A 72,089-nucleotide genomic window follows, 5' to 3' on the forward strand; every position below is an offset into this window, starting at 1 on the left:
TTATTTATCTTTGTGCCTCATGTTTCTTCACAGCCACTTGACCAGCCCATAAGCACCTCCATCCAAGTGTAAACCCCTCGAGGGGCGTGTTTGTTGCCTACTGTACAGTCCTAGCAGTTGTGAAGGCGCCTGGCAGAGCAGAAAGCACAAACCCTCACCTGACGACTGGCTGAGCCCTCAGTCCCCACCATGATTACTGATGCATCCTGAGTCCCCACTGTGATTACTGACACGTCTGGAGGTCTGGAGTTAAGCTAAGTCAACCATAAAATAGAGATTTGTTACCAAAAAAAAAAAAGAAAAGAAAAAAAGAAAAGCTCACGGTTTCTTGAAGATGATTTTAAACTTTCTAGAGAATGAGCTTTCTTTTATTTTATTCCAATTCCAGGATCCTTGATGGTGGCATACATAAATAAATTCTCCCTTGAAGCATTAGCTTATAAGATTAGATCTAGAACATATGATGCTAAGTAAAATATAAAGTTGCTTTTTAACAAAAAGATACACACACACACACACACACACACACACACACACACACATTAGTCTACTAAATGTGAATGGAGAGCCTCTTATTTCCCATAACTCACTCTTATAGGATCTGTAATTTAAACTGACCTGCATCTACTGTGGGAGAGAGCTCTGGTGATTGCCATAACACCGTCTTGTGGCAGGAATGGGGTCAGCATAGATGGGGAACCTGTTCCCTCTTCCTGGAGAGTGAAGAGAAGCCACAGAGGTCAGTGAGGACAATGCAGGTGTCCTACATTTGCTAAGTTTGCTAAGTGGACCACCTGGGGAGAAAGGGCACTCTAGTCAATGAAAAAGGAATGTGCCAAAGCCCACAGACAGGTAGCAGTTTTTCTGGCACATAAACCGTTTATGGAAGATTGGGCTTCCCTGGTGGCTCAGACAGTAAAGAATCTGTCTGCAGTGCAGGAGACACGGGTTTGATCCCTAGGTCAGGAAGATCCCTTGGAGAAGGAAATGGCAACCTACTCCAATATTCTTGCCTAGAGAATTACATGCACAGAGGAGTCTGGTGGGCTACACTCCATGAGGTCTCAAAGAGTCAGACATGACTGAGTGAATAACACTTCATATTTTGATAAGCCCAATGTGCTTTTGAACTGTGGTGTTGGAGAAGACTCTTGAGAGTCCCTTGGACTGCAAGGAGATCCAACCAGTCCATCCTAAGGGAAATCAGTCCTGGATATTAATTGGAAAGACTGATGTTGAAGCTGAAACTCCAATACTTTGGCCGCCTGATGTGAAGAGCTGACTCATTTGGAAAGACCCTGATGGTGGGAAAGGTTGAAGGCAGGAGGAGAAGGGGATGGCAGAGGATGAGATGGTTGGATGGCATCACCGATTCAATGGACATGAGTTTGATTAAATTCCAGGAGTTGGTGATGGACAGGGGGGCCTGGCATGCTACAGTCCAGGGGGTTGCAGAGTTGGACACGACTGAGCGACTGAACTTACCTGAACTGAAAGCCCAAGATCAACTGCCCTTGTAGAAGTGCAGGAGACCAAGTTCAGAGCCCTGACTCCTTTAAGAGCTTTTCACGTTGATTCTTTGATTTCATGGCCCTGGGAAGAACTCCAGTCATAAAAATTTAAGATGCAAATATCTTATTTCACAATTTCAAAGAATATGATATAAAATCTCTGAGATACAATTTGCTTCAGCCCATCTATCTTCATATATGAAAGATTTGGCCATGTGCTGGGCACCACACTGGGTGGACAGTAGGAACCAGGACAGACAGGGTCTCCAGCTTCACAGACATAGCAGTCTAGTGCCAAGGAGAGACTCAGACACGGTGCCACCTGGGAAGAGGAACTGCTTCATTGTACTTCTTTTCCATTAGTGCCATAACAATTGGCTATAAATTCAGCAGTATAATACATTACAAACATATTGTCTTATAACTCCATAGGTTAGAAGCCTGCTGACTTAACTGGGCCAAAATTAAGCTGTCCACATGGCCCAGTTGCTTTGCTCTGGCTCCAGAGGAGAGTCTGTCTTCTTGACATGTCCAATTGCAAAGTCCACCCATGTTCCTAGATCCCTTCCTCCATCTTTCAAGGTCTTCCCACATCTCGTGACTTTGACCTTCTCTTTTGACTTCCTCTTCCACCTTTTAGAACCCTTGTGATTGCACTGAACCCACCAGCATCATCTAGGTTAGTCTTGCTCCTTTAAATTCAGCTGATTAGGAAGTTCATTCCACCTGCAACCCTAGTTCCCATTGGCTGTGTAACAAAATATATATGTGTGTATATATATATATTCCACAGATTCTGGAGGTTGGCACATGGATTTCATCAAAAGATTTTATTCCAAGGGCGGTACCAAGATAAAGCAGAAAAAAGAAGTCAGTATTCCAGTGATATACTGGAGATGTAAAAGGTGATGATGTCCAAGGAATGATAAGCACAATGGTGAAGGAGGAGGGAGGCATTGCCAGAGAGTGGAGGCTTGGTCCACTGAGGTCCTGAAGAAAGTGCGGGGCATGAAGTCCACAGACGGAAGAAGGAGCCGCGGGATGAGACGAGAGGAAGTGATCATGTGATGACGTGGCCCGGCACAGTGTTAGTCAGAACAGACCCTGGTGCCGATTTCAGGATTTGAAACCTAGTCCTTAGGGTAATGAAAAGATATTGGTGAGATCAGAGTAGACAGACATACAGTGTGAATTGTGTTTTTAAAAATTTTGATTCTGCGTTGGAGTTAAGTTGATTTACAACCTTGTGTAAGTTTCAGGTAGGCAGCCATGTGACCCAGGTTTAGGTACATATTTTGTCTTGTCTGATTCTTTTGTTATCTCGTGGACTGTAGCCCACCAGCTCCTCTATCCATGCGATTCTCCAGGCAAGAATACTGGAGTGGGTTGCCATTTCCTCCTCCACGGGACCTTCCCGACCCAGGGACGGAACCTGCACTTCCTGCCCTGGCAGGTGGATTCTTTATCGCTGAGTCACCAAGGAAGCCGAAATATATACTCTTTTTCAAATTCTTTTCCCTCTAGATTATTACAAAATACTGAGAGTAGCTCCTTGCACTGCGTAGTAGATCCTTGCTGGCTGTCTATTTTATGTATAGTAGTATGTGTAAGGGGCTTTCCCGATGGCTCAGTTGGTAAAGAATCCATCTGCAATGCAGGAGTCACAGGAGACGCAGGTTCATTAACCTCAATCCCCTAATTTATCCCTCCCTAACCTTTCCATTTTGGTAACCATACGTTTGTTTTCTAAGTCTGTGGGAGTTGTATTTTTCAGATAATTATTTAGAATTAGCAGAAAAATAGAAGCGGTGGGTTGAGGTCTGAAGAATGACCGAGAGAGCTGGTAGGAGAGAACTTCGGTGATACAGGCAAGAGATAATGACCATTGCTAAAAAGCTTCATTTTAGATGCTTTGTTTGTGTTCATTCATCCAAAACCATTCACTGGGTTACTCTGATGATGAATAAAACAAAATTTCTACTGGGGGGAACGTGGCATTTTAGTATTGAGTGTTGGGTGCTGGAAATTGTAAAGAAAATGCCACCATGAGTTAGGGGATAGGCAGTCAGCGAGGCAAAGTCTCTTAAAGAAGCAAACGATAAACTGCTTGTTTAGGTCTTCATATAAACTTGAGCTATTACTTGAGGAAACGACTTGCAAGAAAATATAATCTATGATTACAAAAGTACTATACTAAATATATCTTCCTCTAATTTATTTTGATCACTATTTTTTTTTCTTCCAAGCACAGCTGTAGTAAATGTTGATATTGCTTATATAAAACAGGCATTCACTAGAGGAAAATGAAGCCACTGGCAATTAAACTTCCTTGAACACATGCACATTTTGAATCTTTCAAATGATATTTGCCTGTTACAGTATACTGCAATATGCTGAATAGTATATCTTAAGGTGTATTTTATACATACATCTTTGGGAATGCATGTAAGAATTAAAGATTTTAAAATTTAAAAAATTAAAAAAAAAAATAAAAACATGTAATGAGAAAAAAAAAAAAGAAGTTCATTGATTAAAAAGAAACTTTTCCAAAAGTTTTAAAGTATTTTCAGTTGTCTGTACATCATAGTATAGTAAATATAGAAATAGATTCAAATGAGTATGTTTCACATATCACAATATAAGCAGACTATATAATGAATTGGGCTTCTCTGTTGACTCAGTGGTAAAAAATCTGCCTGCCAAAGCAGGAGACGCAGGAGACTCAGGTTCAATCCCTGGGTCAGGAAGATCCTGTGGAGAAGGAAATGGCAACCCACTCTAGTATTCTTGTCTAGGAAATACCACACACAGAGAAGCCTGCCAGGCTACAATCCATGCAGTCACAAGGAGTCGGATATGACTCTTTGACTAAGCACACACACACACACATGTATCTAATGAGTGATATAAACCAACTTGTGTGTCTTTTATAATATTTCATCAAAGACATTATTCACATTAAAGTCAGAGCTGTGAAATGAGTAAATGTTTTGTGTTTTGACCAGATGGTTCCATATTTCATTTCCTGTGCAGATAGCATCTCAGGGACAAGGGATTTCTTTTCCTCCCTGCCTCTCCACATCAGTGCATAAGCTGTCGTCTCCCTCTATATCTGCTTTCATGATCTGTATTCCATGAACATGATCACCTTCAACCTAATGTGGCCTCTGAGCATGGCTGGCTTGTTGGTCAGTTGGTATTTTGTTTCATCAGATCCTTGACCATGGCAGGCTTAGTGTGTTTTCAGTTCAGTTCAGGTCAGTCTCTCAGTCATGTCTGACTCTTTGTGACCCTATGGACTGCAGCACACCAGGCTTCTCTGTCCATCACCAACTCCTGGAGCTTGCTCAAACTCATGTCCGTCGAGTCAGTGATGCCATCCAACCATCTCATCCTCTGTCGTCCCCTTCTCCTCCCATCTTCAAACTCCCAGCATCAGGGTGTTTTCCAATGTCAGCCCTTCGCATCAGGTCACCACAGTATTGGAGTTTCAGCTTCAGCATCAGTCCTTCCAATGAATATTCAGGACTGATTTCCTTTAGAATTGAATGATTTGATCTCCTTACAGTCCAAGGAAATCTCAAAAGTCTTCTCCAATACCACAGTTCAGAATTGATGCTTTTGAACTGTAGTGTGTTTTACTTAAGAGCAAAAGCACATTCTCTGGTTCTAAGGAATGTGATGTTCTATTTATATTATGAGAGTAGACTCTGGTTTGTATCAGTGGAAGGAAGAGAGACCATAATTGAGAGGTAGTCTTTACAATGAAAAGATTAAAAAAAAATGCATTCAAAGTTTTTACCATCATGAATGGAAAGAAAAATGGAAATACAAATATATACTAAAAATTCTGAAATGCAGCAAATGCAGGGACTCATTGGGGCCTTCAAAGAGATGAAGATCGACAGTGAAATGTTCCTTTGTATAATGCTTAATAAATTTATAGAATTTAGCATACTTACAAAATTTCACATGGGTCATTAAAACTACATTATGCAAGTAGATTTAAGTAGACTATTTTTAAAAGTGTCACAGATGGAGAACCATAATAACTATTAGGAAACATTGCAGATATCTTAGGTTATAGCTAAGTCAAGGCTTCTGTGGTTTAAGATAAAGTGATTATATTTAGTGTCCATGGGAGGTGAAATTCTATGTGTTGTATCTTTCAAGTTGGACCTCAAATCCCATCCATCTTATATTTTTACAAAAAAGTATGCAAATTAATTACTGAATCACCCTTTTAAAATATGTAAAACATTATTTGAAGTATACAAAACACATGTGAATTGCTTCCACTAATTATGATTTTTAGAAATGGATCCCACAATCCCAGTGTATGTCATGACTGAAAAATTATAAAGTAGTTGTTTGAGTCAATGAAACAACTTTGTCAAATATTCAGTGAATTAGTTAAAAATAAAGATAAGGATTCAATATTTCTGAATAATTCATCATTTCCTTCTAAGATACTATATTACTATTCCTGAGAAATAACACAGAATTCTGATTTACACTTACCTTTTTTAGGGTAAGATCCTGAATACAATGTATCTTTTAATGGTCTTTTATCAATTTCAGTGCATAGATCTTTAAATCTACAAATCAAATTTTAATTATTAATATTAATATTCTCCTTCTATCCTAGGAGAATCTCAATTATTGGAGAGGGTGAAATCTCAATTGAAATCTCGGTTGTTGGAGGGTGAAAATCCCTCCAGATTTGAGGACCTGGACAAGGGGTCCATGCCCGGGGCTTGCTCTGACTGTGGCAGATGGTTAGTCCCAGTTAAATGAAAGGTACTCTAGCCTGGACAGTGTAACCAAAATATCCCACCAAAGCCCGAATCTGCTGGTACCTGGATGCTGCACTTCCCAGCTTCCAGAGCCTCAGGAGAACTTTGCAGACACGCACATATAATTGAAACTTAAAAAAAGCCTGCTCTTATCATGGGTCAAAGATGACTTCAGGGTTGGTACCACCAGTTCTCCAAACACGATCTCAGACTGCACATCAGTGAAAAAGCATCCACAGAGACCAGCTGAGTTCTTCCTCAGCCGAGTTGCTAGGAAAACAGCAAACATAGCACAACAGTATATTTCTGATTATTTCTACGTCTTCGTCACATCTTTGGGAATTTTCTGTGGCACAGAAGGACTCCCTAGTCCTATTCCCCGAACCATACCTCACTTCCCTTCTCTCTCTCCCCACCTCAGTCTCCTGCAGGTGATAGTGTGATGGGCCTGTCAGGCTTGGCCAGAAAGAGCCCAGGGCAAGGTGCAGTTTGTAGATAAATGATTTATCAGCAGGTAATAAGGCAATGCCAAAGAATGCTCAAACTACCGCACAATTGCACTCATCTCACACGCTAATAAAGTAAAGCTCAAAATTCTTGAAGCCAGGCTTTAGCATTGCATGAACCATGATCTTCCAGATGTTCAAGCTGGTTTCATTTTCATTTATTTATTTATTTTTAACTTTACAATATTATATTGGTTTTGCCATACATCAGCATGAATCTGCCACAGGTATACACAGGTTCCCCATCCTGAACCCACCTCCTCCAACCTCCCTCCCCATACCATCCCTCTGGGTCATCCCAGTGCACCATCCCCAAGCATCCTGTATCATGCATCGAACCTGGACTGGTGATTCATTTCATATATGATATTATAAATGTCTCAATGCCATTCTCCCAAATTGTCCCACCATCTCTCTCTCCCACAGAGTCCAAAAGACTATTCTATAGACATCTGTGTCTCTTTTGCTGTTTTGCATACAGGGTTATCGTTACCATCTTTCTAAATTCCATATATATGTGTTAGTACACTGTATTGATGCTTTTCTTTCTGGCTTACTTCACTCTGTATAATAGGCTCCAGTTTCATCCACCTCATTAGAACTGATTCGAATGTATTCTTTCTAATGGCTGAGTAATATTCCGTTGTGTACATGTACCACAGCTTTCTTATCCATTCATCTGCTGATGGACATCTAGGTTGCTTCCATGTCCTGGCTATTATAAAAAGTGCTGTGATGAACACTGGGGTACATGTGCCTTTCAATTCTGGTTTCCTCGGTGTGTATGCCCAGCAGTGGGATTGCTGGGTCATAAGGCAGTTCTATTTCCAGTTTTTTAAGGAATCTCCACACTGTTCTCCATAGTGGCTGTACTAGTTTGCATTCCCACCAACAGTGTAAGAAGGTTCCTTTTTCTCCACATCCTCTCCAGCATTTATTGCTTGTAGACATTTGGATAGCAGCCATTCTGACTAGCATGAAATGGTACCTCATTGTGGTTTTGATTTGCATTTCTCTGATAATGAGTGATGCTGAACATCTTTCCCTGTGTTTGTTAGCCATCAGTATGTCTTCTTGGAAGAAATGTCTGTTTAGTTCTTTCACCCATTTTTTGATTGGGTCATTTATTTTTCTGGAATTGAGCTGCAAGAGTTGCTTGTATATTTTTGAGATTAGTTGTTCGTCAGTTGCTTCATTTGCTATTATTTTCTCCCATAAAACACTGGTGACAGAAATCAAAGAAGATACTAATAGATGGAGAAATATACCATGTTCATGGATTGGAAGAATCAATATAGTGAAAATGAGTATACTACCCAAAACAATCTATAGATTCAATGCAATCCCTATCAAGCTACCAATGGTATTTTTTTCACAGAGCTAGAACAAATAATTTCCCAATTTGTATGGAAATACATAAAACCTTGAATAGCCAAAGCAATCTTGAGAAAGTAAAATGGAACTGGAGGAATCAACCTGCCTGACTTCAGGCTCTACTACAAAGCCACAGTCATCAAGACAGTATGGTACTGGCACAAAGACAGACATATAGATCAATGGAACAAAATAGAAAGCCCAGAGATAAATCCACACACATATGGCCGCCTTATCTTTGACAAAGGAGGTAGAATATACAATGGATTAAAGACAATCTCTTTAACAAGTGGTGCTGGGAAAACTGGTCAACCACTTGTAAAAGAATGAAACTAGAACACTTTCTAACACCATACACAAAAATAAACTCAAAATGGATTAAAGATGTAAATGTAAGACCAGAAATTATAAAACCCCTAGAGGAGAACATAAGCAAAACACTCTCCATCATAAATCACAGCAGGATCCTCTATGACCCACCTCCCAGAATATTGGAAATAAAAGCAAAAATAAACAAATGGGACCTAATTTAAATTAGAAGCGTCTGCACAACAAGCTGGTTTTAGAAAAGGCAGAGGAACCAGATATCAAATTGCCAACATCTGCTGGATCATGGAAAAAGCAAGAGAGTTCCAGAAAAACATCTATTTCTGCTTTATTGACTATGCCAAAGCCTTTGACTGTGTAGATCACAATAAACTGTGGAAAATTCCTCAAGAGATAGGAATACCAGACCACCTGACCTGCCTCTTGAGAAACCTATATGCAGGTCAGGAAGCAACAGTTAGAACTGGACATGGAACAACAGACTGGTTCCAAATAGGAAAAGGAGTACATCAAGGCTGTATATTGTCACTCTGCTTATTTAACTTATATGCAGAGTACATCATGAGAAACACTGGACTGGAAGAAGCACAAGCTGGAATCAAGATTGCCGGGAGAAATATCAATAACCTCAGATATGCAGATGAACCACCCTTATGGCAGAAAGTGAAGAGGAACTAAAGAGCCTCTTGATGACAGTGAAAGAGGAGAGTGAAAAAGTTGGCTTAGAGCTCAACATTCAGAAAACTAAGCTCATGGCATCTGGTCCCATCACTTCAGGGGAAATAGACGGGGAACAGTGGAAACAGTGTCAGAATTTATTTTTTGGGGCTCCAAAATCACTGCAGATGGTGATTGCCGCCATGAAATTAAAAGATGCTTCCTCCTTGGAAGGAAAGTTATGACCAACTTAGATAGCATATTAAAAAGCAGAGATATTACTTTGCCAACAAAGGTCTGTTTAGTCAAGGCGATGGTTTTTTCCAGTGGTCATGTATGGATGTGAGAGTTGAACCATGAGGAAAGCTGAGCGCCGAATAATTGATGCTTTTGATTTATGGTGTTGGAGAAGACTCTTGAGAGTCCCTTGGACTGCCAGGAGATCCAACCAGTCCGTTCTAAAGGAGATCAGTCTTGGGTGTTCATTGGAAGGACTCATGCTGAAGCTGAAACTCCAGTACTTTGGCCACCTCATGCAAAGAGTTGACTCCCTGGAAAAGACTCTGATGCTGGGAGGGATTGGGGGCAGGAGGAAAAGGGGACGAGATGGATGAGATGGCTGGATGGCAACACCAACTCAATGGATGAGTTTGGGTGAACTCCGGGAATTGGTGATGGACAGGGAGGCTTGGTGTGCTGTGGTTCATGGGGTCCCAAAGAGTCGGACACGACTGAGTTACTGAACTGAACTGAATCGAAAATGCTGAGATATCGTAAACTGTACTTGGGGATCAAGTACTTGCCTTTCTTACTTTCAGGAATATGTTAACTGATGTTAGTTGTTCACCTTCTTAAATTAAGCTAAAATTCTAAATTATTGTGTTTTTTTTTTTTTTTTTCTGTCCAGTTTCTTAAGGGAAAGACAAAATAAAAATTACCCTAAGTTGAAATGTAATGATAGACCTGACTGAAGAAACCTGGGTGATGCTCAGAAGAAATGAAAAGACATTGTTCTGAAAGATCCTCCAATAATTAATATTTATGAAATGGAAAAGGACAATATTAGATATTTTAGATGCTTAGAAGTCTGATTTATTAAGAATTATTAGTTTTTCATGGGACAAAGTATTGATGTAGGTATTGTTGAGGATTTTTATGTGAATTTTTGTTTGTTCTTTGTAGAAGGATGCTCAGTTGTTTCAGCATCATTTGTTGAGACAATTATCCTTCCTCCATCGAGTTGCCTTTGTGCTTTTCTCAAAACTGAGTGCCAGACCTGTGTGAACTTATTGTTGGACTCTTACTTGGTTCCACTGAACTATCTCTCCATTTTTTAGGTCAGTACCATACTGCCTTAATGACAGCAGCTTTATAATATATATTCATAACAAGTGTTACTAGGCCTTCTGGTTTGTTCTATCTCAAAACTCTTCTGAGTTTTTTATTTTTTTAATTGTTTGTTTGAGGTAAAAAAATTAGTCTAATAGAGGCTATAGTAAGCATATTTCTCTCGTGCCTTATATTGGTAAATTTGTCTATGTCAATTATATGTATCTTAAGACCAACATGTAATTTTAATGATTTTCTCCATTATTTTTCTGGTTGTTTGTTTCATTTTCATCTGTTCTGTTCTCTATTATTAATATTTGCTGTTTTGTTGCAAAATTGAAGACAACTTGCTCTTCTTTTCCTTAAAGCTGAAGTCATTGATGTGATATTTTCCTTTGTTTCAACATAGATGTTTATTGCTATAAATTCAAGTTATTGCTGTAAGTTCAACATCTCTCCTTACAGTGTTCTACTTTAGCTGTTTCCCACAAAATGGAATATATTTTCCTTTAATTTTTTGTTTTGACTATTTTTTCCTAATGTCCCATTTTTTATTTATTCTTTACTATATGGTTTCTTTGGAACCAGGTTATTAGTTTCCAAATATTTAAGATTTTTCTAGAAATTTTTCTTTTATTGATTTCTAATTAAATCCATTGTGGTAAGAGAAAATACTTTGCATGAATTGAACTATTTTATATTTATTGAAACTGGTTTTATGAGACAAAACATGTTCTGTTTTGCTAAATATTTCCTGTGCATTGCAAAATAATTTGTATTGACCTTTTGTCAGATATGGTATTCTAGGTATGTCACTCAGGTACAATTAGTTGATAATTTTTTTAATAGTGTGTATCCTTATTGATTTTCTCTCTCCTTTTGAAAGTAAGGTATTAAAATCTTTTAATATAATTACTGATTTACCTATTCTCCTTATAGTTATTTTGTTTTTTGCTTCCTATATTTTGAAGCTAAGTTATTAGGTTCGTAAAATTTAAAGATTATTAGTTCTATTTGAGAAATAGAGTCCTTTATATTTGTGGAATGACTTTCTTTATATGACTTTCTCTGATATATACTTTGTTTTGTTTTAATGACTGTTAGAATAGTCTTTTTCTATCTTTATATTTTTATTTACATATAAATTTATTTTATTTATTTTTTATTTCCTTCTTTTAATTTCATGGCTGCAGTCACCATCTGCAGTGATTTTGGAGCCCCCAAAATAAAGTCAGCCACTGTTTCCACTGTTTCCCCATCTATTTCCCATGAAGTGATGGGACCAGATGCCATTCAGGTATGACCTAAATCAAATCCCTTATGCTATACAGTGGAAGTGAGAAATAGATTCAGGGGATTAGATCTGATAAACAGAGTACCTGAAGAACTATGGATGGAGGTTCATGACACTATATGGGACAGTGATCATTCCCAAGAAAAAGAAATGCAAAAAGGCAAAATGACTGCCTGTGGAGGCCTTAAAATAGCTGTGAAAAAAAGAGAAGCAAAAGGCAAAGGAGAAAAGGAAAGGTACACCCATTTGAATGCAGAGTTCCAAAGAATAGCAAGGAGTGATAAGAAAGCCTTCCTCAGTGATCACAGAAAAGTAATAGAGGAAAACAATAGAATGGGAAAGACGAGAGATATCGTCAAGAAAATTAGAGATACCAAGGGAATATTCCAGGCAGAGATGAGCACAGTAAAGGACAGAAATAGTATGGACCTAACAGAAACAGAAGATATTAAGAAGACATGGCAAGAATACACAGAAAAACTGTACAAAAAAGATCTTCATGACCCAGACAATCACGATAGTATGATCACTCACCTAGAGCCAGACATCCTGGAGTGCAAAGTTGTAGGAAGCATCACTACAAACAAAGCTCGTGGAGATGATGGAATCCCAGTTGAGCTATTTCAAATCCTGAAAAATGATGCTATGAAAGTGCTGCACTCAATATGCCAGCAAATTTGGAAAACTCATCAGTGGCCATAGGACTGGAAGAGGTCATTTTTCATTCCAAACCCAAAGATAGGCAATGCAAAGTAATGCTCAGAATTCTCAGGCTTCAGCACTGTGTGAACCATGAACTTCTAGATGTTCAAGCTGAGTTTAGAAAAGGCAGAGGAACCAGAGATCAAATTGTGAACATCTGTTGGGTCATTGAAAAACAAGAGAGTTCCAGAAAAACCTCTACTTCTGCTTACTGACTATGCCAAAGCCTTTAACTGTGTGGATTACAACAAACCGTAGAAAATTCTATAAGAGATGGGAATAGCAGGACATCTGACCCGCCTCTTGAGAAATCTGTATCCAGGTCAGGAAGCAACAGTTAGAACTGGACATGGAACAACAGACTGGTTCCAAATAGGAAAAGAGTATGTCAATGCTGTATACTGTCACCCTGATTATTCAACTTTTATGCAGAGTACATCATGAGAAACGCTGGGAATGATGAAGCACCAGCTGGAATCAAGACTGCCAGGGAAAATATCAATAACCTCAAACATGCAGATGACACCACCCTTAAGGCAGAAAGCAAAGAACTAAAGAGCCTCCTGATAAAAGTGAAAGAGGAGAGTGAAAAAGTTGGCTTAAAACTCAACATTGAGAAAACAAAGATCATGGCATCCGGTCCCATCACTTCATGGCAAATAGATGGGGAGACAATGGAAACAGTGACAGACTTTATTTTTTTTTGGGGGGGAGGCGGTCCAAAATCACTGCAGATGGTGACTGTAGCCATGAAATTAAAAGACACTTGCTCCTTGGAAGAAAAGGTATGAACAACCTAGATAGCATATTAAAAAGTAGAGACATTACTTTGCCAGCAAAGGCCTATCTAGTCAAAGCTATGGTTTTTCCAGTAATCATGTATGGATGTGAGAGTTGGACCATCAGGAAAGCTGAGTGCTGAAGAATTGATGCTTTTGAACTGTAGTGTTGGAGAAGTCTCTTGAGAGTCCCTTGGATTGCAAGGAGATCCAACAAGTCCATCCTAAAGGAAATCAGTCCTGAATATTCATTGGAAGGACTGATGCTGAAGCTGGAACTCTAATCCTTTGGCCACCTGATGCAAAGAACTGTCTCATTGAAAAGACCCTGATGCTAAGAAAGTTTGAAAGTGGGAGAAGGGTATGACAGAGGATGAGACGGTTGCATGGCATCACCGACTCAATGGACATGAGTTTGGGTGAACTCCATAAGTTGATGATAGATAGGAAGGCCTGGTGTGCTGCAGTCCATGGGGTCACAAAGAGTTGGACATGACTGAGCAACTGAACTGAACTGAACTGAACTAAACTGAATTTTTCATCAGATACATGGATTTTTAATCTCTCAAAATGCAGTTTGGATCTTCTTTATATCTTCTATGTGACTATTTAACTTTTTGTATATATGGATTACAATTTAAAAACTTGTCAAATGTCCTTGTCTAATTTTTGTTATACCCTTTGGTGATTGGATATTTCTGAATCTATAATTATTCTTAGCATATTCCCCTATCCCCCAACCCCACCCCAGGTCCACCCCAGGGTGCAGTTGTTTAACTTGAAATCATCTTTATCCTCTTAGGTCCTGCTTTTATGGTCTTGCAGTAGAATGGGCACAGTGTGCAGCCTATGGCTAGTTCCCCCCCTACTCAGATGAGACTATCCTGAGAGTACTGCTCAGTGGTCTTGAATCATTGGTTTTCCTGGTGGTGAATCCTTTCTGGCAGTTCTTTCCAAGCCTCAGGGAGCTTACTATGCTTGATGTTCTGTTTATGTGCTAAGTGAAAGTCCCTCAAATGTGTGACTCTTTGCAACCCCATGGACTATACTGTCCATGAAATTCTCCAGGCCAGAATACTGGAGTGGGTAGCCTTTCCCATTTTCAGGGGCTCTTCCCCACCCAGGAATCAAACCCAGGTCTCCCACATTGCAGATGAATTCTTTACCAGCTGAGCCACAAAGGAAGGCCAAGAGTACTGGAGTGGGTGGCCTATCCCTTCTCCAGCAGATCTTCCTGACCCAAGAATCAAACTAGGGTCTCCTGCATTACAGGCAGATTCTTTACCAACTGAGCTATTAGGGAAACCCAATGTTCTGTTTAGTGCTCAGCTAAACACTTTTAAGGACCTTCCAGAAGTCCCCAGAAGACTATCTCGATGCAGCCCTCTTCTCTCCGGTACCTAGGTCTGGGGCATTCCCATCACCCTGACCTCCTGGGATGCTCAGTTGTGTCTTTTTAACAAGACGAGTCCACTGGGCTCCACCAAGGACCATCTTCCATACTCTGGCCTGGTAACTTTCCAGGTGGAAAGCTATGTCACAGGGCTGGTCCAGTTTATCTCCCATCTTCCAGGTATCTTCATTGCCTGGTGTCCAGTGTCTTAAAATCCATTATATTGTATAGCTTGCCTGGTTTTGATTGTTTCAGCAGGAAGGGTAAATCTGGTTCCTGTATGTCATCTAGGATTGAAGTGGAACAGTCTAGAATATATTACTTTTATGACCAGAATCCTGGCATTACATTTGGCCAAGGACTTCCCTGGCAGTCCAGTGGTTAAGATGCCACGTTTCCAATGTAGGAGGTTCAATCCCTGGTCAGGGAACTAAGATCCTACATGTTGTGTTGTGTGGTCATATAAACAAACAAACAAACAAAAACCCACATGTGGCTATTTGAGCTCAATTAGGAAACACTAAAAATAACAGATAAATGGGGCATTTCCTGTTAAATAATTGAATCTAAGGATGAGGCGTGCAAAATTCCTAAAAGTAACTGAAATTTTCAAACAGCTGTTTTACTCCTTCAATGAGCAGAGTTGAAGAGTTGTACGTATTGCATGTCTATTATATCAAAACCATTACTACACTTGTTCTAGTATAGTGAATCCACAACCTTGTTTTTCATTCTTATTTTCTCATCTATTATGTTCATTTATAAGATTTCATTTGGTACCAACTGATCGATATTTCCTCCTGAGAGTTTTCTTAGCTAGAGCTTGAAACAAATCTCTTGCCAAGCCCTATATTTTCTTCTGTTCCAAGCATAGACGTGCATTGTAGATATATGTGAAATATGTATTTTCATAGCTACTGGTTTTTATATTGACCTATACGTTGATTTAAAACAAGGAACTACTCTAGAGAATCAAATGGTATGCAAGCCAAGCACTTCCTGCCCATAATATTTAGTGTTTAAATTGTTTGGTTTGTGAGCCATTTAATTAACATCTTTAATTTAAAAAAAAAAAAAAAAAAGGTAAAAAGAGGCCCAGAGTTGCTAAATTCCCAGTGAGGGTTTCCTTTCACCGTCCAAGTCATTGGGATTCTGCTCTGCTCTGTTGCACTGCCGGCTGTGGTGGAAATTTTAATGATGCTGTCTTATGCAAAGGGTGTGCTCTACAAGGAAAACAAATAAAAATGGGGAAATGTACACTTTGTACCTTTGAAAGGTTACATGCAGTGGCACAGAGGCTAGGGTTACAATAACATCTGAAGGGAGCTGGGCGGTGGGAACGCCGCAGGACCCGTTTTGGAGTAGAGACAGTTGACTGAACATGGGGGTGATTTAGTGCCCATCCATTAGCTCCTGCCTGTCACTTAAACAGGCCATCTGTATGCATGGTGAGACCAGGGTGCAGAGGGGAGGTGGACACCGTGATTTATGGCGGAGGGCAAACACCTGTGGGTGAAGCAGCTCAGAAATTAGCCACAAGTAGCATATTAGTGCAGCTAATCAGGCACGGTTCAGGATTTCAGTTTCTTGATTTGGCCATAAATAAGCTGCTATGTGGCTGCCCCAGGGCCTTCTGGTGATTAAGTGCCTTGACCTACAGTAAAATACACAGATGTTGGAGCGCAATGGGGTTTGCAGGTGGACGTGGTAATCGTAGGACTCTCAACCTGCACGCTGCGGGCAGGTCTGCAGGTTTTGAGAACTGTGTTAGGGAGGCTCATCAGAGTCCTTAACAGCCCACTTCCTTTCCATACTGCACTCCTGTCACGAGGCGGGCAATGTGTAGACCCAGCTGCCCGGTGACCGCCGTAAAACACTCTCCCTTTGTGTCCATCGTCGGACTGAAGGGATTCTTAGCCCGGGAAGTGTATGTCCTGAGGTTGCCATTTTTAGTAAGATTTAACTCCTTCAGATTATATTTTTTGTATTCCTCTTTTTGAGTGAGGGAACCTTCTTCACTAGTTGGGGTGTGCTGGCCGTATCTAGAAAGATGTCCTCAGATGCCTTTCCATTGTTAGTTACTAGGCTGGGCTGCTTTGTACTTGACCTGAGACGGTGTGAGCCGACAGCAGTAGAACTTGGAGGTAAGTCGTGACAGCCAGTCAGTGAGATGTACATTATGCAGTATTGACAAGATGTTGCCTCTTTCTTTGATCTTAGAAAACAGAGAAGGATCAACAAGAGCCAGTCAGTCAGGACCCTGGGGCGAATAACCTCTGCACTTTAATGAAGGGGGTAAAGTTGGTTATAAGGAATAAACCATCGATCTTGATGGTTGAGGTAAGTAAAATTTCATAGGTAAGTGGTAGACACTGCTAGGTAACCAGCAATTCATCAGGGAAGTAAACTTTGTCCCGATGTTATTTAGAAGATTTCCTGGATCTTCTAGGCTAATTTCTGCCAGTTGTATCACTTCTGAAATTCTTTTTAATGTATATATTCAATACATATATATATCTGCTCCCATCTTTATTGCAGCACTATTCACAGTAATTGTCAGTCCATGTGCAAAATCTGGTTATGTTGGGAAGGTCAATACTATGACTTGTTCCAAAGTCTTCTCCAAACCCCAGATCACTGTAAACTTTAGAAAGAAGAATAATAAAACAGTCAAGCAGGTTGTATGACCTTGAGTTAGCAGTGGAGGGAGCAATTGGAGTGTAGTTTTAGAGTAGTCAGGAGCTCTGGCTTCCATGCGGAAACACAGAGAAAGGATTCAGAGAATGTTAGGGAAGGACCTAGAGACAGAATGGGGTGGACAGAGGGTGTTCTGGGGGCCCAGGGGAAGAGAGGTGGGAGATTTTCCAGGATTACAACGCTGAAGAGCAGTGATGCTTCTGGAGAAGGAGAAGCGGTTACTGGAAGATAGTGAAATATTTTCAGCAGGTTTCCATTCCATTAATAAATTAATAATGCTCCAAGTTAATAAATTCAAGAGAACCCCAGCTGAGATCTGAACGCTCGACCTCCTCGGCTGTGATAGTTACATTTTAAACCAAACAGGGCTGTTTCGGTGATACTCCTCAAGGCAAGAACGCTGTCACATGAATTGCAAATGTTAAACTGCTAATAGCTTTCCCAGGAGTTTGCTTCCTGTTAGGGACCCTTCAATGATTTTATCCATTTATGTGTGGAAAAACATTGCAATTGCCAAGCGAAGCCCCATACTCAGAATGTTTCCACATTATTACCAGAGGGCAAAGGCCAGAGTTTGGCTCCACTGCCTTCCAGCTTCCTAGCATATTCTTCACTGTAGGAAACAGTAACCTCTTGCTTTCAACCACCATTTTCTGAGCTGAGGGAAAGACCCTCTCACTCTCCTATTGTTCCAGAGAGGTCCTGCCAGTGCAGGAGCCAGAGAAGACTCTAGGGCCCCATCCTCTGGCCTCTCTCAGGCCCACGTTGCTTTTTCTTCTGCAAGGGCTGCCTGACGCATGGGAGAAGCAGCTAGTACAGGTGACCGACAGTCCCCTCCCTGAAGTCATCACTCCAGGGCTTCCCAGGTGACGCAGTGGTAAAGAATCTGCCTGCCAACGCAGAAGACTCGGGTTCAATCCTTAGGTCAGGGAGATCCTCTGGAGGAGGAAATGGCCACCCATTTCAGTATTCTTGCCTGGAAAATCCCTTGCACAGAGGAGCCTGGCAAGCTGTAGTCCATGGAGTGCAAAGAGTCGGACATGGCCTAGCAACTAAACAAGACCAAAGTTATCACTGACATCCCTATTATTAGCATAATTTCCCAGATTCCATACTTGTGGTGAGGGCTAAAATCTCCTCATCTGTCAGAGTGGCTTATTCTGTTTTGGAGCCTCTAGGCACTGAACTGGGGAATATTGGGAATTCTTACCCATGGACTTTGAGTGGAAGTGATGAATGACTTCCAGATCAATGCAGTTAAGAGCACATGTGACTTGTCCATAGCTGGGAACACACTTTCCCATCCGCAGTACTCTACACTAGAAGCAAATGACTCCAGCTGGAAAAGTTTCCATTGGGCGATAGCCTGCGAGGTTGGGGATGTTTGTTACTGAAATTCAACCTTGTGTATCCTGACTGAGATTAACATAATCACTTTCACTGCCTAACACTAGCCAACATCTCCATCTGAAAAGTGGGCCAGCAGGACCATTGGAATTTACAGAAATGAACATCTGGAAATTGTAACAAAAATGTATGGTGGGTGCGGAAGACATATTAGCTGCCTACAGAGTTCAGTTTCTCAGTGGATTTGGCAAAAACAATGCAGATAATCATAACTCATTTCTCTAGTGAACAAAATAGGTATTCTCTCCAAGATGAATTTTTCAACATAACTTTTTAAAAGTTGGAAATATCACAGATAACTGCCCCCATCTTACATGTTTCTGTTCCTGTCTCATGATTATTATTCTGGGACAATCAACTAACATAAACTTGTTTCAGTTGGGTGATATTTTATATTCTCTGATTTAAGAGAGCATTCTTTTCTCATCAAAGCCATTTTAAAAATTCACTCTGCCAAGAATACTAACTCTGAAACTTTTATGAGCGCAATGGAACAGAAAGCTTCAGGTCTGTTGTAAACTTCCTGTATCCTGGGAGATCAACTTTAGCTTACAGTAGTTTCAATTAATTCCTAATTACTTTTGTGTTGTCTTTGCATAAGAGGAGCCACATGAGGAGTAGGGAGTAATAGTTTGTAGCCCTGTTTCTTTCACAGAGTTGAAAGCAGGTTGTGTTTATTATGAACACTACATTAATGAGAGTGATCATTAGTAATTCTTTGCAACTGTGTTTATCCACCTCTGAGGAGCTTTGAGCTAATGAATTCCCCACATAGATAAAGAGAAGAAAGATTCAGAAGATCTCACTTTTTTCCCCATGGGCATTACATATTTAAAACATTTAGCAAGATATTATGATTTCATATTGTGAGAAAATCCTTTCTGTACGGGAAGTATTCATCGTTTTCTGACTTTGAAAAGAGACTATTGGATCTACTAACATATAATTAGTAAGGAATTGGTCATCTTTTCAGATCACTGATCCCTGGTGGCCCAGTGGTAAAAGAATCTTTGCAATGCAGGAGATGCGGGTTCGATCCCTGGCTAAGGAAGAACCTCTGAAGGAGAAAATGGAAACCTACTCCGGTATTCTTGCCTGGAAAATCCCATGGACAGAGGAGCCTGGTAGGCTACACTCAATGAGATCATAAGAACCAGACAAAACTTAGCAACTGAACCACCACCATCAGATTATAAGGCAGCTACTAGTTCTAAAGAATGGAGTATTTTCAAACTTTCAGCTATAAATGAACAGGGTCTGAGCATCTAATGTGATCATGTTGACTGTAGTTGATAGCATGTCATTGTATAATTAAAATTTTCCATGAGACTGGAACTTATGCGGTTACATCACACACTCACAAGGTAAGTATGTATGGTGATGAATGTGTTAATTAGCTTGATGGAGGAAATCCTTTCACAGTACTGATGTATATCAAATCATCACTTTGTGCACTTTAAATATCTTAAATTTATTTATCAGTTATATGTCAGGAAAGCTTTTTAAAAAAGAAGAAATGGGAGGGGGGAGTTTTTGCCAAAACCACTGCCTGACTTCCCTGCAGCCTAAATTACTCCTGAGAACCAGCTACTTAGAAGGTAGAGGGGCCTCAGATAAAGTCGCTCTTCATTTGTGGAGCCAAGTTTCATTTCTCCAAGTCTATGTTACAGAGGGAGCTCCAATCAAATTCTGCTTTTGTTTTAAGGTAGAAAGAGGAGTTCATTCTCACCATTCCTGTTAAAAACCACTCGAAGCGAAGTGACAGAGCCATAAGAACTGGCAGACGTTTGACGGGCGCGCAGCATGAGGAATGCTCTGTCTCAGTCCCCAGAGCGAAGGTTAATCCCATGGCCCTTAGTGGCTCCTCTGCCATGACCTGCACTGGGTGAGTGATGGAGACTTGGGTGTGTACTCCCTCAGGGGTGTCCCAGTGCACCAGCTTTGGGTGCCCTGTTTCATGAATCAAACTTGCACTGGTCATCTGTTTCACATATGGTGACACACATGTTTCAATGCCATTCTCCCAAATCATCCCACCCTGGCCTTCTCCCACAGAGTTCAAAAGTCTGTTCTTTAAAACTATATCTCTTTTGCTGTCTCGCATATAGGGTCATCGTTTCCATCTTTCTAAATTCCATATGTATGTGTTAATATACTCTATTAGTGTTTTTCTTTCTGACTTATTTCACTCTGTATAATAGTCTCCAGTTTCATCCACCTCATTAGAACTGATTCAAAAGCATTCTTTTTAATAGCTGAGAAATACTCCATTGTGTATATGTACCACAGCTTTCTTATCCATTCATCTGCTGATGGGCATCTAGGTTGTTTCCATGTCCTGACTATTGTAAACAGTGCTGCGATGAACATTGGGGTACATGTGTCTCTTTCAGTTCTGGTTTCCTCAGTGTGTGTGCCCAGCAGTGGGATTGCTGGGTCATAAGGCAATTCTATTTCCAGTTTTTTAAGGAATCTCCACACTCTTCCTTGTAGTGGCTGTACTAGTTTGCATTCCCACCAACAGAGTAAGAGGGTTTTCTTTTCTCCACACTCTCTCCAGCATTTAGTGTTTGCAGGCTTTTTGATGGCAGCCATTCTGACCGGCGTGAGAACGTACCTCATTGTGGTTTTGATTTGCATTTCTCTGATAATGAGTGATGAGCATCTTTTCATGTGTTTGTTAGCCAAGTGTATGTCTTCTTTGGAGAAATGTCTGTTTAGTTCTTCCACCCATTTTTTGATTGGGTTGTTTAATTTTCTGGTATTGCGCTTCATGAGCTGTTTGTATGTTTTTGAGATTAGTTGTTTGTCAGTTGCTTCACTTGCTATTATTTTCTCCCACTCTGACAGCTGTCTTTTCACCTTGCTTATAGTTTCCTTCGTTGCACAAAAGCTTTTGACTTTAATTAGGTCCATGCACCTATGGACACTCTTACTTTTGACGGTAATATAGTCATGATGCCATAAAGTAGCCCCTTGGCTTTATTCAAAGTTGTGGACATCATGAAACTGAGAATTCTGGACTAGAATCCCATGACTCTGCAGTTTAGGAAACCGAGTCTTAGGAAGGCCCCTTGCCTTGCTTAACGTCACAGGGTGTCAACGAAAAAGAGGGGCCTACGAGCCAACTCTTCAATCTCTAGTTCCAAGGTCAAAAATGTGCTGTTTATAAATGAGAAGCGTTGGTTTTCCAGCAAGACATGTGTCTTCAAGTGCCAGCTCTGTGACACAAGTGTGTTTGTTTTCTAAGTCCAGTGCTGTGAGAATTAAGTAAGGTAGGGCCTGGGAGGTATCTAGCCCAGCACTGGGAGACATGACTGCTCAAAACCAGATTTCCTCTCTCTTACCCTGACTCCTTTCCTTCTCCCTAAAATACACGTGGTGTTATATACTGAATCCATCTGCTAGTCACAGAGGGTAATTGGGTTGAGAGGAAACCCTTGGTTTTGGGAATCTTCCTAATTTTTACTCTATAATTTGACATGAACTATTACAATGATTGAACGGTTTGCCTTGGAAATGAACAGAGATCTTTCTGTTGTTTTTGAAGTTGTATCCAAGTACTGCATCTTTTATTGACCATGATGGCTACTCCATTTCTTCTAAGGGATTCCTGTCCACAGTAGTAGATGTAATGGTCATCTGAGTTAAATTCAGCCATTCCAGTCCATTTTAGTTTGCTGATTCCTAGAATGTCAACATTCACTCTTGCCTTCTCCTGTTTGACTACTTCCAATTTACCTTGATTCATGGACCTGACATTCCAGGTTCCTATGCAATATTACTCTTTATAGTATCAGACCTTGCTTCTATCCTCAGTCACATCCACAACTGGGTATTCATTTTGCTTTGGATCCATCCCTTCATTCTTCCTGGAGTTATTTCTCCACTGATCTCCAGTAGCATACTGGGCACCTGCCGACCTGGGGAATTCCTCTTTCAGTATCCTATCATTTTACCTTTTCATACTGTTCATGGGGTTCTCAAGGCAAGAATCCTGAAGTGGTTTGCCATTCCCTTCTCCAGTGGACCACATTCTGTCAGACCTCTCCACCATGACCCGCCCATCTTGGGTGGCCCCATGGGCATGGCTTAGTTTCACTGAGTTAGACAATGTTGTGTTCCTAATGTGATTATATTGACTAGTTTTCTGTGATTATGGTTTCATTGCGTCTGCCCTCTGATGCCTGCTCTCAACACCTACCGTCTTACTTGGGTTTCTGTTATCTTGAACATGGGGTATCTCTTTACAGCTGCTCCAGCAAAGCACAGCTGCTGCTCCTTACCTTGGAAGAGGGTTGAAAGATTCTATGAAGGCCTACAAGACCTTTTAGAACTAACACCCCAAAAAGACGTCCTTTCATTATAGGGGAGTGGAAGGCAAAAGTAGGAAGTCAAGAAACACCTGGAGTAACAGGCAAATTTGGCCTTGGAGTACAGAATGAGCAGGGCAAAGGCTAATAGAGTTTTGCCAAGAGAATGTACTTGTCATAGCAAACACCCTCTTCCAACAACACAAGAGAAGACTCTACACAAGGACATCACCAGATGGTCAACACAAAAATCAGATTGAATATATTCTTTGCAGCCAAAGATGGAGAACCTCTATACAGTCAAGAAAAACAAGACCAGGAGCTGACTGTGGCTCAGATCATGAACTCCTTATTGCCAAATTCAGACTTAAATTGAAGAAAGTTGGGAAAACCACTAGACCTTTCAGGTATGACCTAAATCAAATCCCTTATGATTATACAGTGAACGTGAGAAACAGATTTAAGGGCCTAGATCTGATAGACAGAGTGCCTGATGAACTATGGAATGAGGTTCTTGACATTGTACAGGAGACAGGGATCAAGACCATCCCCATGGAAAAGAAATGTGAAAAAGCAAAATGGCTGTCTCAGGAGGCCTTACAAATAGCTGTGAAAAGAAGAGAAGTGAAAAGCAAAGGAGAAAAGGAAAGATATAAGCATTTGAGTGCAGAGCTCCAAAGAATAGCAAGGAGAGATAAGAAAGCCTTCATCAATGATCAATGCAAAGAAATAGAAGAAAATAATGGGAAAGACTAGAGATCTCTTCAAGAAAATTAGAGATACCAAGGGAACATTTCATGCAAAGATGGGCTCAATAAAGGACAGAAATAGTATGGACCTAACAGAAGCAGAAGATATTAAGAAGAGGTGGCAAGAATATACAGAAGAAATGTACAAAAAAGATCTTCATGACCAAGATAATCACGATGGTGTGATCACTCCCCTAGAGCCAGACATCCTGGAATGTGAAATCAAGTGGGCCTTAGAAAGCATCCCTACATTCAAAGCTAGTGGAGGTGATGGAATTCCAGTTGAGCTATTTCAAATCCTGAAAGATGATGCTGTGAAAGTGCTGCACTCAAACTGCCAGGAAAATTGGAAAACTCAGCAGTGGCCACAGGACTGGAAAAGGTCAGTTTTCATTCCATAGAAAAATGTCTATCTCTGCTTTATTGACTATGCCAAAGCCTTTGACTGTGTGGATCACAATAAACTGTGGAAAATTCTGAAAGAGATGGGAATACCAGACCACCAGACCTGCCTCTTGAGCAACCTATATGCAGTTCAGGAAGCAACAGTTAGAACTGGACATGGAACAACAGACTGGTTCCAAATAGGAAAAGGAGTACGTCAAGGCTGTATATTGTCAGCCTGTTTATTTAACTTATATGCAGAGTACATCATGAGAAATGCTGGGCTGGAAGAAGCACAAGCTGGAATCAAGATTGCTGGGAGAAATCTCAATAACCTCAGATATGCTGATGACACCACCCTTATGGCAGAAAGTGAAGAGGAACTAAAAAGCCTCTTGATGACAGTGAAATAGGAGAGTGAAAAAGTTGGTTTAAATCTCAACATTCAGAAAACAAAAATCATGGCATCTGGTCCCATCACTTCATGGGAAATAGATGGGGAAACAGTAGAAACAGTGTCAGGCTTTATTTTTTTGGGCTCCAAAATCACTGCAGATGGTGACTGCAGCCATGAAATTAAAAGATGCTTACACTTTGGAAGGAAAGTTGTGGCCAACCTAGATAGCATATTGAAAAGCAGAGATATTGCTTTGCCAACAAAGGTCCGTCTAGTCAAGGCTGTGGTTTTTCCAGTGGTCATGTATAGATGTGAAAGCTGGACTTTGAAGAAAGCTGAGAGCCAAAGAATTGATGCTTTTGAACTGTGGTGTTGGAGAAGACTCTTGAGAATCCCTTGGACTGCAAGGAGATCCAACCAGTCCATCCTAAAGGAGATCAGTCCTGGGTGTTCATTGGAAGGACTGATGCTGAAGCTGAAACTCCAATACTTTGGACACCTCATGGGAAGGGTTGACTCACTGGAAAAGACTCTGATGCTGGGAGGGATTGGGGGCAAGAGGAGATGGGTCGACAGAGGATGAGATGGCTGGATGGCATCACCGACTTGATGGACATGAGTTTGAGTGAATTCTGGGAGTTGGTGATAGACAGGGAGGCCTGGCCTGCTGCAATTCATGGGGTCTCAAAGAGTCAGACACATTGAGTGACTGAACTGAACTGAACTGATTACAATGATTTCATAATGAGATTAGTTTCTTGAGAGTGAAATCTATGCTTGACCCTCTTTTTGGTCATATGTACCAAGATGGTTCCCAATGACCCCCCGACTCTGTTGCTCATCCTCCCTGTGACCCTCTCCCCTTAAATGTGTGATGCTCTTATTGATTCACTTCTTATGCATATACCTGAGAGAAGTGATGGGTTTACTTCTGAGATTAGAAGACAAAGAGACTGTGGCTTGCATCTCGATTACTGTCTGGCACTCTGTCTTGTATCACCAGTTGTTGCGTCATGAGGTCCCTCAGGCCCTCAGATGCTACCTCCTTGGACAAGAGCGTGGTTGTGACTTAACATGAGACCTCTGGAAAAGGAGCCAAATGGGCTCTACTGGTTTTCAGACACGCAGAAGCTATAAGGTAACAGATCTTCCCTGTTTGTGTCACTCTGTATTTTGGCATAATTCGTTACACATCTCCACACTTCTACAGCAGGTTACAGACCTTTGGCTTGGAAAAGTATATTTCTATAAGTTGTTCTCAGGTTTGTTCATTTGTTTGTTTTATAACTAAAGTTATATTTCAACATATACAATGCTGATATGACAAGACTCAAGGTACCCATTTTCAAAAGATGGTGTCTTACTAGAAGGATAAAATAGAAAAGGATAATTTCAGTCACAAACTTAGTCTGATAAAACTGGAATCTTCTATCTCCGTTTATAAAACAGTAGCTAGGTGAATTTCCATAGGACAGTTTAAAATGCCATAATTCCATTTAATTGCCACCTCTTTCTGTTGTTTATTTAACAGATATTTGTAGAACATCCCTCTACGTTTCAAGTACTAAAGCCACAGAGATAATTAGGAACCAGAATCTGCTTCAGAGAAATCGGAGTTTCCATTTTACTTTTTCTATTTTTAATCTGTCCCAACAGATCTTGAGAATCTTTAGACAAGTCTGATGGTAAGTTTATAGTAAGGGTTAACACCTTGTGTTAAGAAACTATATAGGTTAATCAGTGGGAAGAGTGAAGTGATAAACATTTTATTTAAAGGTACCCTTTTCTTTTAGCCAAAGGAAGCCTTATATTTCAGTTATAGCTAACTCAAAATGGCTACATGAAAGCAAGAACTGGTTGGAAAAAAAAAAAAAAGAAGAAACGGCAAAAAAAGAGAATTTATTGTGAGAACTCTGAACTGATATCTGATGATTCTAGGAACAGCCCTGGAGATGTCAAAGATGATAATACAGTAACAACATTTGGGAAGTATTTCTAGTCTTACACTTAGCCTTTTGGCAGGAATTTATTAAGACAGAATAAGCCTGTGACTTTTCAATTCCGAGTACAATTTGTTTCTCTAATGCATCCGCAGGAGTAACGTGTGATGGAATTTTTTCTTCCCGGCCCCTCCAGTGTGGATGATGATGTTCTGTAATAGGTTCCTGCAGGCCACATCTCAGCAAAATAAAACACAACACATGTACATCTGTGGCCCAGTGTCAGTGCCTTAAACGTACATCAGAAATGCATTAAATCTTCTGATTGCTATTCTGTTTGTACAGCTTGTTGGTTCGGATTTTCTCCTGTAATGTACTCTGCTGATTACCTTGAATTATCGGTATATCCTTGGTAGAACAAGCACACCTTGTTCGGGAAAAAAAAAAAACAGTCATATAGATGTGGCTCGAGCCCTTTTGGTTGGAAGAAAAACAACAGAAATATTTCTTGGAAGTTAACACAGGCAACCTTGTACTTCCTTAAAGTCACATCTCAAAAGCATCTTTGCTCCCAGGTAATCTCTTCAGCACCACTGTCCAGGAAGGCTCGCAAGATTCTTCGTATTTGATGAACTCCAGGTGACTTGCACATATGTAAATCTTTCTCTTGAAAGGACAGGAAGAAGGAAAAGGGTTTCTGGGCTGGTCTGTGCTCCAAGCAGAAAGAATGTCCTTTTGTCTCTTCTTGTAGAACTTGAAGGGTGTGCAAATACATTTCAACATACCCAACATCAAGAAGGAAAATTTCAAATGCTTTTAAGAATCTGCCTGTGTTGTGTTAGCACTGGGTAAAGTTTCTGAACCTCAACAGTTCAAATAATTATTTTCATGTTAAGTATCTTTGCTGTCATCAGAAAATGCATATTGAAGAATGTTCTGCAATCATCTGTATATGCAAATAGAACATCATCAGGGCTGGTGAACTGTTTTAAAAAATCTATCTGTCAATGAGTGTGTCTGTGTGAGTGTGTGTATTTGTGTGTGTATGCGTCTTTAAAGTATAAGAAGTCACCACATCACATTCTTTAGGTTGGTTTTTAAATAGTGAAAACTGATCTCATATACCTACAATTTTTGTTTCTTTCCTCTTGGGATGATAGGTGACAGGAATTTGTAAAGTTTAACGATGCACTTAGTGGCCAAGGATGAAAAATAAAGTAAAGGTAACAAACCAAGAAGGTGACCTAAAATATTCATTAATGTTTTTGTACTAATTATATGAACCAAAAAAGAACTAAGATATTAATCCTCATATGAAAGTGAAAGTGTTAGTTGCTCAGTCATGTCTGACTCTTTGCAACCCCATGGACTATGACCCCCCCAGGCTCCTCACTGCATGGGATTTTCCAGGCAAGAATCCTGGAGTGGGTTGCCTTTCTCTTCTCCAGGGGATATTCCCAACCCAACGATTGAACTCAGGTCTCCTGCATGGACAGGCAGATTCTTTACCATGTGAGCCACCAGGGAAGCCCATATAGCCCTGCCTTATATGAAATGTTAGACTTTTAAAAGCCTGTTGTCATTTACTATTGTCATCCCAGCATTAATAGTTTTAAAGCCTAGAGGTTCCCAAAAGTAGCTCTTATTCACTGAGTGGCTCTGCTCCCCTAGGTCCTGTGCTGGATGAACCTCGTGGAGAGAAATGAGGTCAAGGTAGGGTCTGTCCTCAAAAAAATTAAAAGCAAATGAGGAATAGAGCAAACAAGTAAAATACGAGGGTGAGTTAAGAGAGAAAACTGGGAACCTGATCTCCTGGGGAAAGTCAGCGTCAGCCCAGGAGAGACTGGGGACCAGGAGGAGATGGGTAAGAGCGTGGGTATGGGAGAAGGTGGAGAAAATGCATTTATCTCCAAATTCAGGGCCAGGAATTGGCCACCCCAGGTGTTTCAAATTTATTCTCTTGTTTTTTTGCTTTACCTGTGTCCATTTTCCATATTAAAAAAAAAAAAACTTTTAAAATTCACTGTTTTATTGGTTGGATATAAAATAATATGATGAAGTATAACAAAAACTAACAAAAAGATAACTGATAACTTTTTGACGATGATAAGCACGAAAACATGTTTGTTTCTAATTTCTAAATTGGTTGCAGAATCCGGTGTTTTCCGAGTGACAGAGAGGAAGGTATGTGACGTCACAGGGTGTCTCGGTGGGAAACGCTCTCTCACTGGTTGGGCTGGCCTGGTCAGAACAGCTATTCTTTGGCCTCATGAAAAGCAGAGATTTTTGTAATTATAAATCTATGTGATGACAACCAACAAAATACAGTATGGATATGTCTTTCTGGGTATTGCACATATCTACACAAGGTTTCAAGTGAATCCAAAATTCCATCAGAAAGCTGTTAAAAAAATAGTCCTTTAATTAAGTCATGCGTCAGAGTTTTGGGAGTATGAGTATTTTCCTAACTGCAAGTATTATTTCATTATTTTTGAAAATTTCATATACTTGTTATCTATATGGCAAACAGAAGGGGGACAATTGGAAGCAGTGACAGATTTTACTTTCTTGGGCTCTTAAATCACTGCAGATGTTGACTGCAGCCATGAAATTAAAATACTCTTGCTCTTTGGAAGAAAAGCTATGACAAACCCAGGCAGCATATTAAAAAGCAGATACATCACTTTGCCAACATGGGTCCGTATACCCAAAGCTATGGTTTTTCTAGCAGTCATGTATGGTTGAGAGATCAGATCATAAAGAACATTGAGCACCGAAGAACTGATGCTTTCAAATTGTGCTGCTGGAGAAGACTCTTGAGACTCCCTTGGACTTCAAGGAGATCAAACCAGCCAATCCTAAAGGAAATCAACCCTGAATATTAATTGGAATGACTGATGCCAAAGCTGAAGCTCTAATACTTTGGCCACCTGATGGGCAGAGCTGACTCATTGGAAAAGATCCTGATGACGGGAAAGATTGAGGGCCTGAGGAGAAAGGGGTTGCAGAGGATGAGATGGTTAGATAGCTTCACTGACTCAGTAGACATGAATTTGAGCAAACTCTGGAATATAATGGAGGACAGAGGAATGCTCATGGGGTTGCAAAGAGTTAGAGATCAAACAACTTAGAGATCGAACAACAACAGCAACAAATAAATAATATTAGTGATAAAGCTAACAAATAGCATTTAAGAGCCTGCATTTGGGATGTTGCTATTTCAGTATTTGTCCAGTCACTCAGGAAGCTGAGCTGAGTCTTGCAACTGGGCACCGCAACAATGAAGGAGATGCTGTATCTTATGCAGAACTGTCACGAACCTCAAAAACTTGAGTTCCTCTGAGTGAAAAGTCCTGTTAATATATATACCTCCATAGCCAGGCCATTTTCTCTTAGTGTATACATGAATTATGGTAGGTTAGTTTCACTCCTTGTTTGTAATTGGGGAAAACCTGTTCTTTCTGAGTTGATTAAAAAAACTCCTTAATGGAAACTTGTGTTTTAATCATTCATTGCTGCATATAAATTGACACTCATGCCATCGCAGAAGCAATCTTCCCAATGCAATCTATGGATTCCTGCTATTTTCTTAATAATGGCAGGTGGAAATGTGTAGGTTTAACAGGTTCTTTGAACAGACTTTACTAATGTGACTTGATATTTAACCAGGAGTCCTAAATTCATCATTCATGATGATTACAAGCAGTCTTCTTTAAGTGAGAATAAACTCTTGTAGAGCCAAACTTAAAAAATAATACAATTAATAGGAAAATATAACCATAGTGTTATTATTTAGCTGTATCTACAAGATAAAGATATAGAAAAACAACAAATAAAAATCCATAGCTGTATATTCGGACTGGACCAAAAATTCAAGTATGAAGTCTTTCTTCATTGAATTGGAAACAGTGTGAAAATGTCACGTGTGCGTATAGATGATCTGTTATAAGTGTCATTGCAGATCAGGCGACTAACTGGGTTACCATGTATGCACACGTGTATGAGACTGTGTGTCTGAAAGAGAGACGGAATTGTATCTACTGAACTAAAAAAAATCTAATTTACAAAATCCCTTCCTGATACCCATTTCTCTTTCCATGATAATCTTTGTTTTAAAATAAATGCTCATCTGGAAGGTAATGTTCTAACCAAATTCCAGCCCCAAAGTTGAGTGATCTGAAGTGTCTACCATTCACATCAGCATTACAAAGAAGGAGCAGGAGGACGAAGGGGAAAGAAGCAGAAACAAAAAAGAAATGGACAGCATCAACTATTGGAAATTCCAAAAGACAGCCAACAAGGAGCTATACACAGTGAACTATACTCAATATCTGTAATAACCTATAAGGAAAAATAATCTGGAAAAATGTAGATATATATGAAACTGAATCACTTTGCTGTTTACCTGAAACTACCACATTGTAAATCAACTATGCATCAATTAAAAAAAGAAAGAACCATGGTGAAAAATAGATCAACAAAGTGGAGGAAATAAGTTCCTGCCATCCTCACAATTAGCTTTATATCAAAAAATGCTTGAAAAAGTTTGTTTAAAATGCTATTTATATATAGCATTTAATAATCCGGTAAATCTCAATATAATGAAGATTATGAACATAAAACATATAAGCATAATGAATGAAAGCCCGAATAAAACAGAAGAGTGACGTAAAGGATACGAAGAAATACATAAAGCTGCAGCCTGGCCCTTGCCCTATTGCTTATTTCTGACATGCAGATTCAAGCAGTATGAGGAGGCTGAGATGGCAGCCTTCTCTCAAAGCTGGTAATGGGCTGGCCCCTTACAGCAGCTGACGGCTCCTAGTACACACAAAGAAGGCCACGCGTCACGGGAAATCAGGTGTGTGCAGCACTTTAACGTGAAAGAATTTGCAAGCCATAGACCTTGGCGATAACGTCAAACCTGCAGACCCTTGAAAGGGCTCGTATTGAATATCGAGTTGTGTTTTCCTGGGTCCCTTTAGACCTGTTGTTTCTTTGGCTGATTTTCTAATGGTCTCCTTCCATAAAACTTCTTTTTTTCCCAAGATACAGACATTTTGAGAAAAATATCTTTACCAATAATAATATTGCTGTATTTTAAAGTTGTTGCAGTTTGCAGGTATCTATGTTTTGAGAGGAAGGCAAGTCTGTCACCTCGCACGTGTAAATGTCCAGGCACGAAACCTCTCTCTCAATAGCTTCTTCACACGTGATACCATTGGGTTTCCAGAGACAAGGTGGTTCTCCTTCCACATTCACAGAAATTCAGAAGATAAAGCCAACCCTCTATTTACAGGGCCCAGGGTATTCATCAGTGCCTGCACATTTGTTTGTGAGACCTTGTGTGACACTCTTTAAATATGTAATGACAATAATTGACCAGCCCGAGTCAGTCTGGCCTGGGATGCCTAACTTCTCTTTCTAATGCCATCCTTCCGGAAGGGTCCCACCTGTCTCTTTCTGCTGCCATGCGGGGCTTCAGCTCTATGTGCTGACTGCATCTGCTGGTCAGGTCTGGCCTCCTTGCATCCTTCTTTGGAAAACTCCTGAAGGAAGGTTTACCTTTGTAATGCAAATGGACACTCCTCTGTGTAATTTAATAAAGGGGATACATAAATAAGAATAACCAAGTGATTCTAAACTTTTTCATTTTTACTCAAATGCCATCAAATGCCCAGCAAGCTGTGTACTCCTGCAGGACTGGAGACATTGCGGCTGTCACGCTCAGGCTTGGAGAAGAGTTTCTGCTCTCCGTGTTGCTGAGGACCACCGGAAACATTTCTCTCTTCTTAGCTTCCTCTCGGTCCCACTCCCCTCGGTTTCCCAGCGATGTCTCTCGAGGAGCACAAAGCTCTTACAGCCAGTGGTGAATTCAGCACTGCCCTTCCAAGGTGCATCTGTATATCAGCTAGCTCTTCCTTTCCAGTCGTCCCCCATCCCAATGTCCAGACGCGCCCAGACAAGCGCGTGACCGTGCTGCGTGTCTTCTCTTCTTCGCCTCCGTCCGCGGTCCGCATCGCGCGAGCTGGTCCTGTGCTCCGGCAAGCGGAGTGGCTTGTGCTGGATCGTGAGGTCTCCTACCCTGGAGCTCACCCAGGATGATGAGATGGAGGGGGAACCAGGAGAAATAAGGCAGGAAGTCAGAAAGCACGCCTCGTGTGTACTTCCCCGTGGGTCGCCATCACCAGATGTGGCTCTGAAACGCAGCGCTGAGGTCCGGAGAGCTGGCCAGTTACACACCATCCCGTGTCTGGTGTCCAGTGGCCATTTCCCAGTCCTTCTGCAGCCCTGGAAGACGGGAATCCAGCCCGCTGTAATCAGCTTCCGACTCTGCATCATCTCTGTGAAACCTACTCATGCCATTAAAATAAACTTCAGCTGAAGTTTTCTCAGATTATCTCATTTTGAGTGGGCCTTCACTTTGTTGCTGGGGCTTTGGAGATACAGGGGCCCTTGAGATTAGTCCCAGCTAGCCATCAAAATCTTTGATTTTAGTGTTTGATCTCAGCTGGCTATTAATTTCTTTTTTTTTTTCTTTTCTTTTTAAAAAATTTTTTTAAATTTTAATATCTTTAATTCTTACATGTGTTCCCAAACATGAACCCCCTCCCACCTCCCTCCCCATAACATCTCTCTGGGTCATCCCCATGCACCAGCCCCAAGCTTTTGAGTGAATAATACAATCGTTTTACCTTAAAAAATCCATTTATTCTTGCGTTCATACTTTTCTGCTTCCAGTCCCTCTTCTAGCAATGAACCAAACAGATCCAGACCCTGCTATCATGGGCCTGATGAAAAAATGGAATAAGCAGACACGCACGCACACACACACACACACACACACACACACACACACACACACACACACCGGAGTGAAATATGGGGAGCAGTTACAGTTTTATGTATGGTGGTCAGGGGATGTCTCTCTGATGACATTTCCCAGAGAGAATGAGTGATAAAACTTGGTTGGACTTAAGAAACAGATGTCCAGGCAAAGGATACAAGGAGTGCAAAGACCCAGAGATGGGAACTGACCCGCCAGTCCCTACACATGAGAATTAGGGAAAGGAGGCTGGTGAGGGGTTAGAGGGTCAATGCTGGGATAGATCAAGGGAATGCCTTTAGGACACTGGGGTGGTTTGGCTTTCACTGAGAGTGATACAGGTAGCTAGGGTAGGTTTACATAGGGAATCGACATCTAAGTTTAGCTCAGTCACTCAGTCATGTCCGACTCTTTATGACCGCACGAACTGCACGCCAGGCCTCCCTGTCCATCACCAACTCCCGGAGCTCGCTCAAACCCATGTGCACCGAGTCGGTGATGCCATCCAACCATCTCATCCTCTGCCGTCCCCTTCTCCAACTGCCTTCAGTCTTTCCCAGCATCAGAGTCTTTTCCAAGGAGTCAACTCTTCGCATCAGGTGGCCAAAGTATTGGAATTTCAGCTTCAGCATGAGTCCTTTATTTTTTTTTTTAGTTTTTTATTTTTTAAATTTTAAAATCTTTAATTCTTACATGCATTCCCAAACATGAACCCGCCTCCCACCTCCCTCCCCATAACATCTCTCTGGGTCATCCCCATGCACCAGCCCCAAGCATGCTGCATCCTGCGTCAGACATAGACTGGGGATTCAATTCTTACATGATAGTATACATGTTAGAATGTCATTCTCCCAAATCATCCCACCCTCTCCCTCTCCCTCTGAGTCCACAAGTCTGTTATACACATCTGTGTCTCTTTCCCTGTCTTGCATACAGGGTTGTCATTGCCATCTTCCTAAATTCCATATATATGTGTTAGTATACTGTATTGGTGTTTTTTTCTGGCTTACTTCACTCTGTATAATTGGCTCCAGTTTCATCCATCTCATCAGAACTGATTCAAATGAATTGCAGCTCAATTCCAGAAAAATAAACGACCCAATCAAAAAATGGGCCAAAGAACTAAATAGACATTTCTCCAAAGAAGACATACGGATGGCTAACAAACACATGAAAAGATGCTCAACATCACTCATTATTAGAGAAATGCAAATCAAAACCACAGTGAGGTACCACTTCACACCAGTCAGAATGTCTGCGATACAAAAATCTGCAAGCAATAAATGCTGGAGAGGGTGTGGAGAAAAGGGAACCCTCCTACACTGTTGGTGGGAATGCAAACTAGTACAGCCACTATGGAGAACAGTGTGGAGATTCCTTAAAAAATTGCAAATAGAACTACCTTATGACCCAGCAGTCCCACTGCTGGGCATACACACCGAGGAAACCAGAATTGAAAGAGACACATGTACCCCAGTGTTCATCGCAGCACTGTTTATAATAGCCAGGACATGGAAACAACCTAGATGTCCATCAGCAGATGAATGGATAAGAAAGCTGTGGTACATATACACAATGGAGTATTACTCAGCCGTTAAAAAGCATGAGTCCTTTAAATGAATATTCAGGACTGATTTCCTTTTGGATTGATTGGTTTGATCTCCTTGCAGTCAAAGGAACTCTCAAGAGTCTTCCCCAACACCATAGTTCAAAAGCATCAATTCTTCAGCACTCAGCTTTCTTCACAGTCCAACTCTCACATCCATACATGACCACTGGAAAAGCCATAACCTTAACTAGACGGACCTTTGTTGGCAAAGTAATGTCTCTGCTTTTTAATATGCTGAATAGGTTGGTCATCGTTTTTCTTCCACAGAGCAAGTGTCTTTTAATTTCACTTCTGCAGTCACCATCTGCAGCAATTTTGGAGCCCAAGAAAAGAAAGTCTGTTATTGTTTCCATTGTTTCAGCATCTATTTGCCATGAAGTGATGGGACCAGATGACATGATCTTAGTTTTCTGGATGTTGAGTTTTAAACCAACTTTTTCATGCTCCTCTTTCACTTTCATCAAAAGGCTCTTTAGTTCTTCTTTGCTTTCTGCCTTTAAGTGTGGTATCATCTGCATTTCTGAGATTATTGATATTTCTCCCAGCAGTCTTGATTCCAGCTTGTGCTTCCTCCAGCCCAGCATTTCACATGGTGTACTCTGCATATAAGTTAAATAAGCAGGGTGACAATACACAGCCTTGATGTACTCCCTTCCTGATTTGGAACCAGTCTGTTGTTTCATGTCCATCTCTAACTGCTGCTTCTTGACCTGAATACAGATTTCTCAAGAGGCAAGTAAGGTGGTCTGGTATTTCCATCTCTTGAAGAATTTTCCACAACTGCTTGTGATCCACACAGTCAAAAGTTTGGCATAGTCAATAAATCAGAAGTAGATGTTTTCCTGGAACTTTCTTGCTTTTTTGATGATCAGTCAGATGTTGGCAATTTGATCTCTGTTTCAAATTGACATCTTATAACAGACCAAATTGACATCTTATAATTCACCATTTGAAAAGCTCACTCTGGCTGTTGTGTGAAATATGGATCCTAGAGGAAGCAGAGAGTAGAAACAGAGAAACTGTTTAGATACACATGCAGTAATGTTGCTGGCGACCCAGGTCAGTGCAGCGACACCTTTGCTGGAGAGATGCACACTGAACCCCTCCCTCTTCCTGGGTGCACAACTCAGACTCATCTTCCGGTCACTTTGCATCTAGATGGGACCGTTCAGCTAGGGCTCGTACCAATGTGCGTGTAAGCATCATGTCACTTCTGGTCCAAGGCAGTCTGGAGAGAATGTCCCTTCTCTGTGTCTTCTTTCTCTCACCTCCTGAGTATTGTTATGATGCGATGCCTAAGGCAATATGAGGACACACGTTCCTTTGAAGGTGTGAGGCTGTCTCAGATGGGATCCTCAAGAGACCATATGGAGGGGAGCATTCCCTTCTGCCCATCCACTCACACCAACTCTAATGAACTGTGGCATGAAAAATAAACCTCCTTCATTATTAAGTAGAGGTTTATTTGTTATAGAGTCTAGCATTACATATCCTAACTAATACTGAAATTAGCGCCTTGAAGTAGAGTACTAATGAAATAAAAATATAAAACTCATGGCTTTGGCTTAGCAATTAATCAGTGAACACTGAATAAGCGCTGTCTAAGGTTGAAAGATGTTGGTCCATGTCACACAGTAGAAAATCATGAGCTGAGTCAACAGCTCTGCGGAGGGTGGGGAGGTTGGGGACATGCTTGAAATCGTGTGCTGTATGATCACTAACCAGAACAAATGGGAGAAAATGGAGTGGAAAAACATAGAGCCTTAATGAGTTGGGAAAGCCAGGTCTTTCTGATTTTAAACAGTTGGACAAATGGTTTTAAAACACCCATAAGCAACCATTTATTCTCAATCATAAACTGAAGTATTCTTGCCTGGATAATTCCATGGACAAAGGAGCCTGGCAGGCAATGGTCCGTAGGGTCTCAAAGAGTCAGACACCACTGAAGCAACTTAGCATGTGTGTGTGCAGAACCTGGAGGCCAGGTCTAAAGTGTGACTTCTTATGCAAGCCAAGTATCAGTGATGCATTGCTGAGTTATTATTAAGTAATATTTCATGACATGGACACACCAGAATTTGTTTGTTTGTTCACCTGTTGATATGCATTTAAGCCTTTTCCAGGTTAGGGTTATTAGATTAAAGCCACGGTGAACATTTATATACACATCATTGTGTTAAATGCATGACTTTTTTTTTTATTGTCTTAGATAAATGCTGAGAGTACCATACCACTACCTGTTCATATGATAGGTGTATGGTTAACTTCTTAGCAAACTGCCAAACTGTTTTCCAAAGGAATGACATTTCATACTCCCACCAGCAGTTCATAGGAGTTCCAGTTCTTCCATGAACCCACTGAAACTATATGTCTACACTGAGCCATTCTGATGTGTGCATATGACATCTCACTGTGATTTTAGTTCTTATTAACATAGTCATTGATAGGGTGGAGCATTTTTTTCATGTACTTACTTTCTATCCATAAAAATCTTCTCTGAATAAATGTTTAAATTATTTACTCATTTTCATTTTTTCCCCAAATGTTGAGTTTTGAGAATTTCTCCAGATATTCTCAATACTAATTCTCTGTCTATATGATTTGCAAATATTGTCCGTGAGTATAAGCCATGTTATAAATTCTCTTCACTGTATTTTCCTAAAATCCAACATTTTTTTTAAAATTTTCAAGAAATCTCACTTATCAATGTCTTCTTTCATGGATCATATTCTTGGGGTTTTCAGTAAGAAGTCTTTGCCAAATCCTAGGTCACAGAGGTCTCTGCCCTGTGTTTTCTTAGGGAAGTGTAGAATTTTAGATTTTACATTTTGGTCTATAATACACTTTGAGTTAGATTTATTCATGGTGCATAGTGCAGACTGCACTTTATTGTGTGTGGATGTACACGGACAGCTAAACTTTCCAGCATCTGTTAGAAAGCTTGTACTTTCATCATGGAAATATTTTTGCTCCTCCACTGAATATCCGTTTACCATGTAGAGTTTGGGTCCATTTATGGAATTTCTTTTCCATTTTCCACTCTTTTATTCTATTCACTGATTTTCTGTCTATTTAAATCATTATCATATTTTGATTGCTATCCCTTTATTAAATTGTGAAATAGGTAACGTTACGCCTCATTTTTTTAAACTCTTGCTATGCGTAAAGCTTTGTCACATTCCATATGAATTTCAGAAGCAATTTGGCAATTTCTACAAAATATATTCAGATTTTAAGACAAGTAAAACTAATTGGGAGAAATTCACATTGTAGGAATATTATCTCTCTCTCTCTCTCTCTCTCTCTCTCTCTCTCTCTCTCTCTTTTTGTCTAGTGCTCTTTATTCATTCTCAGCAGTTTTCTGGAATTTTTAGTGTACAGGTCTTGCACACATATCCCTAGGTGTATCATATTTGTTGCTGATACTGTATGTAAGTATTGCTCATATGACTCTCTGATTTCTCATCACTAGTATAAAGAATTGCACATTGATCTGGTTTCGCCAGAGGCTCAATGGTAAAGCATCTGCCTGCAATGCAGGAGAGGAAGGAGATGCGGGTTTGATTCCTGGTCAGGCAGATCCCCTGGAAGAGGAAATGGCAACTCTTTCCAGTATTCTTGCCTGAGAAATCCCATGGACAGAGAAGCCTGGTGGGCTACAACCCATAGGGTTGCAAAGAGTTGGACACAACTGAATAGGCAAGTAGGCACTTACCTCCTACAACTCTCCTAAACTCACCTGTTAGTAGGTTTTCTTGAAGAAATCACCAGAATTTTTATATAAGTGAGTATGTAGTTTGTAAGGAAAGACAGTTTTACTTTATTCCAAGCTTAATGCTTTTTATATTTTTATTTGTGTTTTATTGTACTGGCCTCCAAAATAGGGTTGAATGAAACAGACGATAGCAGACCTGCCATTTTGGGATGTATTTTTATATGGTGGTCTGTAATTCCTTTGTATTAACTAAGGGCTTACTGTCAAGTGATATTATAACACTTCAAAAATAGAGCAAAAAGTTTGCAATAATGTATTTTTTTTGTCCCCATTTCTGAGCTCTGTGTTATTTTTAACAGGTCTCCCCTTTGCGACCCTATGGACTGTAGTCCACTAGACTCTTGCCCATGGAATTCTCCAGACAAAACACTGGAGTGGGTTGCCGTTTCCTTCTCCAAGGGATCTTCCTGACCCAGGGATCTAATCCAGGTCTCCTGCATTGCAGGCATTTTCTTTACCATATGAACCACCGGGGAAGCCCTCACACCTTTATAAACACCAGTTTGCAGTGTTATTTTTGTTTTCACTCATGTAATTACCATTTCCGATGATCTTCATCTGTTGGCTTTTATCCACAAATCCATCTAGTTTCACTCCCTTTTGTCTCCATAGCATCATTCACATTTTTTTTTTTTCCAGTGCAGTCATACTGTGAGTCATAGCTCAACTTTTGTACATCTGAGAACATTTTCCAGCATCTCTGGTAAAGAATTCTGGGTTTATAGGATGTCTGTTATACTTTGTCTTCATTTTTGCTCTCTGTTGGTAAGATGGAAGCCCTGGCTCACTGTCTTCTCACTGCACTCCACCTGACGAGGAGGCTGCTGTCTCCTTATTTGCATTCCTCTGTATACAACCTGCTTCAGTCCTTTAGCAGTCTTCACCATGGTAGGTTTTGAGCAACATGAATGTGATGTGCCTCAGCATAATTTCTTCATATTTCTCATGATTGTCTTTCATTGACTTCTTGGATCCTGGGGCTTATTCAGTTCAGTTCAGTTCAGTCACTCAGTCGTGTCCGACTCTTTGGGACCCCATGAATCACAGCACACCAGGCCTCCCTGTCCATCACCAACTCCCGGAGTTCACTCAGACTCGCATCCATCAAGTCAGTGATGCCATCCAGTCATCTCATCCTCGGTCATCGCCTTTTCCTCCTGCCCTCAATCCCTCCCAACATCAGAGTCTTTTCCAATGAGTCAACTCTCCGCATGAGGTGGCCAAAGTACTGGAGTTTTAGCTTTTTAGCATCATTCCTTCCAAAGAAATCCCAGGGTTGATCTCTTTCATAATGGACTGGTTGGATCTCCTTGCAGTCCAAGGGACTCTCAAGAGTCTTCTCCAACATCACAGTTCAAAAGCATCAATTCTTCAGCACTCAGCCTTCTTCACAGTCCAACTCTCACATCCATACATGACCACAGGAAAACCATAGCCTTGACTAGACGGACCTTAGTCAGCAAAGTAATGTCTCTGCTTTTGAATATGCTATCTAGGATGGTCATAACTTTTCTTCGAAGGAGTAAGCATCTTTTAATTTCATGGCTGCAGTCACCATCTGCAGTGATTTTGGAGCCCAAAAAAATAAAGTCAGACACTGTTTCCACTGTTTTTCCATCTATTTCCCATGGAGTGATGGGACCAGATGCCATGATCTTCATTTTCTGAATGTTGAGCTTTAAGCCAACTTTTTCACTCTCCTCTTTTACTTTCATCAAGAGGCTTTTTAGTTCCTCTTCACTTTCTTCCATAAGGGTGGTGTCATCTGCATATCTGAGGTGATTGATATTTCTCTCGGCAGTCTTGATTCCAGCTTGTGCTTCTTCCAGTCCAGTGTTTCTCATGATGTACTCTGCATAGAAGTTAAATAAGCAGGGTGACAATATACAGCCTTGACGTACTCCTTTTCCTATTTGGAACCAGTCTGTTGTTCCATGTCCTGTTCTAACTGTTGGGCTTATTGTTTCCGTCAAATTTTTAAGCTTTCAATCATTATTATTTTACTTATTTTTCCTTAACTCACTCAAACTAAATGTATAATAAGTCATTTGAAGCCATACAACTCGTGAATACTGTTTGGTTTTCATTACTTTATCTGACTGTTTTCATATCTGATAGTTTCTTTGCCATGTCTTCAAGTTCACTAAGCCTTTACTCTTCAATACGTAACCTGCCATCAATCCCAGAGTGTATATATCTTATCTCACATGTTTCAGCTTTCATCTCTAAACTTTAGTGTTGCCCTTTTGTTGCTCTTATCCACCCTGTCTTCTCTTAAATTTTGAATACGTGGGCTACAGTAATAATAGCTGCTTTAATATCCTCATCTGAAAATCGTTTTTCCAGCGATGTCAATTATGTGTGACTTTTAGTGATTTTTCTCCTCAAAATGGCTCACATTCCGTGCTTCATTGCATGTCTGGTGATCTTTAGTTGGATGCCAGACATTGCGATCTTGCCTTGTTGGATTCTGGCTGTTTTGGGTATTTATATAAATATACTTGATATTTGTCCTCAGGTGCAATCACATTACTTGGCAAAAGTCTGAAGCTTTCACACCTTGCTTTGAGGATCTGTTCAGGTGAAACTGGAGTGGTGCTGGTTTTAAGGCTAATCACGCCACACCCACATGCCTCCACCCGCCCCCCCCCCGCCCCCCGCACCACCACCACTGATACACAGCTTTGTTGTATATTCGATTCATTGTCCCAGCTATTTGTAAGGCCTCCTAAGACAACCATTTTGTCTTTTTGCATTTCCTTTTCTTGGAGATGGTCTTTATCACTGCCTCCTGCACAATGTCATGAGCCTCCATCAGCAGATCCTCAGGCGCTCTGTCTATCAGATCTAACGCTTGAATCAATTTGTCACTTCCACTGTATAATTGTAGGGGATTTGATTTAGGTCATATCGGAATGATCTAGTGATTTTCCTTATTTTTTTCAGTTTAAGTCTGAATTTTGAAATAAAGAGTTCATGATCTGAGCAATAGGCAGCTCCTCATCTTGTTTTTGCTGACTGTATAGAGCTTTTCCATCTTTGGCTATAAGAATAGAATCATCTGATTTCAGATTGACCATCTGGTGATGTCCCTGTGTAGAGTCATCTCTTGTGTTGTGGGAAGAGAGTGTTTGTTATGACCAGTGTGTTCTCTTGGCAAAATTCTGTTAACCTTGGCCCTGCTTCATTTTGTACCCCAAGGCCAAATTTGCCTGTTATTGAGAAAAGAAGAGAAGCTAAAGGCAAAGGAGAAAAGGAAAGATATACTCATCTGAATGCAGATTTTCAAAGAATAGCAAGGAGAGATAAAAATGCCTTCCTCAGTGATTAATTGCAAACAAATAAAGAAAAAAACAATAGACTGGGAAAGACTAAAAATCCCTTCAAGAAAATTAGAGATACCAAAGGAATATTTCATGCAAAGATGGGCACAATAAGGGACATAAACAGTAGGGACCTAACAGAAGCAGGAGATATTAAGAAGAGGTGGCAAGAAAACACAGAAGAGCTATACAAAAAAAGATCTTAATGACTCAGATAATCACGATGGTGTGATCACTCACCTAGAGCCAGACATCCTAGAATGCAAAGTCAAGTGGGCCTTGGGAAGCATCACTACAAACAAAGCTAGTGGAGGAATGAGCTATTTCCATTTCTAAAAGATGATGCTGTGAAAGTGCTGAACTCAATAGGCCAACAAATTTGGAAATCTCAGCAGTGGCCACAGGACTGGAAAAGTCAGTTTCATTCCAACACCAAGAAAGACAATGCCAAGAACATTTACACACTTTCATTCACTACCATACAGTTGCACTCATCTCACATGCTAACAAAGCAATGTTCAAAATTCTTCAAGCGAGGCTCCAAAGTATGTTAACCAAGAACCCCCAGAAGTTCAAGCTGGATTTAGAAAAGGCAGAGGAACCAGAGATCAAATTGCCAACATTTGCTGGACCATCAAAAAAGCAAGAGAATTTCAGAAAAACATCTATTTCTGCTTTATTGACTATGTCAAAGCCTTTGACTCTGTGGATCACAATAAAGTGTGGAAAATTCCTCAAGAGATTGGAATACCAGACCACCTTACCTGCCTCCTGAGAAATCTGGATTCAGGTTCTAAAGCAACAGTTAGAACCAGACATGGGACAATGGACTGGTTCCAAATTGGGAAAAGAGTACACCAAGGCTGTGTATTGTCACCCTGCTTATTTAACTTCTTATTTAACTATCATGCAAAATCCTGGTCTGGATGAAGCACAAGCTGGAATCAAGATTGTTGGGAGAAATATCAATAACCTCAGATATGCAGATGACACCTTATGGCAGAAAGTGAAGAAGAACTAAATAGCCTCTTGATGAAAGTGAAAGAGGAGAGTGAAAAATTTGGCTTAAAGCTCAACATTCAGAAAACAAAGATCATGGCATCTGGTCCCATCATTTCATGACAAATAGATGGGGAAACAATGGAAAAACTGACAGACTTTATTTTGGGGGGCTCCAAAATCACTGCAGATGGTGACTGTAGCCGTGAAATTAAGATACTTGCTCCTTCAAAGAAAAACTATGACCAACCTAGAAGCACATTAAAAAGCAGAGACATTACTTTGCCAGCAAAGGTCCATCTCATCAAAGTTCTGGTTTTTCCAGTGGTCGTGTATGGATGTGAGAGTACGACTGTAAAGAAAGCTGAGCGCCAAAGAATTGATGCTTTTGAACTGTGGTGTTGGAGAAGACTCTTGAGAGTCCCTTGGACTGCAAGGAGATCCAACTAGTCCATCCTAAAGGAGATCAGTCCTGGGTGTTTGTTGGAAGGACTATTGCTAAAACTGAAGCTCTAATACTTTGGTCTCCTGATGTGAAGAACTGACTCGTTTGAAAAGACCCTGATACTGGGAGAGTGAAGGCAGGAGGAGAAGGGGACGGCAGAGGATCTGATGGTTGGATGGCATCACCAACTCAATGGACATGAGGTTGAACAAGCTCCAGGAGTTGGTGATGAACAGGAAAGCCTGGCTTGCTGCAGTCCACGGGGTCACAAAGTGTTGATGCAACTGAGTAACTGAAGTGAACTAAATTGAACTGAAGTCATTGCCCCAGCAAACATGAGGTTTTCCGGTCTCGTTGATGTAGCAGGCATTTTCTGGTTGCTACTGTTCAGCTGCTAATTTGTGCCCCACTCTCTTCGACCCAGTGTACTGCAGCACACCAGCCCTCCCTGTCCTTCACTCAATTCTGGATTTTGCTCAAATTCATATCCATTGAGTTGTTGATGCTATTTAACCATTTGATCCTCTGCTCTCTTATCAGGTACTATCTTGGCCATAAATAAACTGGAGTACTCGTGTACAGTGCTTCCCAGGTGGCACAGTGGTAAAGAATTAACCTGCCAGTGCGGGAGATCCAAGAGGCACAAGTTGATATCTGAGTCAGGAAGGCCCACTGGAATAGCAGTTGCCATTTCCTACCCCAGGAGATCTCAGGGATTGAACCAACGTATCTTGCACCTCCTGCATTGACAGGCAGGTTCTTTACCACTGCACCACCTGAGAAGCTAGGGAGAGGAGTGAGAAAAGGCAACCCACTCCAGTATTCTTGCCTGGAAAATTCCATGGACAGAGGATCCTGGCAGACTACAGTCCATGGGGTCACGAAGAGTCAGACATGACTGAAGCGACCAAGCACACACATTAAACTATAACCATTTCTAGTGGTTCTTTTCTCCGGCCATGTGTAGATTTTGCAGACGGAAAGACGTAAGTACTCAGAAGAATGCTCAAAGGCAATTGTCTTCAGATCTCCAGAGTTATCTTTCTGCACACCTCTCCTGTACAGTTTCCATCCTGCAAAGCTGATGATTGTGTCTGAAATTCTTGGTTTTCTTCACAACTCAGGATGTTTGCTAAGCTTTGTTGGAGTTCTCCCTTCCTGAAACTTAACCTGAAGAGTTACTCAAGGCTTCTGAGGGAAATTGTAGCGCTCCCCTGGTTTCTAATCTCTCAGGGATTATTGTTTTTATTGTATGATGACCAGCATCTTAAAAAAAGAGCTTTTCATAAATTTTGTTCATTTCTTTTTGTTTCAGGCAAGAAGGTAAGCATAATCTCTATTAGTTTATTTTGGTCAGAAGGAGAAATCACTTTTGTTACTTTACTTCTTTTCTCAACACATATTGAGGTGTATTTACATATCATAAAATCCAAGTGTACAAACCAATAACTTTCAGTGACTTTACCAGGTGCTGCTATCATCGCCATCAATCAGCTTTGGACATTTAACTCCAATCCTTCGGCCACCTGATGCAAAGAACTGACTCATCTGGAAAAAACCCTGAAGCTGGGAAAGATTAAGGATGGGAGGAGAAGGGGATGACAGAGGATGAGATGGTTGGGTGGCATCACCAATTCAATGGGCATGAGTTTGAGTAAGCTCCGGGACTTGGTGATGGACAGGGAAGCCTGGTATGCTGCAGTTCATGGGGTCACAAAGAGTCGGACATGACTGAGTGGCTGAACTGACTGAATCCCCCCAATAAGATCCCTGTGCCCATTTACTGTTAATCCTCATTTCAAGCCCTGCCCCACGCAATTAATAATTAACTTTCTGTCCCTATAAACTTGACTTTACTGAGCATTTCATATCAATGAATTTTCCAGGGTGCGATCTCTTGTGTCTGACTTTTCTCACTTAGAATATTTTTAAAGTTCAGTCATGACACAACACGTGTTAGTAGTTAATTTGTTTAATACTGGATAATATTCTTTGGTATGGATATATCACAATTTGTCTATGTGTTCACCGATCAATGCGTGTTAGACATTTTCCAGTTTGGGGCTATTATAAATAATGCTGCTATGAACATTACATGCATATCTTCAGCAGAAATATGTTTCTGTTTCTCTTGGGTAAAAGAAAAATCATGTCTCTGGGTGGTAGGGTTATACTATGCAAATGTTTTGAGAAACTGCCAAACTATTTTCCAAAGTGGTTATAATATTTTACATTCCCACCATTGATGGGAAATTTTCCATTTCTCCATATCTTTATCAACATTTATTATCTGTTTAATTTATTATAGCCATTCTAGTACGAGTGGAATATTATCTGATCATGGTCTTAATTTGCATTTATATATCTTCTTTGTTGATGTTTTTATTCATATTTGTTGTCTATTATTTGATTGAATTATTTTTCTTCCTATTATTTTTATTGAATTGTAAAAGCTCTGTGTAAATTCTGGATCTGAGTTCTTTAATGGACAGTGGTTTTAAACCGATTTCCTCCAAGTTTGCTGCTTGCTTTTTAATTTCCTTCATGGTATCGTTTGAAGGGAAAATGTTTTGAATTTTTGTGCAGTCTAGTTTTGTTTCCTTTTATGAACCATAATGTTGATATCATGCTATGAAATTTTTTAACCCCAAATCTTGAAGCTTTCTCTCCATTGTTTTCTCCTAAAAAGTTTCATTTCAGTTCTTACGTATAACTCTGTGATCCATTTTGAATTAACTTGTTTGTGTCATGTGAGTTGAGTGTCTAAGTTCATCTTTTTATGTGTGGATATCTAGTTGCCCTAGCTCTGCTTGTTAAACAGACTGTTTGTCTTTAATGAGGATACTTTTGTCAAAAAGCAATTTGACTCGGAAAAAATGGATTTTTTTTCTTGGACTTTCAGTTCTATTTCCTTGATCTACATGTATATCCTTATGCCAGTACCATAATTTCTTAGTAACTGTAGCTTTATAGAACATTTGAAAGCAATCAACAGTTTTCCAATTAAATTATGTGCTCAAGTTATTTACTTTTTCTAAGTAAACTTGAATTTTCATGTATATTTTAACATATTCTGCAAATAGTCCTACTAGGAATTTGATAAAGAGATGCTGTCCTGTTGATTCTATAGAATAAGTTGAGGAGACTTGCCGTCATCTCTTCTCTTTTTTAATTGAAGTACGAGGGGCGGTGGTAAAGAGATGCTGTCCTGTTGACTCTATAGAACAAGTTGAGGAGACTTGCCGTCATCTCTTCTCTTTTTAATTGAAGTACGAGTGGCAGTAGTAGCAAAGAATCTGCCCGTGAATGCAGGAGATGCAAGAGACGCAGGTTCGGTCCCTGGGTCAGGGAGACCCCCTGGAGGAAGGCACGGCAACCCACTCCAGTATTCTTGCCGGGGAAATCCCATGGACTGAGAAGCCTGATAGGCTACAGTCCACCGGGTTGCAAAGAGTCAGACACCACAAAAGAGACTTCGCACACATGCAGAGCTGGTTTACAGCATATTAGTTTCAGGTGTACAACATAGTGAGTGGGTCAGTATTTCCACACTTGATTTAAAATTATTGCAAAATAATGGCTATATTTCCCTGTGCTGCATAATATATCCTTGTTGCCTACTTATTTTATACATAGTAGGCTGTGTTTCTGAACCCTATACCTCTACCTCACCCGTCTCCCACCTTAATAATGTTAACTCTTCCAATCTATGGACATGGAATCCCCCTCCAATTATTTAGGTCTCCTTTAATTTTTCTCAAGAAAATATTGCAATTTTCAGTGTACAGTTTTCACACTTTTAAAAATTATTGCCCAACTTTAATATTACTTTAATTTTATTAAAAATGGAAATGTATTATTTGGGTTATTTTTGGATTTTTCACGGATTACATACAAAAGTACAGTATTTTAATATTGATCTTACGTACTCACACCTTCACCGTACTTACTTTCTAGTATTTTTTTTTATTTAGTCTACAATGGAATCATGTTGCCTACAAATAAACGCTATTTAAAATTTTTCTTTTTAATTATGATCTTTAGTTCTGTTATTTTTTGCCTAACGTCACTTTTCATTATTATTTATAAGTTAATTGATTATAACTTAATTTTCTTAAAGTACATATTGATTTCCTCATGCTACTAGGAGCATACGCTTTTCTTTTATTTTTCTAACATATTCCCAAATTACAATTATCTAACACATGGCCATATATTGAAGTATAGACATTGGGAGTTAGAATGTATATGCATTCAAGAAACAATGGGATTGAATAGCATGCCAAAATGAATATGTTAACTTAAAAGAATATCTTATGTTTATTTCCTTTGTGACTTAAATCTGAATTTAAAATGTGCTTTATTGCCTCAAGATGTCCTCTCCTTCCCTCTCTTCCCTTCCCTCCCTTTTCTTCAACCGTCCATCCCTCCTTCGTCCCTCTGTTTCCTTTTTCTCTTCTTGGTAGAAGGCTGTGATGCACTCGGGATGAGAGAAATCCACTTTCGCATTCTATTTAGCTGTTGATTAATTTGCATTACTGGGACTACAAAGGTATGGCGAGCGTATTGCTGTCTTCCAGTTCTGAACCTCCGCCAGAGAGAGCACGGCTAGAGCCTCTGTTGGTCCTTTATTCAATAGGGTCTGTTTATAACTTCAGCGGAGGCTGTGTTTTCATTTTAAAATGGCTGAAATCTAATTTATTTGGAAGAATTAGGATACACTTTCCCCTTAGAACTGTCAGACCACACATGGAATAAAATGGAGCTTGACAGCAGTTTCTAGGGTACCAGGAGGAGGCATAAAAGCTGCTCTGGAGGTTGACGATGCCGGCATTCGTTTTCAAAGTGTTTCAGAAGTTTATCAATTTGTTCCTGGTTAGGGAGCACCTAGATGTCAGCTTGCTCCTTTGAACAGTCTTCAGGGCTGGAACACTGCCTCATTATGAATAATATGAATATGAGAAAAATAAATCTAACTCTAAAACAGGACTTGGGCTCTCACTTTGGGAGGGAAGTGGTGGAACCATTCTTGAAAGCACTTTCAGAAACCTGAAAGGAGGTTGGCTGTTACAGCAGCCTCTAGATAAGTCTGAGAAGAATCAGTGAAAGAGCATTTTTGTGTCACTGGCAATTCTCTTTCAGTTTACAGGCAAAAAGGTAAATCCTTACCTGAGGTAATGTGTCACAAAATGGAAAAACACTTTTTAAAAAGTGGAATAATCAGTGCTTTCCAAAAGATTTCCCTAAAGGATGAAAAGACAAGAAATGTGACAAGATATGGCAAGAATACTTAAATGTCACTGAAAGGGGAGTTTTTCTTTTTTTGATTTGTTTTGTTTTTATTTAGCCTCATTTCATTTGTTTGTTCCCGATTTATGGGAGATAAGAGACATAACAGGCAATGGGATAGCTATGTTAGTCACTATGAACATAGCATTATGTATTTTATCTCACTCATTGAACTAGGATAAGACTGAATTGTAGAAATAAGGTCAAAATGAAAAAGAAAACAATACTCTACAAAAAGCAAGGAAAAGCAGAGGTGGGAGGGAATAACATAAACAACAATTACTACTCTAAAAATATGTGTATAAGAAATATTTTGACAGCAAATTCCCTTAGCTTCCTACCCAGCCCTATATTTGTTTTTTGTTTCAGCTTGTTGAATCAATAAGTGAATAACTACTATCCTTTTAAGTTTGTCATTTATGATGTCCATATTGCAGAGGACTCAAATGAGAGTTCATTTAAGTAGTCATCATCTGCTCCTCCAGCAAGTGAGCACCCAGGTCTTAGCCCAGTACACAAAGAGTTCACAGTGCTGAACACAGTGCTGAACATCTATCCATGTGGGCAGATGTGAGCATGTGAAATTGCTTTGGTACAGACCTAAGGAGGATGGGATGTTATAAAATTAATTCATAAACTATGTCAGTTTCTCTCATGAAATGTATGTAGAATTTATGTCAAATGTCTCCAAAATCTGTCACAGTTTTCATCATTTCTCCATCTATCTGCCATGAAGTGATGGGACTGGATGCCATGATCTTAGTTTTTTCAATGTTGAGTTCACTCTCCTCTTTAAGTTTCATCAAGATGGCAAATTTTAGGTGCTATCGTACAGCATTTGTCTTTCTCTTTCTGGCTTATTTCAGTTACTATAGTGCCCTCCAAGTCCACGCGTGTTGTCTCAAATGGCAAAATTTTGTTCTCTATTATGTCTGAGTAGTAGTCCATTTAACAGTTTTATATATGGTCATATCTGTAATGTGTTTTACACATACGAACATGAAAGTATGTTAGTCACTCAGTTATGCCTTTGCAATCTCTTGGACCGTAGCTGCCAGGTTCCTCTTTCTATGGGATTTCCCAGGCAAGAATACTGAAATGAGTAGCCATTCCCTTCTCAGCATATCTTCCTGACCCAGGGAGTGAACCCAGATCTCTTGCATTGCCGGCAGATTATGGAATGTCTAAGCCAAGATATATATAGATATATACACATATTTGAAGATTTCCTTAAAATGCAGTCCCACACGATAAACTACATGCCCATTGCTGAGTCTATGTTTTGGGGTGTCATAGTGTGGGTCTGAGCCCCCAGAGCAAGTGCACCCAGGCTGACGTCTACAGACATCGTGGCTGGCGATGCTGCCCGGGTTTCTCACTGCATGCTCAGCCACGCAGTTTCTGCTGAATGTGTAAGTTTTCACTTAAACGCTATCTTGCATCTTCCTCAACTTTTAATAACTACAAACTGTTCCATAGGTTTAAATGTAACTATACAGGAGCATGCGATCACATTTCCCCCATCACTGGTCACACACACTCATCTTAGTTCAACTAAGAACTAAGCTGAACTCATCCTCCTCCTCACAGGGGCCCGTGTGGTCCTCCTGTTAATGGTGGGTGACATCACCATCCCCCTAGCACCATCCTCGTCTCCCTCACTTGGGATTCATACCCTCATCTTTAATTTCAACACTTCCCCCTAGAACCAAGAACCACTGATGTTATCTCGTCAGCACCTAAGATGTCTGTGCTTCCTCTACCCTGTATCTTGGGTCAAATCTCCACCATGTTCTTGGCCAACAGAAGTGATCTTTTAACCGATTACCTTGCTTGTCGTCTCCGTTGCCAACTCCAGCCGGAGCAAGCATATCCCATTCTTCACTCCGCCACCAGAGAGCCGTCATAAAGTCGAACTCTGATGGGGTCACAGTCTGCGTCCTTCCAGCTTCTGGCAGTGGCGGCAGCAGGACCCAGTTCCGAACACGCCTGCGTCATGAGTCCCACCTGTCACTCTGGCCCTCATTTGCCTTTCCCTCATGGCCTGTTCCCCTTCTCCAAGGGCCAAATGCCCAGCTTTGCTCAGTTACGCACCTGCGGGGTTGAATCCGTAATGCATCTGCACTGACTCTTTTAAAGAGGGACTGTCAACTCTCGGAGAAGGCAACGGCAGCCCACTCCAGTGTTCTTGCCTGGAAAATCCCACGGACAGAGGAGCCTGGTGGACTGTAGTCCATGGGGTCACTAAGAGTCAGATACAACTGAGCGTCTTCACTTTCACTTTTCACTTTCATGCACTGGAGAAGGAAATGGCAACCCACTCCAGTGTTCTTGCCTGGAGAATCCCAGGGATGGGGGAGCCTCACGGGCTGCCATCTATTATGGGGTTGCACAGAGTCAGACACGATTGAAGTGATTTAGCAGCAGCAGCAGCAACAGTCATCTCTAAACTCCCTGGTTCTATCACAGAGCCCAACACACAGTAAGGACTTGACAGAGGTTTTCACAGCACTACAAAGTCAAAGTCACTCAGTCATGTCCAACTCTTTGAGACCCCATAGCCTAGAGAGTTCATGGAATTCTCCTGGGCAGAATACTGGAGGCCATAGCCTTTTCCTTCTCCAAGCTGCTGCTGGTGCTAAGTCGCTTCAGTCATGTCCGACTCTGTGTGACCCCATAAACGGCAGTCCACCAGGCTCCTCTGTCACTGGGATTCTCCAGGCAAAAATACTGCAGTGGGTTGCCTTTTCCTTCTCCAATGCATGCATGCATGCTAAGCTGCTTCAGTCGTGTCCGACTCTGTGTGACCCCATGGACAGCAGCCCACCAGGCTCCTATGTCTACAGGATTCTCCAGGCAAGAATACTAGAGTGCGTTGCCATTTCCTTCTCCAAAAGATCTTCCCAACCCAGGGACTGAACCCAGGTCTCCCACATTGCAGGCGGATTGTTTACCAGCTGAGCCACCAGTGAAGTCCTCACAGAACTACACCTTTTCACTAAAATTGATTTGATGAAAATAGAAACCGCAGCTCTAATACTTAACAAATGATAAATAGCTGAATGACATTGTCAGCATGACTTACCCTCAATCTCTGAATGGAGCTCTGGGTATTTGAGTCTGTGGGTAAGGACAGCAATCGCCCTACTATTGGCATGACAATGAAACTGTGGGTGTGTGAGATCTGAAAGAGGCTATTTAAATACCCTTTCATATTTACTCAAACTTTCCCCCTTTATCTTTAGTCAGCAAGGAATCAGGGGTAGAGTTAAAAGGTCAAAACATAAAGACAGATTCCTTTGACTTGACAACATATCAGTTATTCACAGTATGTAAGAGCAAAGCCAGGATGTCCAGGATTGCAGGTTTCATAACGAAGATAAGGACAAAAAGGGAATACAACTTGTGATAAATAAAGAGCCCTATAGTAACCAATAGACATGTGAACATTTTTTAAATAAAATTCATACTGAACTCAAGTCATTTAACACAGGGTTATTTTCATTTTTCCAAAGCCCAGTCCACCTACCCTGAAACCTGCCCCCTGCTCACTCCTTGCAACGTGTCCACTCATTTTATCTAACTCAACCACAGACATCAAAAAGGTTCCTGTTCCAGGATCTCACTGAGGATCCAGCATTGCCTGTAGTCATGGTACTTCCTCAAGCTCCTCTCGACTGTGCCTCAGGCTTCCGTTGCTGCTGATGACAGCTTTGAAGAGTACTGGTTAAGCATTTTGTAGAAGGTCCTCCAGCTGTTTTTTGTCTGATCTTTCACTCATGATCAGGCTAAGGTCATGCGTTTTTGGAGGAAGGACAGAAAGTCAAGGACCATTCTTCTCACAGCTTATCAAAGGTCATGTTGCCAACACAACCGGTCACTACTGGTGTTAGTCATTTGGTTTAAGTAATATTTGTCAGGTTTCTCTGCTGCAAAATCACTTTTTTCTCCTCTCTTTACCAGACTCTTAGAAAGGAATTAGCCATGCGTGGCCCACACTTCAGTAATGGGAGTCAAGATCCACCAGCTTGAGGCAAAGTGTCCACATGGATGCTTAGAGATTCTTCCGCAAAGGGTTCTCATCTCTCTTCCCACATGTATCTATCTATTGAACCATTTATATCATCAGTGTCAACTTGCTATGGACTGAATGTGTCCTTCCCAAATGGATGAGCTGCCCTCCATTGTGATGGTCATAGCAGGTGGGGGCTTTGGAAGGTGACTAGAGGAGGCCAAGAGTGTGGGGCTTCTGTGTACAGGATTGGTGCTCTTACTAAAGTCAGAAAGCCTACTTCTCTCTCTCTATGATGTGATGATAGAACAAGCAGATGGCCATCTACAACCAGGAGGATGGCTCTTTCCTGAGCCCAACCTTCTTGGCACTCTGAACTTGGACTTTTGGCCTCCAAAACAGTAAGCAACTCAACATCTGTTTGTTCAAGCCACCTAGCCTATGGTATTCCGTTATAGTGACTCGAGCTAAGACACAACTCACGGATATTCATTTTATATATTGGGTTGTGTTTCAACTATATTATCTTTCATTGCTCTAACTACTTCCGCTTTGGCCTTGGGAACTCTCTCAGTTGGCTCTCGAGTGTTTTGGACATGCTTCCGAAACTGTGGTAGGCTTGATTTTGCTCTGTTATGAGCACAGTCTCACTTTCTGGCGCTATAAGATGCTTCAGTCTCTTTCTCTCCATCTCCCCGATCTCATTTTCTGGCCCAGTCCTTAAATCAGACATTACTTGTAAGAGTTCTAGTTTTACGTTTTTAATTAGAGAATGTTGATATTTAATAGAATCCAAGAATTGGGAGTGAGCTGTGTTTGTTGCTACTGGGGTCCCGTTGTTTCTAGGCCCTTTCTGCTAGACACAGTAAGTAGACATATGTGTGTATACTAACCTATGTATATGCCTCCATCTAAAATATGTTTATATGTAGCCATCTGTACCTGTATGAAGCTGAACAAACATTCATGTTTATGTCCAAATTTAAACATTTCCCAAATGGGTCATTCTATTAAATAGCCTCCTCCCTTTTCTTGTCACAACCTCCTGCCCCAATATAGCGAAACCTGGCGACCACTGTCTGCCATCCACACCTACTTCTTCCACCCCAGGACACAGGAAGAACATTAACAAAAATGTTAACCCATAGCCCTGTGCTCGGGAAGAAGAGAAAGACCCCATGCGTTAGGGTAAAGTGCAGGTAAGCAGCTCATTTTGCCTTTCGTTTTAGGGGCTTCATATATTTCCCAAGTTACTCATCATTTTCTGTCATTATTTGTAAAACAAATGACGCTGTAACCTTAACGTCTTCCCTGTCTACTCATCAACAGATGTCTGGATGAAACTACAAAACGTAATTAATTATCCAGGTGTTTGAATGGTGAGCATATAAATGTAATAACCCGCATGTAAACACTTGTCATCACTTTTTTGTTCACCTCTTTTGGTGAGTTTGCTTCACACGTTTTAACACACTTATATTGCTTTGTCATATCGCATGCTGTGATGCCTTGCTATCCTGAATGACTTTTTAATTTTCAGGAAGTAGGATTCACTATTTGCTGTCAAGTTCTGTGGGATTTGTCAATGCCATGGATAAACCATTAAAACTTGTACCAAGGAGTTTCACACCATGAAAAACAGTGAACCTGTGGCTCACCTATTGCATTGTCCTCCTTTTCTGTGGACTCCAGGAAAATGGTATTTTCTTTGCTATCTCTATAGAAAGTTTGACTTTTTCCAGTATACAAAGGAAATCATGTTATACATGTAGCCTTAGTATACTGGCTTCTTTCATTCAGCAATATGCATTTAAGATTCATCAGTATCTTTTTATGAGTTGACAGCTTATTTCTTTGGAGTGATAATAATATTTATTGCATGAATATGCCACAATTTGATTATTCATTCAATTTGAAGGATATTTTGGTTGTTTCCAGTTTTGGAGGTTTATGAGTAAAGCTGCTATAGACGTATTTGGCAAAGCTTTGTGTGGATATAATTTTTTAAATCAGTTGAATAAATATCCAGGAGCCAAATTTCTAGACCTCATGGTAAAAGTCTCTACTTTTGTAAGAAACTATAAAATCATCTTCCAAAGTGGGCCATACCATTTGGCATTCCTACATCAATGAATGAGAGCTTACACAAGCAATCATTCCTATATTATTTCATTTAAAAAATATAATCATTTTAGTAAGATATGTTGGAAGAAAAGTTATGACCAACCTAGATAGCGTATTCAAAAGCAGAGATGTTACTTTGCCAACTAAGGTCCATCTAGTCAAGGCTATAGTTTTTCCAGTGGTCATGTATGGATGTGAGAGTTGGACTGTGAAGAAGGCTGAGTGCCAAAGAATTGATGCTTTTGAAGTGTGGTGTTGGAGAAGACTCTTGAGAGTCCCTTGGACTGCAAGGAGATCCAACCAGTCCATTCTGAAGGAGATCAGCCCTGGGATTTCTTTGGAAGCAATGATGCTAAAGCTGAAACTCCAGTAGTTTGGCCACGTCATGTGAAGAGTTGACTCATTGGAAAAGACTCTGATGCTGGGAGGGACTGGGGGCAGGAGGAGAAGGGGAAGACAGAGGATGAGATGGCTGGATGGCATCACGGACTCGATGGACGTGAGTTTGAGTGAACTTTGGGAGTTGGTGATGGACAGGGAGGCCTGGCATGATGCAATTCATGAGGTCACAAAGAGTCGGACACGACTGAGCGACTTAACTGAACTGAACTGTGGAGGTATTCAATTGTTGCTCTAATTTGTATGCCGCTAATGATAAGTGATGGGTTTCCCAGGTGGCTCAGTGGTAAAGAATCCATCTGCCAATGCAGGATACTCAGGAGAGATGCTGGTTCTAGCCTTGGATCAGGAAGATCTCCTAGAGGAAGAAATGGCAACTCACTCCGATGTTCTTGACTGGAAAATCCCATGGACAGTGAAGGTCAGTGGTCTATAGTCTATAGGGTTGCAAAGTCAGACACAACTGAGTGACTGAGCATGCATACGATGACAAATGATACTGAGAATCTTTTCAAATACTTATTTGTAATTAGTACATCCTCTTGGCTGAAGTGTCTATTCATATCTTTTGCTCACTTTTTAATTGTGTCATTTATTATTACTTATTATTGAGTTTAATAGGTCTTTTTATATATTGGGTACAAACCCTTTTTATATACTGGATACAAATCCTTTACAAATACGTGTTTCACAAATATTTTTTTCCCAATCTGTGGTTTTTCATTCTCCTAGCAATGTATAGCAAAGCAGAAAGTTTTGATTTGATGAAATCTAGAGTCTTTTTTTTTTTTTCTTTCCTCCATAGTACTTTTGCCATTAATGCTAAAAACTCATCATGAAACCCAAGGTCACCTAGATATTTTCCTATATACTGCAGAAATTTTATAATTCTCCATTTTATAATCAGGTCTATCATCCATGTTGAGTGAACTTTCGTGAAAGGCACATGATTGATGTTTAGGTTTGTGTTACATATTTTTGCATCAAATTGCTCAAGTCTTCCAACACTATTTATTGAAAAGGTTATTCTTTCTGCATTTTACTTATCCACAATGCTGCAGTTTCATTTCACTCTCGTCTTGCTCATATCGTCCCTAATAACACATCTGCTGTAATTCATATTCTTGTTTCTCTCTAGGTAAGATATTTTCCCCATTTATGTTCCTTTCAAGATTCTGCCTTTGTCCATAGCTTTGCGGTTTTAATTAGATGTGCCTAATCATGGATGGAGGAGCCTGGTAGGCTGCAGTCCATGGGGTCGCTAGGAGTCAGACAGGACTGAGTGACTTCACTTTCACTTTTCACATTCATGCATTGGAGAAGGAAATGGCAACCCACTCCAGCGTTCTTGCCTAGAGAATACCAGGGACAGAGGAGCCTGGTAGGCTGCTCTCTCTGGGGTAGCACAGAGTTGGACACAACTGAAGCGGCTTAGCAGCAGCAGCAGCAAGCATAATTTTATGGTATTTATCCTACTTGATGTTCCCTGAGGTTCCTTTGTCTGTGATTTGGTGTCTGTCATTAATATTAGAAAGCAATGCATTATTACTCTCAATATTCTTTTCATCTCATTCTCTTTTCTCATATGGTATTTCAATTATACTTCGACTGTGCATTTTGAAATCCCCCCATGATTCTTGAATGTTATGTGTATATGTTTTCATTCTTTTCTTCACATTCCAATTTGTCAAGCTTCTATCGGCATATCTTCAAATTTATTATTTCACATTTTGATCATATCCAATCTAAGTCATTCTCTCTTTCTATAACAGTGCTTTTGATTTCCAGCATTTCTTCTTGATCATGCTTAGGTCATCTCATCTCTGTTTACACTGCCTATCTGTTCTTGCATAGTGCCTAACTTTTCCATTAAAAGCCTCAACATATTAGCTGTAGTCTTTTAAAATTCTTTGTCTGAATACTCTGATGACTGTGGCATATCTGAGTCCAGTTCTTATGATGCTTTCTTTCCTCAGACTCTGATTTCTTTTTGCTTATTGACATGCCTTGTAATTTTTTTGTTGAAAGCCAAGCATCCTGTCCCACTCTAGTATTCTTGCCTGGAGAATCCCCATGGACAGAGGGGCCTGAGCATCTGTAGTCCATAGGATTGCAAAGAGTTAGACACAGCTGAGCAACTGAGCACAGCGCAAGCATACTGTATCAGGTAATAGGAACTGACTAAATAGACCTTGAAAGAAAAGTTATGACCAGCCTAGATAGCATATTCAAAAGCAGAGATATTGCTTTGCAGACGAAGGTCCATCTAGTCAAGGCTATGGTTTTTCCAGTAGTCATGTATGGATGTAAGAGTTGGACTGTGAAGAAGGCTGAGCGCCGAAGAATTGATGCTTTTGAACTGTGGTGTTGGAGAAGACTCTCGAGGGTCCCTTGGACTGCAAGGAGATCCAACCAGTCCATTCTGAAGGAGATCAGCCCTGGGATTTCTTTGGAAGCAAAGAAGCTTCCAAAAGCTTTACTGGAGCTAAAGCTGAAGCTCCAGTACTTTGGCCACCTCATGCGAAGAGTTGACTCATTGGAAAAGACTCTGATGCTGGAAGGGATTGGAGGCAGGAGGAGAAGGGGACGACAGAAGATGAGATGGCTGGATGGCCTCACTGACTCGATGGACGTGAGTCTAAGTGAACTCCAGGAGTTGGTGATGGACAGGGAGGCCTGGTGTGCTGCGATTCATGGGGTCACAAAGAGTCGGACACAATTGAGCGACTGAACTGAACTGAACTGAAATAGACCTTCAGTGTGAGAATGTGTTAATCTGACTATGAGCTGGGCTGTTTTAAATGCTTGCTGTGGCTTTAGGTGACAGAGGCTTCAGTGTCCCATAGAGCCCTTATTTTTGTCTTTTTTCTCAAGTTTTTCCTAATTACTCTTAGAGTCTGAATGTTGCAGTTCTTTCATCTGTGATGCTCTCTCATTATACTGGAGCCTTGTTGATGGAGTGAAAAATTGGGGAGGGGAAGAATTCTATAGGCTTATGTTTAGATCTGTGTCATAGCTGCCTAGGGCATCTGTGATCTTCAGCAGCGCTTCTCGACTGGTAGAGCTGCTCCCCTACGCTTCTCACTCCGCTTCCTAGCTGCAGTGCTCTCAAGTGATCTTCTTGATCCTGGCCTCTGTTGACTACATTTTCTCCCACTGTGATTAGAAGGGAGGATTAAAAACTGGTATGGGAAGAACTCACTTATCTCATGAAATAAGGTCTGGTTAAGTCATTTTACCTGGGAAGCGGTTCTTGGTCATGGAGAATGAACTCTAGGTGCATTTCTAAGATGACTGCTCTCCCCTTCTCCACTCCACTGCCAATGTCTCAAGAATTTCAGTGGGATCACCATGAGAATCTGGTGGGATTGCTTTTGTTAAAGCTCATGAAGGGAGTCCTCTAAGACTGAAGCCCTCAGGAGTTTCCCATTTCCTTGAGTGTCTACACTCAGCCTTAGTCATTCATCAGAATTGCCATTTTAGTTTTCCTTCGGGTGATGACGAGAGAAGGCAATGGCACCCCACTCCAGTACTCTTGCCTGGAAAATCCCATGGACAGAGGAGCCTGGTAGGCTGCAGTCCATGGCATCGCTAAGAGTCAGACATGACTGAGCAACTTGACTTTCACTATTCACTTTCATGCATTGGAGAAGGAAATGGCAACCCACTCCAGTGTTCTTGCCTGGAGAATCCCAGGGACTGTGGAGCCTGGTGGGCTGCCGTCTATGGGGTCGCACAGAGTCGGACACAAGTGAAGCGACTTAGCAGCAGCGGGTGATGATGCAACAGTTTTTACTCAGGTGAGCAGGTCCCAGCTGGAATGTTATAGATTTGCCTGCCTGCAGAGTCCTAAAATGATGATTTCGGACAATTTTGTCCAATACGATCATTGGCTTTGTGGCAGAGGATTTACAGAGCTCCTCACGCACCATTCCAGAAGGCTTGACTCCACTAGAGTGGAGCTTTATTAAAATTAGCTGTCCTCCCCCAGTAGCTGCAACGACGAGGCTCTGACAAATAGGCTTTCATGTGTGCCTTTATAATTTTCAAAGATTAAGGAAAATGTATTTGTTGGTAACTGCATTGGGGGCTAAGACAAAAACTTATATTCAAATTTGAAAACTTGTTAAGTGCCACGTGAAGTTTTCTCTTCACCTTTACCCATCCCATTTTTTTTTAAAGACCAACTGAAATATAATAGAATCACTGAGAAGATTTGCTATAATCTTTTCTTGCCCAGTTTTGCAGTCCAAGTAAAGCTACTTTAAAGTCCTTTTACATTCCTGAATGGAGATGAACTGATTAAGAAAATCCATGAAGAGAGCCACGCTGCTGGCTTACGTTCAGGATGGAGTCTACACAGGCAGCTTCTTACCATGACGATCCGCCCTCCATTTTAAGTCAGGATGCGTGTCTGTGCCTGGAAGGATGATCTCTAATAAAAGGCCCAGTGTAAGTTATGGATACACCATGGAGCAGAGCATATTGTGAAATTTTGAATGCTAATCCTCGGTGTCTCTATTCAAGATAATAAATACAGATTTTAAGTTACTTAGGTATACTTTTGAAATCAAGTTCTGAAGGAGGTATTTATTATGCTAGAATGCATACTTTTGTTAATTCAATGGAAACATTTGAAAAAGCGTGCATTCACTATAGAGAAAATAGGCTGTTTCATACTCTAAGCTTGAAAGAAAAATAATAATGTCCTTATGAACAGTATTTAGAGTTTGAAAACTTCAGACAGCATCTATTTATATATAACTTCATAGCCGAGTCCATCTGTTAGAAGAAATAAGTAAGTGTCAATAAATTCCCAGCATTGAACCGAGGACATTTTCTAACATGCAGCCTAAACATTTAGTTGAAACAAATGTTTGCTACGTTGTCTTTCTGGGTCTAAATCATCAGTTCAGACTTTTAAAATGAGCATTACTCAAGCATAGTTGAAAAGGTATCTTGGATTCATAACTAAGAAATATTCTAACATTATTCACAATTACATCCCTCTAAAATAATGGAATGCTTTAATCACTGCTAGATAAACCCTTGTTACTGTTGTTGTTCAGTCGCTAAGTCGTATCTGACTCTTTGTGACCCCATGGACTGCAGCATGCCAGGCTTCCCTGTCTTCCACTATTTCCTGGGGTTTACACAAACTCATGTCCATTGAGCCAGTGATGCTATCTAATCTTCTGCTGCCCTCTTATCCTTTTGCCATTAATATTCCCCGAATTGGGGTCTTTTCCAATGAGTTGCCTCTTCATATCAGGTGGCCAAAGTAATGGAGCTTCAACTTCAGTGTCAGTCCTTCCAATAAATATTCAGTGTTGATTTCCTGTAGGATTTACTGGTTGGATCTCCTTGCCGTCCAGGGACTCTCAAGAGTCTTCTCCAGCACCATAATTCAAAAACATATTCTTCATTGCTTAGTCGTCTTTATGGTCCAACACTCACATCCACGACTGACTGACTACTGGCGATACCACAGCTTTAACTATATGGACCTTTATGGGCAAAGTGATGTCTGATATTTAATGTGCTGTCTAGGTCAGTCATAGCTTCCCTTTCAAGGAAAAAAAAATCAAATTATAAGGTCTGCATCTCAAAATATCTGTAAGAGCTAGTTTTTTAGAAGATATTTCACCTGAAAAATTTTGACAACAACTATTTTATCAAATCCCGTTTATAAATGGTGGAAATTCCCAGGGCATTTCATTAGGATCACTTATACAATGTGGCCTAAAATCTCATACACTAATGTTTAACTGATATTTTGATTACTTTACTTTTTTTGGCTCTTTTCTGTCTCTTAAAAAGGGGCAGAGTATATTTTACTTTGCTTTTTAGAGTATCCAAATGCTAAACCACACAATAATCTAAGGGGAAAAACATGTAGATAATCAAATGGGACATTTGCATCTACAGTTAATTCCTCTGTTACTTTTTAAAAAATTTCTAGGCACTAAATTATTCCCACACATGTTAATTTCAGTAAATATACTTCATCTAATGAACTTGGCAGAATCATGTTCCGCAGTAGGTAATGGGAGGTGGTATCACTTTAGAGTGTGGGGTTAATGGAGCATGCAAAAATGTATTAGATGACTTAAACCACCCTTATGGCAGAAAGTGAAGAGGAACTAAAAGCCGCTTGATGAAAGTGAAAAAGGAGAGTGAAAAAGTTGGCTTAAAGCTCAACATTCAGAAAACGAAGACATGGCATCTGGTCCCATCACTTCATGGGAAGTAGATGGGGAAACAGTGGAAACAGTGTCTGACTTTATTTTTTTGAGCTCCAAAATCACTGCAGATGTTGACTGCAGCCACAAAATTAAAAGATGCTTACTCTTGGAAGAAAAGTTATGACCAACCTAGGTAGCATATTCAAAAGCAGAGACATTACTTTGCCAACAAAGGTCCGTCTAGTCAAGGTTATGGTTTTCCAGTGGTCATGTATGGATGTGAGAGTTGGACTGTGAAGAAGGCTGAGCGCCGAAGAATTGATGCTTTTGAACTGTGGTGTTGGAGAAGACTCTTGAGAGTCCCTTGGACTACAAGGAGATCCAACCAGTCCATTCTTAAGGAGATCAACCCTGGGATTTCTTTGGAGGGAATGATGCTGAAGCTGAAACTCCAGTACTTTGGCCACCTCATGCGGAGAGTTGACTCATTGGAAAAGACTCTGATGCTGGGAGGGATTGGGGGCAGGAGGAGAAGGGGACGACCGAGGATGAGATCGCTGGATGGCATCACGGACTCGATGGATGTGAGTCTGAGTGAACTCCAGGAGTTGGTGATGGACAGGGAGGCCTGGTGTGCTGTGATTTATGGCGTCGCAAAGAGTCAGACATGACTGAGCAACTGAACTGAACTGAAAGCTAATTAAATGCCTGCTTAATACCATTGGATATATAGGACACTATGCTCAATATTCAAGATGGAGAGACAAGTGAGACATGAAATCTGCCCACAGGCTCATCATGGTGTAGCCAACAGAAAAGGCAGGCCTGTGGTCACACTGTGGTGTGTGATCAGTTCTACATGTATATGGTACATTTATGATTCACAGGAGAAAACCAGTTAGTTAAACACAGCTGAATCCAGTGAGAAGAGTGTTAACCCAGAACAGCAGAAACAATAACCTTTGTCATTGATGGTTTCCAGTGTAGCTCCTGCCATCTCTGATACTGCTGCTAAGTGGCTTCAGTCGTGTCCAACTCTGTGTGACCCCATAGACAGCAGCCCACCAGGCTCCTCGGTCCCTGGGATTCTCCAGCCAAGAATACTGAAGTGGATTGCCATTTTCTTCTCCAATGCATGAAAGTGAAAAGTGAAAGTGACATCACTCAGTTGTGTCCGACCCTCAGTGGCCCCATGGACTGCAGCCTACCAGGCTCCTCTGTCCATGGGATTTTCCAGGCAAGAGTACTGGAGTGGGATGCATTGCCTTCTGTGTCTGTAATCTCTACCTCCAAGTATTTGTAGCTTTGTATAATATCCTCCTCAGGTGTAATTTGCTTCTAACCGACAGATCGCAAGGTTGAGAGCGAGCACCAGTTAAGTCATGCCAGTTCCTTACCTACAATATATAAGATAAGATCTGTGCTCACTCAGCTGTGTCCTGCTCTTTTGGACCCCATGGACTGCAGGCTCCCAGGCTCCTCTGTCCACGGGCTTTCCCAAGCAAGAATACTGGACTCAGTTGCCATTTCCTCCTTGGGAGATCGTCCCAACCCAGGGATGGAACACACGCCTCCTGCATTGGCAAGCAAATTTTTCAGCGCTAAGCCACCTAGGAAGTCCATGTAAGATAATACATGTGTGTTATTTTAGGCTGCTGAATTATAGGGGCAGTTTGTTTTGCATCAATAGATAAGTAATATAATATTAAAGGCAATGTTAGAAAAAATATGTGCAATAATATTTTTAAAGAATGATCAGAAAAAAAAAGGAAAAACAAGAGAACATAATCTTTGCAACATGAGAGAGGAAGAAAGTTCGAGAAGAAAGGAAGAGATATGATAGGAGAGAAAAGCCATGTGAATGAGATTTGAGCATTCAAAAAGGAGATACATAATTTAACATGGAGGATGTTTTTATCTCCTTTCAAGTTTCATGGGAATGGAAAAACAAGACTGACAGTTGTGAAACAGTGAACAAGAAGAGACCAGGATGAGGGAGAGATCAGAAGTAGAGAAATAAGTAAGACCCAAGACTGGAAGGTTAAGGTTGAGGGAGTGGATTATTTCGGAAAGGTTGAGATGGGAATGGTGTGCACATGTTTAGTCAGGGAGTATTGCCAGAAATATGAGCTTGGAAACATTATTTTTTTTAATCCCAATTGTTGAAGCAGCCCCAGAGGGTAGAATGGAAGAAAAATCACGCAGAACTTTCTGAAGAAATGGAGCACAGGAAGTTCCGGGCAATGATGCAAGCGAGTCCTTCCGGGGTGTGGCTTCTGGGAACACCCTCCTCCTCTGTCCTGCTCGTGATCTGTCTCTCTAGTTCCCGCAGCGTGGTAGGGGTGGACCACCGTGAGGACCCTGAATGGGCAGACTGGCCCCTTCTGTACGGATTTGCTCTGCTCCCTTATCTGCTCTTTCCCCGCACAGACCCTCCCTGGTTGCTCTTAGAAAAGGCCGTTCCGCGTGCTTCGTTCTGTTGATTCTGGTTTTGTCTGTCCTAGCGTCTTGAGACATGCCCGGCTATGATTGTTCAAAACATTTTTTTCATGAAGCACATACAATGTAAATGTCATGACCATTGCATATTAGAACTTTAAAAATCCACGTGCTTTAACCTATGTTTGTGATGACACTGCTTTTCTCATTTTTAGTGTTTTCCCAGATAATTATACAATTAAAAAAAGAGGGAATTGAAATTTTTTGGATGAATGAGGTGTATTTTTATGTACACAGCCAGCAACCCAGCTTTCTTGAAATCTGAGGGGTTCCTGGGTATGTGTGACCCAGGGGCCTGTGGTTCTTTGACATGAAGTTGATTTTTCTCAACCCACAGCGTGATATTCTAGCACTTAATTTCAGAATGCAGCTTAAATCACAGAAGCCATAATATGTCAAATGATCCCCCACTCGCAGGGGGAAAACAGTAAGTAATGAAAAAGCTATGATTGCTTTTCTGTCCCTCCAAATGACAGTTATCACCTCAATGACCTGCTCCGGGGGACTGGTCTAAACCTGACACGCTAAGGGATAACGTCATCTAACAGGATAGTTACAAAAATCAATACAAAACCCATTTCAGAGATACTCTGTGTAAGAATCCTGGTGTAATGTTCATTTATTGAATAGGCCTGGGGAAAAAAAAAACACACAACAACTTTTCTGATATATATGCCTTACCTCTCAAGCAAAGGAATTCTGTAGGTAAGCAATAATTGTATTTTTCAATCTATTACTTAGACTTGCCATGGCTCAGGCTGGAATCTAATATATGGGTGATGGCTATAACTCAATTATGGAGCCTCCGCAGAGTCCTGGTGTATTCAAAGAGTAGAGGAACAGAGCAGGGCAGCTCTCCATGCGTCTCTGGGTGAATGAGTGTGTGTGCATCAAAGTGTGTTTTATGTGTGTGTGTGTGTGTGTGTGTGTGTGCATGCGTGAACTCTGCTTCATAAGCTCATCTTGTCTTTTTGACTATTAAGGAACTTGAGTGTTTAAATAGTTACATTCAAGCAGGTCATGTAATTTCCTTGGATTTCTTGCCTTTATCTGCTTATCCCATGCTAGGTTCACATGAGTAACAAATGCCTTCCTTTTGAATAAAGAGGTGTACAATTGCAAGAAGAGACACTGGTTTGCTGGGAGTGTCCTCTTAAACGTGGAGGCTAAAACCTAACTGGCATTGTGGTACTTTCCCACATGCATATCTGCATGCCAACAGCCACAACAGAGCCCTGGGATCACTACATTTTGGGCTCAACCAGCATGGAAGTTATTATGGAAAAAAAAAAATCTCAAGAAGACATGTATTGAGGGCACCGTACACAACAACTTGCAAGGAAATATACAGACAGCTGGTAAAAAGATTTTAGCTCAAATTAGTGCCACTCCTGGGAAATGCTAATGCAACCTGTTAAATCAGCCCGCACACCAGAAGTCCAATCATCTTAACCTTCACACTTTATGACCATCGCAGTGTCTCATTACCTGAATGTTTTGATTGTAAATGAAGACCCGTCACGACATTCTTCAAATCACAGAATATTAACACGAGCATTGTACGGTGAGAGTCATGCATTTTCAAATTCTTTATGCTAATTTTATAGGGCTAATATTCATTGAAAATACTGCTTATGAAACCTGGTCATGAATTGGATCTTAATTATTCTCTACTTCTCTCTAATTTTCCAAACAAGTATTTATGACATGACCTAGAAAGTCTGATTATAACAACTCACACTTGTCTGTTCAACAGGTTCTGAAATTTAGACGATATTTTGGCTGCTGGCCAAACGCTTATAAGCTTATTTGGACCAAGGGTCACATTCAAATGCCTCTTGTTCCTCTAATCAGTCATTATCAGGATATGTGCGATGAAGTCTATATACTAGCAATGCACAGCTGCTGAGCTTTCACTGAATATCAGAAAATGAGAGCGTGGTTTTCTGCTATTACTTACCTCTAATATTAAGAAAATTGTCTTTAAAGTTTCAGAATGCTTTCTTCGCTTACTGACATTGACTATTGATAGCATTATTCTTTTAGTGTCTGTAGGTGAGCGGCCAAGGACACAGATTCCGTCTCCAGGCCACTTAAGCTTAAAGCAAGACTTCAATACACACTGTATGACCTTGGGCAAATTACTCAACGCTCTGCACCTCTGTACCTCAACTTTCTGTCTTGTAAAACATGAGTAAAAATAGTATTAATTCACGGAGGCAGCATGAGCCTTGAATGAGTTAGTATTAACAGCAGTATGTCCAGTAGTTTTATGTGTGAGGTATGTCATCCAAGTCATTAAGCTATTTTGAGATGATTTTTATTTATCTGAGAGAAAACGCCCGATTTTATTCCTATGTGTATAGATATCCAGTTTGCTCAATACCATTTACTGAACAGATTATTCTTCTCCAATAGTGTATTCTTGGAACCTTTGTCAAAGCTCAGTCAATTGTAAATGTGTGAATTTGTTTCCAGACTCTCTTCTGTTCCATTGGCCTACATGTCTGTTTTTATGCTAATATCATGTAAAGCTACTGTATGAAATCAAAAGGAGTGATGCCTTCAGCTTTATTCATCCTGTTCAAGACTGCTTTAGCTAGCTATTTGAAGTCTTTTGTTATATCATATTATTTTAGAATTGTTCTTTCTATTTATGGGAAGAAAGGCATTGGGATTTTTGAGATGGATTGCATGTAGCCTATAGACCATTCTGAGTAGTACAGACACATTAACAATATTATTTTTTTTCCATTCCATGAGCATGGGGTATCCATTTATCTGTATTTTTTTTTCAAATTTCCTTCATCAATGTTTTATAACTTTCAGTGCACAGGTCTTTGACTTCTTTGGTTAAGAATATTCTTAATTATTTTATTATTTTTGTTGCAATTATAAATAAAATTGAGGGGAAAAAATCTTCTTGACATTGGTTTGGGCAAAGAATGTTTAAATATGACCCCAAACTCACTAGCAATAAAAGCAAAAATAGACAAGCAGGATGACATAAAACTAAAATGTTTCTACATAGCCAAGAAAACCACCAATAGAGTGAAATTGCAATCTACGGAATGGGGGAGAATATTTGCAAACTCTCTCTAAGGAGTTAACATTCAAAATGCACAAGGAATTCAACAATTCTATAGCAAAAACAAATCAAGCAATCTGATTAAAAATGGGCTAAGTGCTCAAATAGACATTTCTTGAAGGAAGACATATAAAAACCGATAGATACATGAAAAGATGTTCAGCATCACTGATCATAGAGGAAATACAACTCAAAACCACAATGAGATGTCATGTCACAACTGTTAGATGGCTATTACGAAAGAAGAAAGAGAGCAAGTGTTGGTGAGGATGTGGGGAGAGGGAAACTGTACCCAGTTGGTGGAACTGAAAATGCAGATATTAGGGAGAATCATCTGAGGAAGACAGATATGACCCAGCAGCCCCACTTCAGGCTGTATGTTTAAAGGAAATGAAGTCAGTAAACAGCCCCATGCTCATTGCAATGTTATTTACAACGCCCAAGACATAGAGTCAGCCTAAATATCCTTAGGTAACTGAATGTCTAAGGAGGATGGATGGATAGATAATAGACAAATAAAGCTGGACAAATAAATGTTGTTAAACCTTTAAAAATAAAAAGCAAATTCTGTTGTTTACAGTAACTTGGATGAACCTGGAGGACATCGTGCTGTGTGAAATAAACTAGAAACACAAATGCTTTACATGACCTCACTGATGCCTCGAATCTGAAATAGCTGAGTTCATAAAACCAGAGAATAACAGTTATTGCTAGGGATGGCAGACAGGAAAAATGAGAAGATGTCAGTCATGGGGTACAAAGTTTTAGTTATTAGATGAATAACTTCGGAGGATCTAATGTACAGCATGGTGAGCATAGTTTACTATAGGGGATTATCATAAATAATAATTTGCTATTATTTCATAAACCTAAAAGTTGCCAAGAAAGAACAGATCTTGAGTGTTCTTATCCCATACTGACACTAGAAAGGAAACTGCAAAATGATGTATGTGATAATTGCTTGATTGTGGTGATCGTTCACAATGTATCGTATACTTTAAGTACGTATATCAATATATATGATAAATACATAGATAAAGCAAAAAATAAAATGTATAAAGAAAAATGATCAGTATCTCTTGTTGCTGTTGTTCAATTGTCAAATTGTATCTGACTCTGCAATCCCACGACTGCAGCACGCCAGGATTCCCTGTCCTAGACTCTCTAGGAATTTACTCAAATTCATGACCATTGAGTCAGTGACGCAGCCCTGAAATTAAAAGACGCTTGCTCCTTGGAAGAAAAGTGATGACCAACCTAGATAGCATATTCAAAAGCAGAGACATTACTTTGCCGACTAAGGTCCGTCTAGTCAAGGCTATGATTTTTCCTGTGGTCATGTATGGATGTGAGAGTTGGACCGTGAAGAAGGCTGAGCGCCGAAGAATTGATGCTTTTTTTTTTCTTTAGTTTTTTATTTTTTAAATTTTAAAATCTTTAATTCTTACATGCGTTCCCAAACATGCACCCCCCTCCCATCTCCCTCCCCATAACATCTCTCTGGGTCATCCCCATGCACCAGCCCCAAGCATGCTGCATCCTGCATCAGACATAGACTGGCGATTCAATTCTTACATGATAGTATACATGTTAGACTGTCATTCTCCCAAATCATCCCACCCTCTCCCTCTCCCTCTGAGTCCACAAGTCCGTTATACACATCTGTGTCTCTTTCCCTGTCTTGCATACAGGGTCGTCATTGCCATCTTCCTAAATTCCATATATATGTGTTAGTATACTGTATTGGTGTTTTTCTTTCTGGCTTACTTCACTCTGTATAATCGGCTCCAGTTTCATCCATCTCATCAGAACTGATTCAAATGAATTGATGCTTTTGAACTGTGGTGTTGGAGAAGACTCTTGAGAGTCCCTTGGACTGCAAGGAGATCCAACCAGTCCATTCTGAAGGAGATCAGCCCTGGGATTTCTTTGGAACGAATGATGCTAAAGCTGAAACTCCAGTACTTTGGCCACCTCATGCAAAGAGTTGATTCTTTGGAAAAGACTCTGATGCTGGGAGGGATTGGGGGCAGGAGGAGAAGGGGATGACCGAGGATGAGATGGCTGGATGGCATCACGGACTTGATGGACGTGAGTCTGAGTGAATTCCGGGAGAAGGTGATGGACAGGGAGGCCTGGTGTGCTGCGATTCATAAGGTCACAAAGAGTCGGACATGACTGAGCGACTGAACTGAACTGAACTGAACTGAGTCAGTGATGCCACCCAACCATCTCATCTCTGTTGCCTGCTTCCCCCACTGCCTTCAATCTTTCCCGCATCAGGGTCTTTTCCAGTGAGTCAGTGCTTTGCATCTGGTGACCAAAGTACTGGAACTTCAACTTCAGCTTAAGTCCTTCCAATGAATAGTCAGGACTGATTTCTTTTAGGATGGATTGGTTTGATCTCACTGCTGTCCAAGGGACTCTTAAGCATCTTCTCCAGCACCACAATTAAAAAGCATCAGTCTTCTGTGGAGAGTCTTCTTTATGGTCCAACAGTTGCATCCATACGTGACTAGTGGAAAAACAATAGCTTTGATTATATGGCCCTTTGTTGGCAGAGTGATGCCTCTGCTTTTTAATATGCTGCCTAGGTTTGTCATAGCTTTCCTTCCAAGGAGCAAATGTCTTTTAATTTCATGGCTGATATAACAGTCTGCAGTGATTTTGGAGCCCAAGAGAATAAAATCTGTCACTATCTCTTACAGCATCAGAAATTCCTATTAATATATCAGAGGAAGTTTTATATTTGTTTACCTTAGAAGATTTCTGTTTTCAAAATTGTAGTTGCCTGAGCTTCACACTGTGGACTAATCCACTGGTTTATGGGCCGGACCTTAACCTTCAAGGCTCTGTCAGGACACAAGATGAGCAAGAATTGGGGTGGCAGCAGGAAGTGGAGATGCTCTCCTTCCTCTAGGGCTGCACTGGTCATCCCACGGGCTGCCCAAGCTCCTGCTGCAGTCCTGGACCAGTTGTCTATAGCAACCACATTACTTCCTTTTGGCATCCCAAAGATGGGTAATAAGGTCTTTAGTTGTTATTTAGTGAGTGAGTGTGCCTGTTTGGTTAGAATTTTGCACTGCTTAGACTGTGATAGTGAACAGTGCTTGATAAAGCACTTTAAGGAGAATGAATATATTGCTGTAGAATGTGTCCCAACCTTCTCACATTTAGAATCATTTAATGGCTTGTGTATTTCGCCTTTAAAACTACCTGAAATATATTCTGGGGTCATTTGTTTTTACAATGCAGAGTTATCTTTGGAAATGGAAGCGACAAAAGCAATTCAGATTGCATTGCAAAGTTCACCACATCATATGGGATGAACATTCAAACCAAATGAGCATTTTATGACACGTTGCAAACCCTTCTGTATTAGAACCATGTGGATAAAATACAAAAATACGCCAACTTATTTGAAAATTCAGGGGACATTATCTCTGGAGTAGAGTCAGTATCGCAAAAGGAAAAGGCACATACTAGTTTACAACAAGTAATTTATGTGGCTATTGCTATTGTGTTTTAATAAGGAAAGTGGGCAAATCTGAATCTACTAGAAAGCAATGAGCTAATATGGATCCTTCCTAAGGAAATGCACTACATCAAATAATTAAATGAAGCAATTAATTCAATTTTTATGTGAACACAACAGCCAACATTCATTCATTAATGTTTATCAGCAATAATATTATCAGTCATTGGTGGTTTAGTTGCTAAGTCATGTCTGACTCTTTGGGGTCCCAGGGACTATGGCCCACCATGGTCCTCTGTCCATGGGATTTTCCAGGCAAGAATACTGGAGTGGGTTGCCTTTTCCTTCTCCAGGGGATCTTCCCCACTCAGGGACTGAAGCTGAGTGTCCGCACTGCAGGCAGATACTTTATCAACTGAGCCACCAGGGAGGCCCACAGTGTGATCAGGTGCTGTCAGCATTAGTACCTCAGTCATGTCCCAGTTCTTTGCAGCCTCAGGGACTGTAACCTGCCAGGCTCCTCTGTCCATGAAATTCTCCAGGCAAGAATACTGAAGTGGGCAAACATCCCCTTTTCTTCCAAGAAGCAACCATCTTCTAAGCCCATGGCTGCAATCACCTGCTGTGGTGACTTTGGAGCCCAAGAAAATGAAGTCTAGTCAAAGCTATGGTTTTTCCAATAGTCATGTATGGATGTGAGAGTTGGACCAGAAAGAAAGCTGAGCACCAAAGAATTGATGCTTTTGAACTGTGGTGTTGGAGAAGACTCTTGAGAGTCCCTTGGACTGCCAGGAGATCAAACCAGTCAATCCTAAAAGAAATCAGTCCTGAATATTCATTGGAAGGACTGATGCTGAAGCTGAAGCTCCAATAACCTGACCACCTGATGCGAAGAGCTGACTCACTGGGAAAGACCCTGATGCTGGGAAAGATTGAGGCAAGAGGAGAAGGGGACGACAGAGGATGCGGTGGTTGGATGGTGTTGACTCAGTGGACATTAATTTGAGCAAACCCCCAGAGACAGTGAAGGACAGGGAAGCCTGGCATCCTGCAGTCCATAAGAAAGAGCTGGACAGGACTTAGTGATGAGCAACAACAGCTGTTTGCAGTATTGAACGTTGGTCCTTGGGAAATGTAGACTTATGCACAGGTTCCCTAGTCAAAGATCTATATATTTGAACTTAGGTGAACAAGAAAGAGGAACACTTGCTGAGTTTCTGTGCTATACTGTTAAGTTCAAACCCCATTTGGAATTCTCTCCATAGAGCTCCCTCTGGTTTTTGTCCTCTGACCCCTTGGATAACTCGGGCTTTCAGAAAAGCAATGCCATACTCTTCATCTCAGTCAACCATATCACCACTAACCCCCTGCTTGCGGTGGTCTTCTGGGAATCACCTTTGATCCTGCTCTTTGTCTCTCCCTCCTCCACTTCCTGATCTAGTCTAGTCAGCCCCACTGCCCCACTGTTGCACTATGCTGTTGAGTG

Source organism: Ovis aries, chromosome 16, assembly GCF_016772045.2.
Source record: "Ovis aries strain OAR_USU_Benz2616 breed Rambouillet chromosome 16, ARS-UI_Ramb_v3.0, whole genome shotgun sequence".
NCBI lineage: Eukaryota > Metazoa > Chordata > Mammalia > Artiodactyla > Bovidae > Ovis > Ovis aries.